The sequence below is a fragment of the Mustela lutreola genome, chromosome 1 (assembly GCF_030435805.1).
Source record: "Mustela lutreola isolate mMusLut2 chromosome 1, mMusLut2.pri, whole genome shotgun sequence".
Classification (NCBI taxonomy): domain Eukaryota; kingdom Metazoa; phylum Chordata; class Mammalia; order Carnivora; family Mustelidae; genus Mustela; species Mustela lutreola.
The window spans coordinates 282,737,005-282,794,686 of NC_081290.1; the positions used below are offsets into that span (position 1 = coordinate 282,737,005).

The 57,682-nt window shown below is 53.6% G+C and overlaps 3 protein-coding genes, 1 long non-coding RNA gene and 1 other non-coding gene across 25 annotated transcripts; 1 reads left to right on the forward strand and 4 right to left on the reverse strand.

Moving 5' to 3' along the window:
- Window positions 1-1,131: 1,131 nt before the first annotated feature.
- On the reverse strand, window positions 1,132-15,881 carry RASGRP2 (RAS guanyl releasing protein 2). 10 transcript variants are annotated; one of them, XM_059146468.1, is made up of 17 exons: window positions 15,795-15,881; window positions 13,266-13,406; window positions 12,506-12,608; window positions 11,906-11,968; window positions 11,448-11,582; window positions 10,500-10,650; window positions 10,134-10,307; window positions 9,837-9,953; window positions 8,448-8,729; window positions 7,470-7,547; window positions 7,119-7,241; window positions 6,690-6,805; window positions 3,427-3,568; window positions 3,150-3,186; window positions 2,576-2,752; window positions 1,517-1,581; window positions 1,132-1,354 (listed from the first exon to the last, which is right to left on the reverse strand). In XM_059146468.1, the coding sequence occupies exons 2-16, from the start codon at window positions 13,336-13,338 to the stop codon at window positions 1,523-1,525; spliced, it is 1,830 nt and encodes a 609-aa protein (XP_059002451.1). In that variant the 5' UTR covers window positions 13,339-13,406; window positions 15,795-15,881; the 3' UTR covers window positions 1,132-1,354; window positions 1,517-1,522. The 10 variants fall into 10 exon arrangements, 8 of the variants coding, with proteins under 8 accessions (XP_059002451.1, XP_059002466.1, XP_059002415.1 ...); XM_059146483.1 differs by lacking the exon at window positions 15,795-15,881 and adding an exon at window positions 15,692-15,715; XM_059146432.1 differs by lacking the exon at window positions 15,795-15,881 and adding an exon at window positions 15,259-15,389.
- Window positions 15,882-16,914: 1,033 nt separating this feature from the next.
- PYGM (glycogen phosphorylase, muscle associated) lies at window positions 16,915-28,441 on the reverse strand. Its single transcript, XM_059146307.1, has 20 exons — window positions 28,101-28,441; window positions 26,969-27,070; window positions 26,795-26,873; window positions 26,600-26,703; window positions 26,072-26,203; window positions 24,693-24,804; window positions 24,516-24,598; window positions 23,785-23,928; window positions 23,366-23,458; window positions 22,991-23,137; window positions 22,638-22,801; window positions 22,190-22,304; window positions 21,318-21,419; window positions 20,837-20,984; window positions 20,480-20,538; window positions 20,210-20,351; window positions 19,642-19,849; window positions 17,728-17,862; window positions 17,451-17,517; window positions 16,915-17,338 (listed from the first exon to the last, which is right to left on the reverse strand). Exons 1-20 carry the CDS (start codon window positions 28,341-28,343, stop codon window positions 17,189-17,191), a joined length of 2,529 nt encoding a protein of 842 aa, XP_059002290.1. The 5' UTR covers window positions 28,344-28,441; the 3' UTR covers window positions 16,915-17,188.
- A 2,238-nt stretch (window positions 28,442-30,679) lies between these two features.
- TRNAR-CCU (transfer RNA arginine (anticodon CCU)) lies at window positions 30,680-30,752 on the reverse strand. The gene has a single exon. It is a non-coding gene; the product is annotated as a tRNA-Arg (tRNA).
- A 1,942-nt stretch (window positions 30,753-32,694) lies between these two features.
- On the reverse strand, window positions 32,695-46,794 carry SF1 (splicing factor 1). Of its 12 annotated transcripts, none has more exons than XM_059146354.1 (14): window positions 46,395-46,794; window positions 44,590-44,718; window positions 41,844-41,919; window positions 38,668-38,820; window positions 38,371-38,460; window positions 37,852-38,035; window positions 37,650-37,765; window positions 37,432-37,539; window positions 36,311-36,491; window positions 35,772-36,045; window positions 35,372-35,431; window positions 35,064-35,243; window positions 34,064-34,268; window positions 32,695-33,628 (listed from the first exon to the last, which is right to left on the reverse strand). In XM_059146354.1, the coding sequence occupies exons 1-14, from the start codon at window positions 46,423-46,425 to the stop codon at window positions 33,499-33,501; spliced, it is 1,917 nt and encodes a 638-aa protein (XP_059002337.1). In that variant the 5' UTR covers window positions 46,426-46,794; the 3' UTR covers window positions 32,695-33,498. The 12 variants fall into 12 exon arrangements, with proteins under 12 accessions (XP_059002337.1, XP_059002320.1, XP_059002378.1 ...); XM_059146337.1 differs by having other exon boundaries at window positions 46,029-46,794; XM_059146367.1 differs by lacking the exon at window positions 32,695-33,628 and adding an exon at window positions 46,029-46,185 and having other exon boundaries at window positions 33,889-34,268.
- Window positions 46,795-46,921: 127 nt separating this feature from the next.
- On the forward strand, window positions 46,922-52,983 carry LOC131814981 (uncharacterized). The gene is made up of 2 exons (XR_009347522.1): window positions 46,922-47,198; window positions 52,244-52,983. It is a non-coding gene; the product is annotated as an uncharacterized LOC131814981 (long non-coding RNA).
- The last annotated feature ends 4,699 nt before the right edge of the window (window positions 52,984-57,682 follow it).

Sequence of the window (57,682 nt, forward strand, 5' to 3'; positions counted from 1 at the left end):
CCCCAAATCGTGAAACGGATATTACAGCCTTCAGAGGGGGAAGGGCCAGGAGGGGGCTGAGGCCGCTAGAGTGAGGGACCCGATGGGGGACACAGGGACATTACTGGGGGGCCTGATGGAGGGCGGTGCTGTGACTGAGAAGTAACTGGGCGGGGTGGGGGGGTGACCTCAATGAGGAGTTGGTCGAAGAGCGGGGTCTCAAGGGGAGAGGTGGGCATGAGGTCAGGGAACCCGGAGGGAGGGGCTGAGGCCGTTGCTTCACAGGTGGAAATTGGGACGCCCAAGCCTCCACCCCCCAGGACAACCCACAGCTGCTGTAGGATACACCCTAGGTTCAGGGGTGAGGAGGTATCTCCCCCACTCTCTGGGGGGAAAGGGGACTGCTGGAGCCTGGCCCAGCTTCAGAACCTTTAGAAGACCCCCCAGCCCCCCTCTTCACCCAGACCAGCCTTAGAAGCAGCCTTAGCCTTCCTCAGGTAGCGGTGACCCCAAAACCTCCGTGCTGTAAACTCAGGAGGGAAGGGCTGGGCTGGGAGAGGCCACAGGAGGCTGACAGCAGGATCAATATGCATTTCCTCTGGAAGTAACTGTCCTTCCGGCTGGCAGCAGCACAAGGCCAGGAGGCTACAAGCTCAGAGTGCACACCCACCCTGAGGCATGCAAGCCCAGTGAGAGCTACTGGGGCCTGAGCTGCCCAGGGTCCCACCCTCTCTCCCCCATGATTCTCTGCAGTGAGGTCCCCATCACTGGAAGGATTCAAGCTAGAGCTAAGAGGTCACCTGTCAAGCAAGAGAATTTTGGCTATGGGCTGAAGGCTATGGTTATCCATGACCACTGGACCCAGTAATTCTGGAGCAAGGAAGCATAAGCTTCAAGTTTCAGATGCCCAAGTTTCTGGATTTCTCGGGATTCTAGACCCTCCCCCAAATTGCTATGTTCCAAGGTTTTTTGGCGCTACAGTTCCAGCCCCCAATTCTAGTCCCCCTCCGATTCCCAGCACATGAGATTCTAGACCTCCCAAGAGTCTCTGACTACAAAGTTCTAGACTCCAAGACTCTAGTCCCTATGATTACAGTTCCCACCCACCCCCACTGCACCCCCCAGCCACGTGAAGATTCTAGGCTCTGATGGTCTAGGTTAATTACATGGGCCTTTTTTATTCCATCTGGAAAGTACAAATATTCACAAGAGTCTGTACAACCTTAGGGACGCCAGCCCTGGCCCAACCCTCCATTGCATGCCACCCTCACACCCCGCCCACCCAGCCCCAGCCTGCTGCCCCAGCACCCCAGGCTTTCTGCTCTGGTCCAAGTCTTTTCTCCAAGGCAGATATGAGTGTTTGATCCAGTCACAGCTGGGAAAGAAAAAAAAAAAAAAGCAAAAATGCAAAGGTTGTAAGGAAGACCTTCCCCCCCAAAGTAGGAGTCCACCTGAACTGGGCCATTTGCACAGAGCACCTGTTTCCCTGATTCCTCCTGACATTCCCTCCATGCCCCCAGCCCTCAATGGCACTCACCATCCATTACAAGTGGATATCAAATACGCCATCCTCCACTGTCTGCACATCCTCTTCTCGGATCTCTGCAGGGAAGTTGGGGGGGCAAGGAACAATTCCTGGGTCCCCAGTGCCTTGGGCAGCCCTTCCCTCACTCACAGGAGACAGCCCACCCCATCCTGGAAGCAGACCCATCCACCAAAAATCAATTCACTGAATGACCAATCGGCCCCATTTTTGAGGCTCTTTCTCTAAGTTTTCATTCTGCCGCAGCTTTTCCACAGCCGCAGATTTGTCAGTGCAGTTTGCTTAAAATGTCAATTTTGTGTGTGTTTCACATTTTAGACCCCAGCACTTCTGGAAGGCTCAATGCAAATGGTTTCATCTTTTCAATTTTTGAGGACTCATGCCTGGTGCCCGCCTCTATTTTTTCAGGACTTATGCCAATCCAAACGGTTGTGGTCACTGCCTTAGACCCCCGTTTAGCGTGGCTGTTCAGACTGTTCTCAGCAAAATAATCATTTGGGGGAATTGTCATTCAGCAAACTGGCCTAAAGCCACCAGAGACCCCAAGAGAGCTGCTGGAGATGTTCAGGGCAAGGGACTGGTCTCAGAATGGCCTCCGGAGCAGCCAAAAAGGGAAAATACAGTCAAATGGCTCACACAATTTCCTCTCCAATCCATTGTCAATCCCCCTAACAAAATTAGAGTGTGACTGGATTTTTTTTTTTTTTTTTTTTTTTAGGTAAGATTCATGCCCAGCATGGGGTTTGAACTCACTACCCTGAAATCAAGAGTCACATGCTCTACTGGCTGAGCCAGTCAGGTGCCCCCGCAACTGGAATCTTGAAACCTCTTTCCCTTTTACTCTTTATGTATTAGCCTCTCTGAGCTTCCCAAGATCAAGGGTTCCTGAGCCACCTTCTGGCCTCCTTACCTGTCCAACCCTGCCGGATCGCCCCACCAAAATAAGAGAACTACAGCTTCATTATGGTTTGATCCTGGGTAAGTGAGCACTTTGCCAGCATGGTGCTGCCTCCCTCCCTTCAGAGACCAGCACAGAATGAGATCCCCTCTTACCTGGAGGCCTGGAGCCTCGGCGCCCAGGGCGGGGCAGGGAGAAGCTGAAGGCCCGATGGTGGGTGTGGGTGGGGGAGGGAGAGGGCGCAGACCCCTCCAAACTCACACTCTGGGCCCGGCGTCGGCATTCAACTGACAGACGGTCTTTACACTGTTTGTGGCAGTTCACACCACAGGCTGGGGGAGGCAGATGGCGGGGAGAGGGGGTAGGCAGTTGGCGGGGTCCCCCTGACCAGGGCCATGGGTCAGAACACCCTCATCCCCATCTCCAGGCCTGTACTTCTCCCCAGTTTCTTTTGCTCCCGAGCAGCTGCCCCACCAAAATAAGAATCCCCTTCCAAAGTCTTCTCTTCATCCTACTTGCCAGTCCCTGCCCTCTCCAAAGTGCTCGGTTCCCTGGGCAGCTGTCGCACCAAAATAAAAGCCCACTGGATGGGTATCCCCCTTTCAATATAATCACTGTGCCTCTCGGGCTGCGAAGTTCTTCAATGCTCCTCAAATGCCCCACCCAAGTAAGAATCACCACCCAGGGAGTAACTCTTCCCCCCAAATTTAGCCCACCTGCCCCGCTCACCTCGGCATTTGAGGCCCTGTTTGTAGATGCCCAGGATCTGAAATAGAGAAGGGGGCCGTGCTGGCGAAGAGGTCTTTAGAGCTAAAGGCTCTCCGTCTTCCTTCTCAAGGGCAGGGTCTGAGGCTGGCCCTCTCTGGGGCCCCCTCAGGGCTGGGTAGGCGCAGAACAGCAGGAGGAGAAGCAGGCGGGATTAATATGGTAGAGAAGGCTCCAGCAGGGGCGGGGCCAGTTGGGGGGAGGGGTCGGGACTGGGGGCGTGGCTTGGGCGGGGGCTCACCAGGGCCTTGCAGTGGCGGCAGGCAACCGGGCGCAAGGAGTTGCTCTCCTGGAAGTTGTGCACGAAGCCCATGCGGCCGCCCAGCACGGAGCTGGAGCGCAGGAAGTAGGAGATCATCTCCTCCCTGCTGATGCAGCCATCCCTGTCGGGGGAGGGGGAGTGCCTCAGGTTGGGCCCTCCCCGGGACGACCCACCAAGCAGCCTACCAGGAAAAAGATCCTCACCCAACTCCTGATTTGGGACTCCTGGTGCAGCAGGGAGAAGCTAGCCTTGGAGCGAGGCAGGCGCGCAGGCCACTACCAACTACTTGTGTGGTCTTGGGCAAATCACTACCCCCAGGCCGCCTTCCCAGAAAAATGGGAATCGAATTTCTGCCCTGGCCACTTCACATAATAGGGGTGGACACTAACTGAAAGGGCTGTACACCTGCTCACAAGATCATTAGCCTTGGAACACCAGTGGGGAGCCCTGAGAATTAGATTTCTGAGGAGCTCCGGCTGGGAAAGATGGGGAAAAGCCACTTGCATCTCACTCTCATGTGACTGACTGCCAGAAGGAGAAGCCCACATAATCCAGGGCTGCCCACAGAACCCTTTTCTTACCCATCAATGTATTGTAGGGCAAGAGTGAGCATGTGATCTGGAGACAGACCTCAATTCAAATTCTGGTCTGCTACTCCTGGCTGTGTGACCTTTGGGCTAGTTAATCTCCCTGTGCCTCAGTTTCTGCTTCTGCAAATGGGGACTGTGATCATCCCTGCCCCTCAGAGGGTTTTGGTGAGGATTTGGTGAGTCAGGTACACAGTAAGCATTTACAACTGTGTCTTTGTAGTTAGTGGGTCCTGGGCCACCAGGAGCTACTCCCAGCAGGGTTGGTCCTTGTTGGAAACTCCTGTCCATTATATCTCGGGCTCTGTGACATGATCCGGTGACCAACCCTTCCGTTCAATGGGGCATGGGGTCCACTGTCCATCTAGAAAAGAATATCATCCTAGATCCCTATCTCACACCGTGCATGAGCACTAAAATCCTCACTGAACTGAGAACACTAATGTAAAAAAAAAAAAAAAAATTATCAAAGTCTCGGAAAAGGTGTAAGAGAATTACTTTGTAATTTCCAGGAGAGTAGGGCCCTTCTACACATAACACAAATCCGAGAAGCCATAAAGGAAAAGACTGACATATTGAGCACACAACATTTTTAAAAAACTTTATATGGCAAAAGACAACATAAATGACAGACTGGGAGAAATATTTGCGAACACATTCAACAGCAAAGGGTTAATATCCATTAACAGAGATTCTGAAAATTGATGAGAAAAAGACCAATGAATCCAGTGGAATAATGGAGAAAGACTATGAACAGGCAATCCACAGAAGAAATACAAGAGGCCAATAAACATATGAAAAGATATCCTACCCCCACTAGTATTGAAGAGATCCAGATTTAACCAAGACACCATTTGCCAATTAGACTGACAAAATTGTAAAGCTTATTATAGCGTCCACTGTTGGCAAGGAAGTTGGGAAATGGGCACTTGCTCACTGCTGATCGGGGTGCAAGCTGGCACAACCTTGCCTGAGGTCACTTTGGCAGTCTCTCTCCTAATTTAGAATGTGCATATCTTTTGATCCAATTATCCCACTTCTAGGAATTTCTCCTACTGAAATAGTGGCCTGAGTGCATGGGTACAAAGATGCTCACAGCAGCGCGGCGTATATTAATAGCGAAACACTGGGAACAGTCTCCATGTCTGTCGGCAGGAGAAGAGGGAGGCCAGTGACAGCCCGGCTACACTGTGGAGCTCTGCTGCAGCTTTTCTAAACAACGAGGTCGGGTTCTGCATGAAGCAGCATGGGAAGCTGTCCATGATAAAGGGTTAAGTGGAAAACAAAAACAAAAGCAAAAAGCCAAGATGTGCAATTCCATCAAGACAGAGATTAAAAAAAAAAGAAAAAAAAAAGAAACCAACAAGAACAACAACACAAAAACCTGACAATCCTACTGCTATGAATACATAGATTCTGGCATTAAAATACATCCACTTGCTTCAAGGGCAAAGGTGAATTTGCCAGAAACAAATGGAAGCCCCCCAAGGCGCAGAAACAAAGGGTGAACATCAAGCTAACGCAGGGAGTGGGGACCAGATGCTGAGGCTGCCCCAGGAGGGGCTTGCTGGTCTCCCCAGTGAGCTGGGTGCTGGTTTTGATACCCAGACGGGCTGGGCACAAGGCTTGGTGTGTGGAGAAGGTGGGGGGTTAAGGCTTGAGACCCCTGTGTGAAGCTATTTCCAAGGTCTCCAAGGGCTGCACCCTCACTGAACGTGTGACCTGGAAAAAAAAAAAAAAAAAATCCACCCACCCACCCAGATACCTAACCTAGAACTTGGTCTCAGTTCTGGGAGCAGAAACAAGGCAATGACAACCAGCGCCATGGGCAGAGGCAGATTTATACAGTAATCCTGTTTGTCTAAGGAACAGACCCAGACAGACAAAATCTGGATCAACTCATACAGGACATGGGAAAAAAAGACTGGAAGGATACACTGTAGTCAAACCAGGAACATTGCTAATGTGTTGCTAAGGATAATAGCACCTCTTCTGATGGGAAAGATGGGGAAGAGAAGGGAACTTCTGCTTCTTAATTCATAGGCTTTGTTCACTATAAATCTATTTCGCTACCTGGATTTCTTTTTTACCATTGAGTTTTATAGTATGGAAAATTAAAAAAAAAAAAAAAAAAACAGAGTTTTGAAACATGAATAACATTAAAATATAACTCAACCCAAGCTGGACTGTAAAGCGTTTTGTCTCTGCTCAGCAAAATGGGGATCTGAACGTGGTTGCGGGGGGCATGTTTAACCTACTTCACAAAACCAGCTGTTTGTCCAAATTGTCAGGATGTGAACTGTTGATAAGCAAGTGGGTGCTGCTAATTACAGGCCTTTCTTTTCTATTCATTAAAACAGGCTACCCAGGACTTGAACTTGCCCACACTTTTTGCCAGCTGCGAGCTCCACTGTCCCCAGGCCCCCCTCTTTGTAAGAGTCAGGTGGAGCCCCCCCATCTGCCTGAAGAAGTGAGGTGACGCTGTGCTGCCACAGCTGACAGCCTCTCCCACCCAAATAAGAGCCCCTCCCCACACTGGTAGCTTCCTCTGCAGAGATCATCTGGTTCAATGGCCTTCTCTTGCACAGCCGGAAGCTGAAACAGGAGGGGAAGTGAGCCTGCCTTCCCTCTCCCCCAGCCCCCAGCCCTCCTCACTGGTTCTGGTCGAGGTCCCCAAAGGCGCTGAGGTAAGGGAAGTTCCCACGGATGATCTGGAACTCTTCCTGTGAGATGTGGCCGTCCCCATCAACGTCAAAGTTCCGGAACACAGACTGGAACACACAGAAGGACATACAGGGGCAAGAGCATAAAACAAAATGCCCATCTTCCCAGCCCGTGTTACGAAGGGTGGCTCAGATGCGGGGGCCTCTCCATCTCTCCTTTTATCTCCCTCTCTTCCAGACCCCCACTCCAACTCCACCCACTGGCTATGCCCCTTGCCTTCTGGAGACAGAGCGCTGGCCCGTGAACATGGCACTGGTATGGCTCCAAGGGTAGTGGCCTGGCAAAATCACTCTTGATTGACCACTACAGACCTGCCCCCCAGCCCCTCAGGTGCCAGGGCGGGCTGCCACAGAGTCTCACCTCTACCATCTTCTCGATGTGTTCCACCATAAGAGCCTGATCCAACTTGGGCTTGGCAGCTGAGGTCCACTCATCCAGCACTGGGGGCCGGGGAGGTGGGGTGCAGCTTGTGGGGCTGGTTGGCTATGGGAATGGTCAGGACTGAGTGAGGGCCAGAGGGAAGGAGCCCAGGGCCCAGGGGAGCAGAGGAGGGGGGAGCCCCGGGGAGAAGGGAGCCCGCCCAGCAAGCTGAAGAAGTGAAGTTGTTTCTAAGAGCTCTGCTTGCCCTCACATCCTGGAATTCTCAGGAAGGGCAGAGGTAGGGGAGGAAGAGGTTGGGCAGAGTGGGGAAGCAGTGATTCCGCATCTCACCGAGGACTTGGAGCGCGGCTCCCGCTGGAGGGACAGCTGATAGAGTTCGTCCTCTGTCTGATACTGATCCAAAGATACCTGGGACACACACAGGTCTCATCATACCCATTGCCCCCTGATGCCCTAAGGAGTCCACTGTCCAAAGCCCAGGGTCATAGGTCCACCTAGAGGCCACAGCTCAGCCTGGAACCCCGTCTAGAAGCTAGACTCAGGACAAAGTTCAGCTTAGAATACACCCCAGCAGGGCGCCTGGGTGGCTGAGGCTTGATTTTGCCTCTGGTCATGATTCGCTGTCAGGAGATCGAGCCAGCAACCACACACCAGCCTCACACATGGACCACATCTTGGCCCAAACCTGGAGCAGAAGGCACTGCCAAGAATCTGGCCAAGAATCTAGGTCAGAACACAGCCAAGAGCTCTGAGATTAAGTCCCAACCTAGAACCCAGCGTCCACAGTCCAGCTCAGATATCAATCCTGATCCCAGTCCAGAGCCTAGAAACAGCTAAGAATTCACTCTAAACCCAAAACCCAAGCCCGAGCTCTGTGTCTAGAATCTAATCCAGATCTGGACTAGAACTTCACTCTTATCCTAGACCCCAAAACTAAGTCCAAGTCTGGACTTGAGCTCAAGGCTATGTTTAGAAACCACTCCCACACCCAGAACCCAGCGCTGGGCCCCACGCCTTGAATACAACCCAGTCCCAGGAACTCAACCCAGGACCCAGGCCCAGCTGCAAGGCCCAACACAAACAAGCCCACATGGCAGCCTCGAGACAGACCTCCATCCCTAGCCCCATTCAGAGCCCGGAACTCATCTCAGAGTCCACTCCAGACCCTGCAGCCCAAGCCGGATCTCCATCCCTCGATCAGGACCTCAAACTCAAGGCCACATTTGCAGCCTTGCACAAACCCAAGACCAGGTATGGTTGTCACCCCCGGTGCCCAGCCACCCAGCATCCCTGCTCCCCACCGCTCACCGTGAGTAGGCTCAGCAGATCGGGGTTGGCCTGCACTGGTGGCCGAAGGCTGGTCACCATGGCCAGCTCCTCCAGGATGCTGAAGAGCTGTTTCATCTTGGCCCCATTAAGTCGGGTCCGGGCAGGGTCCAACCAGTCAGGCAGTGCCAGCTGGAGGGCCACCAAGTCCTTGAGGTGTACGCCCAGGATGGGAAAGCGGAAGCCCACACAGGCGGCCAGCCGGCGCCGATAGTTGCCATAGTTGCCGGTGGCCGTCACTAGTTCTGTCAGACCTTCCCAGAGCTGAGAGGTTGGGGGGGGGGGAGGCAGAAGGCAGAGGGTCATGGTCACACACACACACTCACACACACACACACGTCACTGGCTCAACTACCCTCCCACCCGCCCAGGAAATGTGGGAGAGGATGAGGAGTCAGAGTCAGGAATGGGCAAAAGATTAAAAATCCTCCCTCACTGTCCCCCAGAACTGTCTCCCTTAGCCCCAGGAGGGGGTCAGAGTTCGTAGGTCATGAGCTCAAGGGAACACCCACAGGCAAACACCACACCTCTGCACCAGGTCTGAGCATGGACTACCACCAACACTTCATAAGAGAAAAAACCGAGGCTCAGGGAGGCAAAGAGCACAGGAGAAAGATCCAGAAGAATGTTTCTGGCTGCGCCGTTTGTGACAGCCCACACTGGAAAGACCCCCAGATGTTCAGCGGGAGAACAGATCCACACACTGTGGTTAGGACTTACAATAAAATATCATACGGCAACAGAACCGCATGAACAACAGCTCCAAGTAACAGAATGTGAGGATGAAAGAAGCAAGACATAAAATAACATACAACAGGATTCCATTCATAGAAAATCCAAAAACAGGCGACAAAAAACCCACATTGTTTGGAGATTCATACGTAAGTGGTAGAGCTATAAAGAAAACTAAGACCATCATCATTACGAAAGTCATGACATGGGTTACCTCTGATGGGGAGGGAGTTATGCTCTAGGGTGCTGGGAGCTTCGGGGGCTGGCAATGTTCTATTTCTTGACCTGTGTGGTAGTTACACAGGCATTTTCTTTATAACTTTTCCTTAATCTCTACATTTGCTTTCTATATGTCTCTATATGTACATCACCCGATATGTGAGAAGATAAATATAAGGAGAGGAGAAATGTGCCAACTCTGGGGTCAGGCAGACCTTGTGAGCCCCGCCTGCCACTCTCACTGTGTAACCTAGGAAGAGCACTGAACCCCTCCGAGCCTCAGTTTCTGTATCTGTCAAATGGGGACAGGAGTGCCCAGCTCCCAGCACTACTCAGGAAGGCCAGACGTGGGAAGGCTGACCCCAGGCTTGACGAGGCTCTTCCCCTGACACCACCCCCCAACCCCGGGGTCCCAGGCACCTTGATGGTCTCAGGGCTAACATGACTGTGGGTCTCCTTGAGGCGGGAGATGGAGCTGTGACTCAGGCCTCCGACCACCGCCATCAGCGTGTTGAAATTCTGCAACTGCAGCAGCTTCTGGGGGGGGGGGGTGCAAACGAGGAGGAGCGAGGCAGTGAGTCACTGGACAAGGCCCTAGATTTGTCCAGGCTTCTCTGGAGAGGAGGCAGTGAGTGAGCAGAAAGGAGGGAGTCACCCTCCTTGGGAGGGCGGGGCTTGGGAGAGGGGCGGGGCTTGGGAGAGGGGCGGGGCAGGCACCTCTGCCACGTGGACAAAGTGCGTGATGACCAGGGCACGCTGAGGGGCCGTGGGCTTGCTGAGGATCATGAGCTGCACCCACTGGGAGACACTGTTGAAAAGGGAGATGAACCGCTCCAGGACCGGGTTGTCCACCGTGCAGCCATGAGTCACAAAACTGTGATAGTCCTGGAACTGGGGGTAGGAGTGGCCTCAGCCCCTTCAGGCCTCTCCCCTCACAGATGGCCCCTCCTCACCCTCCGGCTGCCCTTGGTTGGTGACCCTGAAACCCCCATCCGGCCCTGTGACCCTGCCTAATCCCAGGGACCCTGTCCCTCCTGGGACACTCTTCCCAGCCCACCCTACCCCAAGGCCCGCGGGCCGCACCAGGATCTTGCAGAAGGAGCGATACTCCAAGTAGGTGAGATGCTCGGCCAGCTCCATAGGCTCCAGGTGGTCGAACAATAGGGACATCTTTCGCTTTTTCTGTCCTACAGGGTTCCGCTGGGTCACCTGCCTCTTCCACTTGTAGGTGGGGCTGGGAGGTGGAGTAGGAGCCGTGAGTCCTTTGCTGGAGACGCCCTATCCGCTGCGGCCCCGCACTCATGCAGACGCACCACTCGGGCTCACGGGGGGACCTACCCCATCTGAAGCACTATGCCAGATGGACACCGAGTTCCCCGTCCCCACAACTCCTACAGTCTCCCCCCTCGTCATGCACTCAGGCACTGTACTAGGCACTGGGGGGGTACAGAGAGGAGCAACACACAGTTCCTGCCCTTGAGGAGCTCACAGTCTACTGCGGGAGACAGACACAGAAACAACCACAGAACAGAGTAGCACATATGCAAGTCTTTGCATGGGGCAGGGGGGGGGGCATGGGGAGGGGAGGGCGTCTCCGCACAGCGCCTGGTGGCAGGGGACACAGGAGGGAATGACAGATTCTTCCCCGGAAGCCTTCTGAGCCCTCCAAGCCCACTGATGCTCCATGCCTGAGTGGAGTCTTCACAACCCAGAGAGGCAGGCAAGGGGACCCAGATGAGCAGAGCGCCATGGTGGGAAGGGAGGGAAGGCTGGGGAACGGCGTGCAGCTGCGGTATGAAGGGCGTGGGATGAGAGCGGGCTGTGGAAGATGATGCAGGAACGCCAAGCTGGCCGGAGACTACCAAAGGCCTTAATCCCCGGCAGAGACATTGTGAAGGTGACAGGGAGCCACAGGTTTTCAAGCAAGAGAGTGACATGACCCTCACTCATTCAATTCAACAAACATTTATTAAGGACAGATGGTGTGGTTCGCTGAGCGCCCTCCCCAGCCCTCTAGCTCGCCCCACGCACACGCTCTCGATGTCAATGAGGCTGCTGTGCCGCCGGTTCCCTTCTTGGTCAAGCAGAGCCTTCAGCTCCTTGATCTGCTCAGCGAGCTCAGGGTTCAAATCAAACTCTGCTGGGAATGCTGAGATCCAGTACCTGCTAGAAGCTTCGAGTCACCCAAAGCAGGCCTCCCCCTCCGTCCCCAGAGACTGGAACTCCCCAGAGAGAGGGAAAGAGCCCCAAGACTGTGGTCCCCCTACCTCCGGGTTTATTCCTTCCCCATCCCTTCTGGGCAGATCCCAACACCGGACTCAGAGGAGCAAGGGGCGAGCCGGCGGGAGCAAGCCCACCATGGACAGAGCCGGAGCTCGAACCCACACGACTGACTTTCCAGAACGAGCCCTTTCCACTCCGATAGGCCAATCTGAAGCCTGAGAGAAAGGAGCAAAAGGAGGGGACAGAGCCCCAAAAGGAAGACTCACCTGACCAGGTGGCATGTTTTCACCTGCAGCGAATTGGAGTTGTCCTTCCGGGACTGCTGGTAGGTGAAGGGGGGTTAAGGAAATCGAGAATGGAGACGAATTCTAGAAAGGGAGGCTGCAGAAGGGTTCCGGAGGGAGGCTGAAGGCCGGGCCTGGTCCTAGGAGAAATGCTGGGGGCGGGATCTGGGGCGGGGCCGGTCGGAAAGGGACTGAAGGGTGGGGTGAGGGGTGAGGTTTGGGTGGGTGTACAGATGGGGAGGGGGCTAGGTTCTGGGGGTGGCTGACAGCATGGCCTGGGCTCCAGAAGAGAGGCCAGAGGAGGGACCTGGGCTGGGAGCAGGGACAGGTCTTAGACTGTAGGGAGCAGGAGAGCAAAGCCCAGGTTGGGGAGGGGGCGGGAGGGGGCGGGGCCTGAGTCTAGAAGAGGAAAGGGGCGGAGCCTAGGCCGTGGAGCGAGGCTGGGCCAAGCCTGAATTTTAGGACACAGGAGGGGCTCACGCTGTAGGAGTAAAGCCCAGTCTCGGCCTGGGCTGGGCCGGGCAGCCAGGCTCCCTCATGGACCGGGACCGCGGGGCCCATGGCGCGGCCTGCGAAGGATATATGTGAAGCAGTTTTGCCGCCAGCTGAGAGGACGGGATGTACCAAGGATGCATCATGAGGAACATACGCACCAGCTGAGGGTCCCGCACCTTCCCGGAGTCATCTAACTCCGAGGGGTCAGAGAGGAGAGGGTTGACCCTTCGTCCCGCAGCTGTGGTCCCTCAAGCCTACCTCACCGCCCGCCGGATATCTCCCCCTCCCCGCCCATCACCTGCTTTCCCGGGACTCTGAAACCAGTAGGCAGATATGGGAGAGAAGGGAGAGTGGGAGAGGGATAAGGCAGGATCCCAAGACCTGGAGGAGGGGACTGTCCGATCCGGCCCACCATCCCGAGGGGAACCAGCTGGGGCGGAAGAAGCCTGGGTTCCCCAGAGTCAGGAATCGAGAGGTCATTTCCTGTGTGCTTGGGGGAAGGGGCACCCCTTCACCAGATAAGCCGCCCCCCATCAGCCGGAAACAGCTCCCAGGCCGGAGATAGAGAGTTCCTCCGGAATCTCCGGGGAGACAGATAATCGCCTCATGTGCCAGAGTCTGGGGACCCCGTCCCACTCCCTTCAACGCCGGCGTGCTAGGGAAGGGGAACAACCTTTCTGAAGCCTGTGGATCCCTCCACCCTGTGATGGAGAGCAGGTTTTCGTTAAAAAGGTTGCAGCCTGCGAAACCGGGTGGGTCTAGGCTGGCGGTCTGTCCTGGGAGGCAGGGACCCCGCTTCAGGCTCGGGGCTGGGCTCGGGCTGGGTGTGCCCTCGCGTGCCACTCACCAAAGGCTTCGATGCAGCCGCGGAGCAGCTCCTCCACTGTGCAGCCCTTGTCCAGGTCTAGGGTGCCCGCCATGACTGCCGGAGCGGGTAGGCTGGGCCCAGCTGCACTCCGGAGCCTCCCACAGGGCTCGGACAGGACCCCTGTCCCAGGAGAGGCAGTGAGGGAGTCTGCGGAGGGGCCGGCGGGGGGGCGGGGGTTCGAGTCGCGGGGCGGGCAGGGGCGGGGCGGGGCGGGGCGGGCACGCCCCCTGCTGGGTAGGGGCGGAGTAGTCCACTGTGGCCACTCCCGGGGTTAAACGGTCTGGCCCGGGATGGTGCAACCCACCAGTTGGGAAACCGAGCGGCCGAGAGGCTTCCGGCTCACCCTCGGAGTCACGGGAAGGCCGAAGGGGCTCCCCGGGAAGGGGGACGAGACAGGACTCCGGGGACTGGTTTCTGCCCCAGCCCCTCCTAGGCCTTCTTCCCCTCGCGTCCTCTCCACCAGAGGCACCTGCAGCACCCCGCGGCTCGGCTCCGCGCCCCTCCCGCTTCCCTCCCGCCACAGCCTCCCTTCCCCCGCAGGGTTATTTTGGGAACCCAGAGCCTGAGGGGACCTCGGAGGAATTTCTCCCTGGGATGGGAGGGAGGGAGGAACCCAGGCGTCCTGCCCGCCCGCATCGCCCCCTCCCGGGCTCCCGGGGAGGGGAGGCGGGGCTGAGGCAGCCCCCAGGGGCCTGCCCTTGGGGAGGCGTGCTGTAGTGGAGAAGAACATTCCTGGGGCGGGGTGGGGGGTGGAGGTGGGGGTAGCCCGCTGCGGCCGGGAGGCGTCAGCGGGAAGCCTGAGCCTGGGAACCTCGCGCTCCCAAGCCACCTCCTCAGTGAAGGCCCCAGGGGTCCAGGCTCAGCCCTTTAGCAGACCATCTTCATCCCCAGCCCGAGTTCCAGGCCCCCATACTGCACAGTCCAACTGTGAGCGCACACAGAGGCCGACCACATTCAAGCACACAGAGCAGGGTGCCCAGAAGGGGGCGCTAGCGCCGTGAGGGGTGGAGAATGCCTGGCGGTATCCATCAGCAGGGTCAGACGCACCCAAGCAGGGACATACACTCGTTCTATACCCGAGGCCAGGGGCCCACATTGGGGTGTAAGACCCCCTCCCCCGCCACAAACACACCCGAGCCTCTGGCACTGGTCTCCCATCCTCTGTCTCATACACACAATGGCACGCACAACCAGCACACACCTGCAGGAAGGCACCCTCCGGCGCGCACACCCAGCCTTCCAGCCCAGAATGCGGCCAGCCCTTTGATGGGGCCTGTTCCCGGACTTGCAGCTCACTAAAGCCAGGTCAGCCTGGAGTTCCGCGGCCACAGAGGCGCTGGAATCGCACACGTGTGCACACACACAAGACAGGACACCTACACGCATGCACACTCCCACATACGCACACACCCCCGTGGGTGAGCACACACGCCCATTCCGCCGCCGCCCCCCCCCTTTCATCCGCAGTCCAGGAAAAGCTCTGCGGCCACAACGCCCTGACAACCCTCATCCCCGGGCTCAGGCAGGGCCTGGCCCCACAAAAAGGTACCCCACTCCTACACAAACTGCCCTGGGCTGGAGGGGGGCTCCTCTCCCGAGTTCTCCGGCGGACTTTTCCTAGGAGCCACCCTTTGCCAACCCCGTCTAGCCCTGCCGCTGTCTCGCTGTGTGACCTTGAGAGTCACTTGGCCTCTCGGAGCCTCAATTTTCTCATCTGTCAAATGGGGGGGTTCCGCGGGAGAAGGGCCAGCTAAGACGTGGCTGGGAAGAGCCGGTTGCGCCGCGGATGCCGCCCTCTCCCGCGGGTTGTCCAGGGCGCTTCAGCTCTCTCCCTCCCACCCCGGACCCGGCCACAAACTCCGCACCCACCAATCCATATCCGCTGCCCCAGCCCGCCTGTATCGCCCGCGGGGGGACCCCTAGGGGCCGGGCCCTCTTCTGCCCAGCGCCCCGCCCGCTCTCGCTCACTCACTCTTGGGACCCGCGGCACGGAGCCCGCTCTCGGCCGGGCCGGCGCCACCTCCGTGCGCTCCCGCCCGCCGGCCTCGCTGCGGCTGCGGCTCCCGCCCGCCCTCCGCGCCGCTGCCCCGCTTCCCGCCGCCCCGCCCCCGCGCCGCGGCCGCCCCCTCCCCTCCCCGCCCCTCCCGCCCCTGCGCGGGGCTCCGCACAGCCCGCTGCGCCACCCCCATCGGGGGCTCCCTGTCGCCCCGCACGCGGCGGTCCCTGCGGCAGCTTAACCCCTCCCCTGCCGCGCCGCCCGGAAGGCCAGGGCCGCGGGCTGGGGCTGAGCCACCCGCCGCGCCAAGGGTGGGCGAGCGGAGGTCGGGCCTCGCGGTTCCTGGAGGGGGGAGCCAAACCGAGAGCCCTCTCCCCCCACCCAGATGCCCCTATGCCCCCCGCCCTGCCTGGTGTTGGGCAGAGGAAGCCGGGAGGGGCAGGAAGCGGACTGCGGTGGGGAAGGGGCGCCTCGCCCCGCCCCCGGCCCGGGTTCCTGTTTTCGAGACAAACCGTTCCCACGGGGCTAACCGGACCCGGGGCTGGGCGTCTTCCTGCGGGCAGAGGGGGGCAGAAACCTGGTAGAGATCGGGGGCGTGGGGAGAGCGGGTCCTTGTGATAGCCTGGAGGAGGGGCCAGGAACGTTTTGGGGACAGGGGCCTGTGGGAGGGGGAATGAAAATACTGCTACCTGAAAACGTGGCCTCGATGACTCGGGGAATGGGGACGGGGGGTTCCAATTCACACAGTGGGGACGGGCCCTGGAAGCCTGGCTCCCCACGGGGCCAGATGGGAAGGGGCAGCTGCAAGCCACGGGTGGGTTCTGCGCAGCTTGGAGACTGGAGACCTGTATGCGGGTCGCCCCTCCCCCCTGCAGAGAGGAACTTGGGAGGGGCAGCCACAGGCAGTTGGGGTCCCCACAAGCCGAGCCTAGGGGAGCCAGTAACCATTTCCGGCGGTTTGGGCTCAAACACACTCACTGCGAAACCGCGGGCCCCAAACCTGCCTTTCGAGGCTTGCCCTTTCCTGCCTCAGGGCTAGGGAGGCAGTACCTCCCCCACACCTCAATCTTGGTAATACGAGGCCCAGAAACAGGCCCTTTCCGGTCCTCAGTTTCTCCAAAGTGTGTGGGGGGGCGCAACACTGGCCTAGCCTAGACGGTCTGTGAGTGTCCTCCGCCCTAACTCCCCCGACCTTAGACCAAGTGTAGCTACCTGCTTAGAGACCCTTGAACACCGCAATGGGGCGGGGCTAAGGGCGGAGTCAAAAAGGCGCCAACCACCCACAGGCTCCTCCCCCTCCTAAGTCCTGCCCGGGACAGCGTGGATCCTCGGTAGTCCCGGAGGCCTCTGCCGGAGTCCCAGCTCCCGGCCCCGGGGGGCCCCACCCAGGAGAGGCCCCGCCCTCGGCCAGCCTGGCAGGCCGCTGACCTAGTATGGACACAGCTCTGGGAAGAGAGGCGTGGAAGGTGACTCCCGAAAGGAGGCTGGAGAGTTTCGGGCCCCGCCCCCATGGGCTGCCCCCTCCTTCGCAAGGGACGCACCTGCTGGTGGAGGGGTCGGTAAGGCGTGGCGACTGCGCAGCTGCTGTGATGCCTGCCCGGAGCTAAAAATATTTCCCAACAGACAGGGGAGTAAGGAGGCTCCCAAGGAGAATCAATTTATTGGGGAGTGGTTGCAGTCGGTCAGACCCATAAATAGGAGGGGGCAGGGAGCCAGAGGCCAGGATGGGAGCAGTGCCCTTAGTCACGCCGGACACTAGGATCTTGATGCCGGCGAGGGGGGGTGAATAGGGGGGTTCCAGGAAAAGGCTGGGAGATCTAACTCCAGTACCACCCTCCAGATGAAGAACTGGGGTTGGTGCAAGGGATTGCAAACAAACTCAGGGGCCAGTCTGGGGTCTGGAGGCTCAGATGCTCTCGTCCGGGGCTGGCAGGCGCTTGCGTGAAGGCTCCACGCCCCAGATCTCCCGGGCGTACTGAGCAATGGTTCTGTCGCTGGAGAACTTGCCAGATGTGGCTATGTTCCGGATCACCATCCTCGTCCACTCTCTTGGGTTCTACAGGCCAAAAGAGAGCTCTGGTTCATCCTGCCAGTGGGTGCCCCAACGTCCACCATCGCCCAGCCGGGGCCACCAAAGCCTAGCCGACCCCTGGCCCAGGACGCCTCACCTTGTACAAGGCACTGACTTTCTCCTGGCATTTAATGTAGTCTTCATAATCTGCAAAGACTTTAAACCTAGAAAGGAATAGAGAGGCAGGAAGTTCCAGGAAGTCAAGGCCAAACCCATCCTGTCCCAGTGATCTTCTGGGGGCCAGGAGAATGGAGCTACTTCCAAAAGAGCCTAGCCCCCACTGCCCAGGACCCCTGCACAGCCTCTCCACATGGCGCACAAGCCGGGTTCAGCCTGGCAGCTCCTGCTGCACGTTCCCTGGACTGTCCGCTCACCGGTCATGGTGCATGAGCATGTTGACGATGTCCTTGAACAGGTCCGGCTGTTTGGGGGAGAAGAAGCCACTGCTCAGCTGCTCGATGATCTGCCGAAGCTCAGGAATGCGGTCATAGTACTCCTGGGCGTTGTATCTGGGTGGGGGTGGGGGGGAGAGCAGTCTGCACCCTGGAAAGGAGTTCCTGGCTCCTCCTCCAGGCCCAGCGGCTGCTGCTCTCCCTGGGGCTGCCACAGGCCTCTGGGGTCCTTCCCTGGAGGCCTCCCCCCTTCTCTGCTCAGCTTTTCATCCTGCAGAGCAGCAGAGCCAAGGCCCTAAACCAAGTACTCTTCCTCCCACACACACTACCTCTACTAACCTGTGTGTTTCATTCCTGAATGGCTGGTCTCCCTCTCCCAAGTCCACCTGCCTTCAGGCCCCAGGCACGTCCTCGGGAACCTCCTTAAACCCACTGTCCAGCTGAGCTCATCATCACCGGCCCCGCACCCGCTTGACTCCTGTGGGCCACTTTCTGAGGCAGCACGAGACCCCTCAGCCACCTGGGCTCAAAACCCTCCCCAAGGCCAGCCTCGTCTCTTTCCTTCCCTCCGCACGTCTGTCCAGCCACCCAGGCCAGGGAGTGGGTGCAGTGGGTCAGAAGCCATAAATACAAGGGGGCGGGGAGCCAGAGGACATCCCTAAGCCCCATCCCAGCACTGATACCGCCCTTCTCTTCTCAGGGGTTCCGGTGTCAGCCCCTCCATGCCCCCACCTGCACTTTGCCCGCCCCCCACATCCCTGCCACCCAGTGTCCACCTCACGGCCAAAACTGTCCATCGGGACTCTGCTTCTGAGCCTGTTGGGTCTTGCTCAAAACATGTCCTGTCTCCCTCCTGTCTCCCTCCTGTCCAAAGGACAGAGTCTGAACTTCCTAGTCAAGCCCAACAGGGGAATTTCCTTTCCATAGTTCACACCAGCCCTCAGAAGCAGTTGGTGGGAGTGTATACCGGTAGAAACTTTCTGGAAAGCCACTTCGCAACATGCACCAGGAGCCTTAAGAACTCGTACTTAAAAAAAAAAAAAACTCATACTCTCCTCTGATCATTATCTTAAGGAAATAAAGATGTGGACATTGGTATAAAAGGATGATCAACGCAGTGATATTTACAAGGATGAACAGCAGAAATCAACCTTAATATCCAACACTATAGAACCAGTTCAGTAAGTGATGGTACCTCCGTTACAATGGAGCCCTATGCGGACATTCAAAATATTTCACAAACTATTTAATGACATCAGGAGTCAAAATTATGTGATGACATCAAAATCGTACAGGCGTGGGTCCCAACGTTTTCAGATACCCCCACACATGTAAGTACGTAGAAAAAGAGCTGTGGCTTTAAAAATGGGTGACAAAATGATGAATGACAGTTATTTTATTCTTTGTAGTTTGTAGGTTTCCAATTCAGGAGCATGTCTTGCTTTTATGATATGGAAAAATATATTTTTGAAATAAATTTTAAGAAATGTAAAGCCAGGAAAATATCTGCTTCAAAGAATGGCATTTCTGACCACAAGCACTGCTCTATGTACTCTGCTCGTATTTCCCTTTTTGCCACCACTGCCAGGGAGCTCAGAATTGAAATTTACTTCCAGAAATTCTGGAAATAATATCATATCCTAGGATTGATATAATTTTCTTTGCCTTTGCCTTCAGTTCTGTGTGGCTCCTTTCTTTTCCTACATGATTAACCTCACGTAAGTTACCTCAAAAGTTCTCCAGAATCCTGAGGGCCAAAACCGAGACCTTGCGCAGACTGGGCCAGCCTTTCCAGGCATGCCCTCTGGCCCCCAAGCCCTACCCTCCAGTAGCCACACCTCGGTGCCTCCTGCCCACATACCATGAACTTTGGAGCCCTTCCCCCGCACACCATACCCTCTCTGGTCAAGCTTTTCCACGTCCTCCACCCGCATGCCGAAGATGAAGAAGTTCTCTTCTCCCGCTTCTTCTGCCATCTCCACATTGGCCCCATCCATGGTGCCGATAGTCAGAGCCCCATTGAGCATGAACTTCATGTTGCCCGTGCCTGAGGCCTCAGTGCCTGCCGTGGAGATCTGCTCGGACAGGTCAGCAGCTGGGATCACTGTGGGGCAACAGCAGGGGACGAGTTCAGCTCCAGGAATAGTCCCACCTCAGCCGGGGACTGTGGAGTTACCCAGATTCCGAGCACCTCCCCCACCCCAACCCTTCAGAAGTCACTGTCCAAGTCTCCCTCTTACCACCCGCCCCCTGTCACCGCTTGGAGATCCCCGCGCCCACCCTACTATGTGTGTGTGACTTGAAGGGCAAATCTGCCTGAAATTCCACCATGAGAGGGGGCCATCCTTGTGATTTGAGCCTTGTCCTCTCCAGATTCTTCCAAATGCCAGTAGGCTAGGAACAGGTGACCAATGTCTCTTCCTGGCACTGTACTCATCAGAGCCTCCTTCTGGTGGCACCCCACCTTTCTCTGCCAGCGAGACTCGGTAGTTCTCCAGGAAGATCACACGGAGGCGGTCTCCTACCACTGGGTCGTGGTTAACCACATCCCCAATGGCTGTGATGAGTTTGATGATCATCTTGGCCATGTGGTATCCAGGGGCAGCCTGTGGGGGCACAGTCAGGGCTCAGCCCCACAGCCCGGCCCCCTACCCCCTAGCCTGCAACCCAGCCAGGCCAACCTCAGCCTGGGTGTCAAAGGACCAGAGCTGCAGTCTGCGTCCTGGCTTCTCACCTTGCCTCCAATCATCACAGTTCGGGGCACGACAAACCTATTGGGATCCTGCTTGATGCCTGTGGAGAAAACAGAGGTCAGTGGGCCAGGTCGTCCTTCTGGGTGACACCTCCGGACAGCACCCATCCAGCCTGGGCCCTGGCTAGGACACAGTAGACCTGATTTGGGCAACCATTTGCTATGTGACCTCAGAGCCACCATTTTCCCCTCTCTGAACCTCAGTTTGCCCATCTATGAAATAGGGATAATCCCATGTCCCAAGAGGTGTCCCAAGGCCGAAAGAGAGACATGGATCAGGAAGGATGGGGTACACACAGAGGGGAGCCCCAAGAGACAGAAGGACACCCTGCCACTCACGGTTGTACAGGGTGATGATGTGGAGACAGTTGAGAAGCTGGCGTTTATATTCATGGATTCGCTTCACCTGGATGTCGAAGAGCGAGTTGGGGTTGATATGGACTTTGTATTCCTTCTCTAGGTACGCAGCAAACTTTAGCTTGTTTTCCTGAAGATAGGGAGGGGGACGAGCTCACCAACAGGCCTCAGCCTCAGGAAACCCCACAGTGTCGTTTCCTTTCCAGAAAGGTAGAGGATGGGAGGCTCACTAGCCACCCCTCTCCATGGCTGCCCCACAGCAGACATCACTAATCAATGTCAGCACTCTTCCAGGGCGATCAGATGATGCCTTCCTGCCATGGACTCCAGGCAACTTCTACCAGGAGCCTGAGATTGCAGGAGAGATGGGCTCCACTGGCCATTCCCGGAACCAGGCACGCAGCACCTCTGGCACGCTCCCTCCCACCCCAGCGTGAGCGTCCCAGGCGACCACCCTGCCTACCTGCTTCACTTTGGCTACATCCCGGATAAAGGCTTCATCATCCACAAAAGAGAGCAGTTTGCGCAGCTGGTCCAGGTCTGAGATATAGTCCTCCCCAATGCGCTGTGGGAGAGGGCAGTCAGGCCTCTGTCCCTGCCGCATCCACCTTCATCGAGGGGTCCCTTTCCAGGTCAATGGAGCCCTGTCCCCTGCAGATAGCCCCTCTTTCTAGAGCCTCCCAGCAGGGTCTTGGTGTGTGCACAGCCCTCTTCCCTCCGGACCTTGACCTCTGATGACTGACCCCACTTGACCCCAGGAGGTCTTCCTCCTGGCCTTGTCCTTAGATGGGCAATGACCTTAAGGCTCTGCTCACTGTCTCTGCCGCCTGCCGGTCTCACTTCAGATGGGACCTGCTGACGACCTTCTCCATTAGACTAGGAACTCCCACCTTGTCGACCACAGTCAGGCCTCCACTAGCCCACAGAGCAACTTCACACAAACAAAAAAATGGTCCCCCATCCCTCACCCCACCTGGGTGGCTCAGTGGGTTAAGCCTCTGCCTGCAGCTCAGGTTATGATCTCAGGGGACTGGGATTGAACCCCACATCGGGCTCTCTGCTTCCCCCTCTCTCTCTGCCTGCCTCTCTGCCTACTTCTGCCTACTTGTGATTTTTCTCTCTCTCTGTCAAATAAATAAATAATCTTTAAAAAAAGAAAAGAAAGAAAGAAAATGGTCCCCCTCCTCCAGGCACATGGCAGGTTTGGGGAACGCAGAGCAGGATAGATTTCAGCCCTTCCGGGGGTGGGGGAACCCCTACAGTGACTGGTCCATACACAACTGATCCCTGCAGTGACCGGTGTTGACCCCTCCTGGCCATACAGTGACCTCTCACCTCAGCAATGACCTCTGCCAGCCCAGGGTTACACAGAACTAGCCAGCGACGAGGGGTGATGCCGTTGGTCTTATTCTGGAACTTATGAGGCTCCAGCTCGTAGAAGTCCTTGAAGCTGCAGGATGGGGTTGGAGGGTCAGTACTGGTCCCTGTGGGAGGAAGGCCTCCTCCCTGAGGCCCTACTCTGGTTTCTTGCTGAGAGAGGCCATCTGGGGACAGAACTGTTCTGGACATCGGGGTCATGACCCTTCTAAAAAACCGTGCTACCTGTGCAAAGGGCCGGCCGGGGTCAGGTAGCAAGGGAGCCAAGCCTGTAAACCAAGGAGGTGGACCGGGGGCGGGACCAGTTGGGGGTGGGGCCAGTGGGAGGCGGGAATCTCACAGAGGGGCCAGAGGGAGGGGCGGGGACAGAGGGGCGGGGCCCGGGGGAGGAAGGGAGGTGTCTCACATGGTCTTCTTGAGGATCTCCGAGTGGATGCGAGCCACACCATTGACCGCGTGAGAACCGGCGATGCATAGGTGGGCCATGTTGATGCGCTTCACTGCGCCCTCCTCCACTAGCGACATGCGCCGCAGCCGGTCTACATCGCCTGGGAACGCAGCTGCCACCCGCTGTTCGGGAGAGCCCAGAGCTCAGGTACAGACATGGAACCCAGGTCCCCAGCCCAGTACCCCCAGAGCTCCGCCCACAGCCCTCCGCGCTAATGTCAGGATGCCTGAGGCAGCAGCCCTGCACAGCCCACCTCCCCAATGCCTCCCCTTCGATCCGCCCCCACCCGACTCCAAGCCTCCTCCCCTCACATTCAGGAAGCGCTGGTTGATCTCATAGATGATCTGGAGGTGGCGGGGCAGCAGCGTCTCAATGAGATGCACGGGCCAGCGCTCCAGGGCCTCCGGCAGCACAGTATGGTTGGTGTAGGCGCAGGTCCTGACCGTCACGTCCCAGGCCTGATGGGCAGGATTGGGGGAGTCAGGAACCCCAGGGCCTAACCACCATGGCTCTCCCCATACAGCATGCAGCCCGGAGCCTGGGTTCTAGGACACTCTCCCTCGAGGCCTCACACTGCTCTCTGTTTCGGGGGTCTGCACTCGCATTTTTCCACCTCCCAGACCAGGAAGGGAACCCTGGGACAGAGAGAGGGTCAGTCGCAGGGGAGGAGGGGTCCGAAAGCCTACCTTGTCCCAGTCCAGCCGCTCCAGGTCCACCAGGATCCTCATCAGCTCAGGGATGGCCAAGGAGGGGTGGGTGTCATTCAGCTGGATGGCCACCTGTGGCGAGGGGGCCTGGGGGTCAGTCTGGGAACCAAACCTTGGCTATGATCCCTGTGCTTTGTCCCCTCAGCGCACCCCTCTAAGGGCCCCCATGGCCCCAGGGCTGAGCTGGGGGTAGAAGCCCTCAGAGGGGCAGCTGTGGGCAGGAGGAGAGGGACAGTCCTCAGGTTATGTGCCCATGGATTGAGGATCCTGGGCAGGGCACCCTCAGCCTCTACTGCCTCACCTACAAAGTGAGTGGGGCAGGCCGAGACTGGAGGGGAGAGGTGGCGTCGCACACTTCATGGGAGGTGTAGAGAGGGACCCTCCCCGGCCCCTGGCACCTTGTCTGGAAAGGCATCGAAGCTCGTGCGCACAGGGTCGCGGCACCCGAACTTGGAGGACTTGAAGCGGCGGATGATGTCCTGGAGGGTGGCGGCCACGACAAAGTACTCCTGCTTCAGACGCAGCTCCTTCCCCTCAAAGAACTGGGGAGAGTTCAAGGCAAGGCTAAGCAAGTTGAGGTGATGGTTGGGGGGCCATGCTGCTAATGCTGCGGTGGGCGTGGCCAGGAGGCTCCTGCCCTCCCCGAGACCCATGAGCCGTGAACAGCCGCACCTCCGGCGCCCAGGGGTCTTTCACCCACCAAGAAGTGGTGAGGAGGACGGTGTTAGGAGGAGGGGCCACACAAGGACCGAGCGCACTGTCAGCGCCTTCGCTGGTCAAGAGCGGCCCCTCCAAAGTGCCCTGCCTAACTCGCTGTCCCCAGGACTTAGGTGTCCTCTTAAAGAACTCGGCGAGGTAGGGGAGGGGAACAGGACACACAGGTCCCAGGGTGCAGGGCACATGGCTTGCTCAGTCAGAAAAGCACATGACTCTCCATCTCTGGGTCGCGAGTTCAAGCCCCACATTGGGTGTAAACAAACTTAAAATATAAACTTAAAATAAAATAAACAAACTTAAAAACCAAAAAATATGTCCTGGGTGTGACTAGGGCTCCCAGAGACGGTCCCTCCCGGTCTTCGCCCTCTCCCAGGCCCTCAGGCTTCCTGTCGCAGCCCAGGAGGTGACATACGTTGTCATTCGGGTACAGGACACGCGAGATGTTCTCAGCAAGGTTTCGGTCCAGCACTGCTTGGATGTAGCCACCGACGTTGACTAAGGGGTAACAGTGGGGACAGCGTCAGGCTGGGGCTGAGTGGGGGCCGGGGTTGGTGGGGGGGGGGCTGCTGGCAGCTGGGGCTGGACTCACAGTCCTTGAGGTTGAAGTCATTGGGGGCCTTGGCCGACCACAGGCGCATGGTGTTGACGATGTTGTTGCGATAGCCGGGCACCGGAGTGTCGTAGGGCATGGCCAGCACCACCTGCAGGGGTGTTGGGCTTGGTTTCAGGAGCTGGGCCTCGGCCACGCGACTCGTGGGGCTCTGAGAGCTGGAGTTCCAGTCTTTGTCCCTGTGCTCTGCCAACTCCTAACCCCGGGTTCTCGTGCCAGCTCGGGGTGACCGTGAACAAGCCTCTGAACCTCTCTGGATGTCATCCGTAGAGGACGCCCCCCAGGACCTCCCCATACCCGCCCATCCCATCTTGCCTGACTGCTTGTGAGGGTTACAGGGGGCAGTGAGGAGCCCAGATTCCAGAGGTGGGCTCTGTTGGGGGCCACCCCGAAGGGATTGGGGATGAGTTGGCCCGTCTGGCCTGAGCGCAACCTAGAGGATGCCCCCGGGCTCATGAGAAGGCTGGAGGAGCCTGGGACCCGGCTGAAGGGGACACAGATGTCAAGTCCATCCCAAGGGCTTATGCCTGGTTGACCACAGGGCTAATCGGCAGTGACTAAGGCCGGCCCCACCTCCCGTGATGAGCCAACGTCAGTAATTGCTGCCAATGGCTCCTGCTACCACAGGGCGGGGGGCACATCACATCCCCCAGGGGTGGCACCCCTTCTCCCCAGCACTAAGTCACTGAGCCCCTGATTGGAGCGGAAGCTGCAGCTCAGAGAGGGAAGGGACTGACCCAAGAGCACAGAGCTAGGCAGGCTGCCGGAGCCCCCGCTGAACCGTATCAGTGGAACTGGTGCCCGAGTCTGAAGCCCAGAGGTTTCTGTGCAGCCATCAGGACCTGCAGCCACCGCGAGAGAACTGACAGGCCTGGGATTCAGACACCTGGTTTGGCTCTGGTCTCCCTCTAACCTGGGTGACCTTGAACAAGTCAATTCCTCTCTCAGGGTTTTCATTTTCACCCTGTTCCCTTCTCTGGGCTGTTGCTTTGCTCCCCATCAAGCTACCAGGTTTAAGGTGCTGAGGAGTCAAGACACTGTGATTACCCTTGGATGAGTCTTGTGGGGTAGAAAGGAGCTGGGTCAGGGGAAGGGTCCTGGTGGAGCAGAGTGGTCTCTGTCCTCCTCCTGGGCTCTGTGCTTGGCCTGGCCCCTCTGTGATCCTGTCTCACGCCTCTCCTGGCTCCAGCTATGTGACCTCGAGTAAGTCACTTAACCTCTCTGAGCCTCAGTGTCCTCCACACTAAATAGCACTGGGCCCAGGAGCCTCCAGGCTCCTGCCCTGTATCTCCTCGACTTCTTCCAGAGCCGCCTCCTCCCCACTTTCTTCTCACTGGGGGCTCCCCCCACTCCCTCACCTGTGTGTCCACCCACTTGGCCCCCTGGCTGGTGTGCTCCACTCGGCCATAGAAGTGCACCGGCAGCGTGAATTCAGGTCGGGCCTTCTCCCAGGGGTTTCCATAGCGAAGCCAGTCATCAGCCTCCTCCATCTGAGCCCAAGGCAGGTTGGGGAGAAAGGGAGGCAGCGTCAGACCCAGGCTCAGACCCAGACTCACATCACAGGGGATAGTGGATAGGGCAGGAGCCAGGCCCTGGTGTGCCCTCTCTAAAGTGTAAATTAAGGGCCCTGGAGTGGGTCCCTGGACTGGTGGGGTAACCGATGGGACGCAGCATGTGTATGGGAGTCTGACATGTCCACAGGCATGGACCACCCGTTCCAAGAGTGACCAGCAGGTTTTGGGGCAAGGGGGTGCCAGGGAGAAGGTATAGGATGCTTTCTGTCAAAGCCGAGTTTGGTTCTGGATCTCTCTGGAGGTGGATGACCCAGTGGGAGTCCTCTCCATCATGTCTGGGTCCCCACAAGGCCAGGGCCCAAGGCTGCTCACCTGCCAGCCCCCGCAGATCTTCTGGTTAAAAATCCCAAACTCATAGCGGATCCCATAGCCGTAGGCAGCCAGGCCCAGCGTTGCCATGGAGTCCAGAAAGCAGGCTAGGGGTTTGTAGGGAGGTGGGTGTCAGGGACCTGGCAGAAAGCAGCTCTTCTGTCCACCCCTCCCCGGCCACCCTGCCCACTTGCTTACCGGCCAGCCGGCCCAGGCCCCCGTTGCCCAGCCCCGCGTCCTCCTCAATCTCCTCCAGCTCCTCCATGTCCAGGCCCAGCTGGAGGGGGGAGGGTGTGGCAGTGGTCAAGGCCAAGGGCCAGCAGGTGAATCCCCCAATTCCTCAGCTTGCCCCACTCCCAGCCCCCTCCACACCTGATAGGTGGCCTCATCACAGGCGTTCTCCAAGGCCAGGTTCACCATGGTGTTTTGTAGTGTCCGTCCCATGTAGAACTCTAGAGACAGGTAGTAGATCCTCTGCCCGGAGAGACAGGTGCGGGGAAGGATCAGGGCAGCCCAGCGGCATTTGCCCAGGCCTCTCACCCCTGAAGTCCCCTCCTCAGGCCCAGCATGTGCCAGCCCTGTCTCCACTTATTTTCTTTTCATTACAGGCTTCCAAACCCATCAGGAAAGTTCCGGTCTAGCATTTCCTCTGACTTGGGACACTTCGCTTTTCTTCTCTGAGCTTCAGTCTCCTGCCCCGGAAAATGGGGCTGCCCTAGCTACCTCGGTGACTGAGGTGCGTAGAAGAGGTGAGAACCCCCACTGGCGCACACAAGCCTCCCCTTGACCCCCAGGGGAGTCAGGATGCAGAGAAGCCCCTCCAAGTCCTCCGCCAGAGGGGAAGGCCAAGATGCAGAGAAACCAGTCATTTGCTCAAGGTCACTGTGACTCACTCATGGCTAGAGTGGGCCACCTCCTGTCCTTGAGGTTCCCCCGTTCCCCTTGATCCTCGAGCCTCGGCCCCAAGAAGAGGACAGAGGATGCTGAGGGTGCCTGGCCTCTTGGTTTCCTAGGTCCCCTCCCTGGCCCACTCGCCTGGCCCTCCTCCTCCCCTGCCCAGGAGTGTCGGGTTGCTGACATTTACCATGACCCCAGCAGACACTTGATCTCACTACCCCAGCTGTCCGCAGTGGCGCACCAGCCCCACCGGTGGCACAGGGACACCACTCTCAAATTTAACGACCTGGCCTTCCACTCCAGGTCCAACCCAGGCCGCAGGGATCTTCCCGACCACCAGAAGCCCCTCCGCTCTCTGATCTGATCTGGCTCAGCCTGATCTGAGCTCCCCAAACTTGTCTCCGCCACCCCCCACCCAGGTTTCTTGGCCCGGGGTTGTCCCAGCCCCAGCTCCCCTTGGCACTCCTGCGCCTCCAACGTCAGCAACCTGGAAGGCCCCTTTATTTCACCGCAAAAACCCCTGACCCCACAGAGAGCCGCTGCTTTGCCAAGATCCCTGGGCTCCTCCCACAGCCCATTCCCCACCCCCAGGCGCCCCAAGCAGCACCTTGGGGTCCTTCTCGTAGTAGTGCTGCTGCGTGCGGATCCAGCGGCCCACGAGGTGGTCGCGCACGGTGTGGGCCAGCGCGAAGTAGTAGTCTCTGGGGGTGGCCACATTACGGTCCTTCACGAGTGTGAAATGCAGGTGCCGGTTGAAGTTCTTCTTGAGCTCGGTGACATTCTCCACGCCGGCCAGGCCGCGCACACTGATTTGCTTCCTCCTGTCCTGGTCCGACAGGGGCCGGGACATGGCTGCGGGAGGGCGGGCCGGACTGACGGTGGGGGGGGCGGGGGGGTGGACAAGCGGCCTCTGCCGTGCCTCCAGCCAGGGGGTGTGGAGATCCCCCGGCTGCCTGGGGTTTTATAAGCCTGGCTCCCCGGAGGCCCGCCCCGCCTCCCCCTGCGATGGGAGGGTCTTGGCCTGGCTGCTCGGGGAGCTATTTTGGGGGCGAGGGAGGGAGAAGGGAAAGGGGCCAGGAGAGCGGGCAGCCTGGCTCATTCACAGCCCTGTGCTGACCCACTTCCTGCAGGCCTCGCACGCTGGGGTCCGCTGCCCCCGCCTCTGCCTCTTGTGGGGTCAGAGACTGGGTACAGCTGCCTGTCACCCCTGAGAGGCCTGAGGCTTCTCTGGAGCTCGGGGACTGTGCCTTTAACCAGGAGGCTAAAGGGTCCTTTCCTTGGGTTGTGGAGGAAGAGTGAAGCCAGGTTTCGGCCTCTTCGGGGCTCCAGGAGAAGCCAAGGAGGGCTGTGGGGGGGACAGGCAGCAGGAGGCGAAGCCATCCTCAGAGCAGCCTGGCTGCTGTTTTAGACATTTGTCCAAAGCCGGCCAGTTCCAATCCAGAAGACCTCTGGCCAAGCTTCCATGGTGGCCCTCCCCAGGGAAGGGGGGAGGCCTGCGGAGAGGTCCTATGCGGTGGCACTGGGGACCACGACACCCCCATGTAGGCTTAAGGGCCAGGGGCTGAGGGTCAGCTGAACAGAAGAGGAGTAGCCAGCAAATGACACTGGGTGCCTGAGAGAAGGGGGACCAGGACACTGGGTTCCGGGGGGTGGTATGGAAGAGGTCGCCTGGGACAAGGCTCCTGCTCCCCTCACCCCCACCGAAGTCGAGCCTCCCAGAGTTGCCCCTGTTGCTGTCCTTCAAGGAGCTCTGTAGTGACCTTCTGAGAAGGCTGACAGTCAGATTACAGGCCAGTTTTGGCTAGGGGCTGCCAGCCTAGAGCAGGGGCCTCTGGGAACTGTAGTCCTGGGCCTGCGGTGGCAGAATACACAAGCATCCTCCACCAACTCCTGAAAACGGCCAGTGGTATGAGGTCTCCCTGTGATGCAGCTGCCGGGTCACTGGAGACCTCCCTCCCACTCGGGGCCACATATGGGTCAGGATTCACAGCTGTGACCTCACCTGTAAAATGGGAGCCTCTGCACCTGGGACTTGACCACCACCACCCACTCATCTTCATGGCAGGGCAGGTATGGGACTGTCCCCAGTCCACTGCTTATGCCCCAGCCCCAGCACTGATTTGCTGTGTGACCTCAAGCAGGTTGCTTTACTTTTCTGGGCTGCGAATGCCTTCATCCAATTTATACTCTCAAATGAGAATATAAATTCCTGCCTCCTCCAGCGGCTGCCTCCTACTCTTGTGGAGGCGACTGGTTCCTGCTTTGTTCTTTGAGCAAAAGGGGCCCAGGGCTTTGTGCTATTTCAGAGGATGCCTGGGCCTCGCTGGGCAGTGGGCTGGTGGAGAGGAACTGGGTGTTCTGGTCTGAGGACCAAGGAAGCAGGTCAGAGGCCTAGACAGCTGTAGGGTGCTACCGAGAGCCTGGTTTCGGGGGAAGGCCGAGCTGTCTTGGGAGGACATTCTGAGCCACAGCAGACCCAGCCCTGGAGGGACAGTCTTAGTGGGGGGGCACTGCCCTCCCCTGCCCCCAGATGACATTACGGTGTTCATCTCCCATAGCTGCCATGCTTCAAAGTGAGAAAAAAGAGAAGGAAAACACCCAAGTGTGCCTACACAGATGTAGTGGGAATATAGAATACTTGAAATTTCTCAGTATTTTCCAGTTTCTCCTTTTGGTCTTTTGTACGTTCTATTTCAGTAGTGTCTGGTGGCTCCCTTGTCTCTCCCGAGCTCCCGTCCTCAGGGCTCCCCGCCAGGGCTGTGCCTCTGCAGGGTCACCCACCCTCGGAGAAGCTGGTCTCTGGACTTGGCTAGCATCTGGGGCTGCTGGGCCTGGACCTGCTCTCAAGAGGCTGCTCTGAGCCAGGCTGAGTCTCCTTAGTGCAGTGCTCCCTGGGGCCTGCTACCTGTGCTCTCGCTCCACACCCTCACTGTGGCAGTGCCCTGGACCCACAGCCCTTCTCTGCACAGACCCCTAGCTGCCGACCAGTTTACTTTCCTGCCAGTAAAGACCTGCTCCAAAACCATTCCCAAATTCTCATCCTACTCCCCAAATGAATCCAATTTTCTTCCAGCTGGCTGGCTGTGATGCCCCTTCCTCAGCACTGTGCTCGCCCTTCCTTGGTGCTCAAGGGACCTGCTCAGCTTCTACTAGGAAACAGAAATTCCTTTTTTAAAGTAGGCTCCATGCCCAACTTGAGGCTTGAACTCACCACCCTGAGATCAGGAGTCTCACGCTCTACCAACTGAGCCAGTCAGGCACTCAGAAATTACTTTTGATTTCTCCAACTACCTCCCTTGTGGGTCCCTTCCATCTTGGTTGTCCGTGCCCCCCACTCAAGCAGTTTCCAGGCTTTTTCCAGAGGTGACAACACCCTGGGGCCCTTCCTTTTATTTTGCAAGCCCCAGCCTAGCAATGAGACCTTGAAGGCTCAAACTGAGCCACCTCTTGTGTCCCCACGTCCTCTCCAATCCCCTCACTCCCCAGTACCGCATGGGCAGATCAATCTTGAACCCTGGAAGCCCTTGACCAGCTTGAACAACAAGGTTATTTATGTCTGACTAGGTTTCTGACCAGAAATCCTGCCTCCTTCTCTGGACCAATCTTGGGTTTCTCCGGAGCCCTAATGCTGACCTTTCCCAACTGGTATTCCTGTCACCAAGCAAGCTTGGGGGCAAGGAGCCAGCGCTGCTGCGGGGCACAGAACAGTCATGGTTGAGCAAAGGTTTCTTCCTCCACCCCAAGCGTCTCAAGGTGGGTGTTTCTCCTCTCCCCCGCACTCGGCCACAAAGGCAGGTGCTCCAGGCACTTCTGAGGACCAAGCCTTCCTGCTGTCTCTCTTCCATCCCAGGGCCTGGAGCTGCTAGGAGAAAGGCCTGAGACAGGGCACCTTAGTTAGCCACTTTGTTACTCTCCAAAACCTTAACAAAAGCTGGCGGCAGGGAGCTGGGAGGGAGCTAGCACAGGAATGGAGCTGGCCCCAGGGGAGAGAGACAGGAGGTAGCTGGGCTGTGGTTAAGTCATCTATTGATTTTATTTCTAAAACCCACAGAGCGCCACTTTGCCTCTTCCAGAGCTTCAAAGAGCTAATTAACCGCCCAATGAGCCCACCAGGGAAACGGAGCTTGTGGGGGAAGCAATGAGGTGAAGCCAAGGTCAAAGAGGGTTGCTAGGCCCCAGGCCCTGCCCCCATCCCATCAGTTAAGGACAAAGAGAAAAAGATCATTCTCTTCTTTCAGTCAACTGAAGTTTTGGGCTTGGTTAGGGAAACCCACTGAGCAGGACAGACATCTGGGACCTGGCCCACACAACCGGCTTTTGCTCCAGACACAGAGCAGTGGTCAGACCCCACCTGAAGATGGAAAGCAGCCCAGGCCAGAGTTGGCCCCACTGGCCAGGTGCTGGCGGCGGCAGGAGCTTGCTGTCCCTTAACCTCCCCAAAGGAAGGAAAACTTCCCCAGGGGAAGGGCAGGTTCAGCGTGGCTCTCCCCTGGGAAGGAGCAGCACAGCAACCGCTGGGTCAGTACCTCATGCCTCCTGGAACCCTAAACGTGGATTTTTTGGGTGCCAGAACCAGCACTGCCCCAGACGTGAAAGAACCCAACAGCCTGAGACCCTCCACAAAGCAGCACTTAACAAAGCACAAGTCCGGGCACTTTCTTCTCCGCCCCCACCCATCCCCAAAGCCTGCAGGGCTGGTAGGCTGCAAGTCACCCGCAGGAAAAGAAGTGGCGGTTTTAATTTTAGCTCTCTGTGCCTGGCAGGCAGGATCAGTTGGCCTGACCTTTAGTGCTGATGCCGCCCTAGGCCCAGGGCCTTAGTCACGTGGCAGCTTCCAGACAGAGATCGCAACCAGAGCTCAGCAGATGTGGGGGGGTCTAAGCCCCAGGAAAAGGCCTTCAGAACAACAGGGGCCAGGGGATAGAGTAGTGATGGGGGTGGGTGGTTGTGAAGAACCCGGTTGTCAGCTATGAACTAGTAAACAAGGTGGAGATGGGGGGGACCACCCACACACTCGGCTGCCACCGAGCAAAGCCACACACAGGGACACAGGCGGGAGGCTCCTTAATGAACGTCCCAGGGGTTCCCCAGAGAGAACGGGATGGCTGGGGCCAGGTGCTGAATGCAGGCAGGTGAGGGAACTCTGGAGCTGCTGCTGTGGTACAAGTCTGATGAGAAAAGAAAATAAAGAAACAGACCCAGAAAACCACACTGCTCTTTTATTCAATGGAACATCCCCCTTTAACGCAGTGTTGAATCATACACCGAAAAAAAAAAGCCCAGAGAAATTTCTGCAGATAAACCAGTGAGGAGAACGCGCGTTATACATTCTTGTCAACATAATCACTCCACGAAGAGGGAAGGGAAGAAAAAAGCAGAACGAAAAACAAGGGGCTCGAACCCCTAGACACTGCAAAACATTCAGACGTTTGGGATTAAAATAAAATTTGAAAGGAAACCTTCCAGGAAGGAGAAGAACAAATGGAATCTGAGGCAGCTCAGGTGCTCAAGGAGCACAGAAAGGACTCTCCAGGATGGCAGACAAGCCTGAAGTGGCTTAGGTGGCCCCACCTATCACTGGCAGGGGTGCCAGGATGGGTTTCGGCCCCGGACCTGGAAATTAACCCACTACCCTATAAAGGTGGCAAAGACAAAATGTTACACTACAAAAAAACAAAAAACAAAACTCAACAACTCTGGGGTGGTCATGGCAACCTTGAAAATCTTAGAGCCAAAGGCCCCTCTCCCCCCACAAACAGACTGACACTAATGGCCAAAGCTTGCGCCTGAAACCATGTGCTCCCTCCTCTCCTTGGGAAGAGAAGAACAAGGAATGGAGAAAAAGGAAAGGAATCTAATTGCAGCAGAAGATCGGGGAAGAGCATCTCCTTGGACGGAGTCTGAAGAAAGGAAGAGATAAGGAAACAACAAAGGAAAAAGAAAAAAATTAATAAAAATTTCACGATATGGAGCCAGCGTGTTCCGAATCCATCCACAAAAATAACTCAGGCTGCTTTGCCGAACCATCCTGTCCACCAGGGGCGCTGCTGAGGCTGTCTGCCTGGAAGGGTCACCAATGGGCGCGGAAAGTCCTCACTCTCATGGCTCGGGCCATCGCCGCTGCGGGGAGGGATCCTGGCGGCCCGGTTTGGGGAGAGGCAAAGGGAGTTGGGTGAGGAGAGAAAGAAGACAAAGAAGACACTCGATGCTACGGGGCGCCAGGAGAGCCCAAGCTGGCGCCCCTACTACCACCTGCCCGTTCCCAAGCGAGTCCTCAGTCGCTTGGCCCAGCCCGGTGCGTGCACACACACACATGCGTGCACACAAATCACATGCGTGCATCCCAATGTCTGGCTCCATATGGTGAGGTTCGGCGTGTGTTTAAACGAGACCAATTCTCTCTATATATAATATATATTTTCTTAAAAAAACCGAGTCTAGTTCTGTGGTGGAGGCGGTGGGGGAGCTGGAGGCATCCCGAAGGGCGGCATGCCCGCCACCCCCATGCCCATCATGGTGACAAAGTTAGAAGGGTCCATGGGAGGCGGAGGAGGAGGGGGCGGGGCATACATCATGCCGGCGGAACCAGGCGGCGGAGGCGGCGGAGGGGGAGGGGCCCCGGGCGGCAGAGGCGGCTGGACCCCGGGGGGCAGGGGCACCATAGTGGGGTTGCCTTGCATCTGAGGGGCTCCTGGAGAAGCTGCGGCAGCCGCCTGCTGCTGTTGCCATGGCGGGATGGACCCTGTGCCAGCGCTCGTGGTGGTAGTCGTCGTATCTGGGGTGGTAAAGAAGCCCAAGGTCACACGCGCGGGGGCACACCGCGGCTCTCTGCGGCGGCTGCCTTGGGATGGGGGGGCGAGGGGCGCCTGCTCCTTGCTTGGCATGCGGTACGGTGGTGGGGGGCGGGCGGGCGGGGCTGTCCTGGTGATGGGGAGTGGAGGGGTGGGCAGGACTACCCTGGGGTCAGCCTCGAGGTCTCTGGGCTTAGCAGAGTAAGCCCTTTGTCACCAGTGCCCCTGGAAGGGCTGAGGGGAAGGTACCAGACACAAGAACCGGCTCTGACATCCCTCCGCCCATCCGCCGCCACCACCGAACGGCACATTCAACCTCAAGGCCACAGCTACTCCCCTGCCAGCCCACTCCCATCCCTGCAGTCTCTCAGGCCCCAGTCACATCCCTCTCCGCAGCATGCAAGCGCCCTCCCCACCCAGGCCTTCCACACAGGCTCGGGGCGGCCCGAAGCCCGTGGCCAGCAGCCGGCAGCTCCCACAGCCCAGCCAAGCTGCCCAGCCGGCGCGAGCCTGCACTTCTGGCACCCCACCTACAATGGCAGGTTCCCTCCAGGTCCCCCAAAACCACTCCCCAGACACAACCACGCCAAACATCAGCTCTCCTCCCCCAGAACCCTAGGGGCCACGAGGCCCTTTCCGTTTACACCCCCGGGGCAGAGAGCAGTGCTCCTCCCGGGGTGTCTGCCTGCCTCCCGGCGCCGTGAGGTGCTCGCTCCTGCTCCTCTCGGCCCCACCTCCCCATCCCGCCCACCCCCACAGGCCCAAAATAGTGCACTCACTTTGCTGCCATGGCAAGGGGGTACTGGAAGCCATACTGCTGCTGGGCGGAGGGGGTGGCGGAGGCTGCTGCTGCTGCTGCTGCCATGGGGGAAGAGGACCAGAGGGAGGGGGCGGGGGCTGCCCACTGGGAGGCGGCGGCGGCGGCGGCATCATGCCCATAGGCGGCGGCGGCATCATACCTGCAGGTGCGCAGAGACAAGGTTGAGGCCTGGGCAGCGAGAGGCGGGGGAGAGGGACCCGGGCCGGAGACCCCACTCCCAGGTGCAGAATGAGCAGCCCAGAACGAGCAGGTGACGGGCCACATTACCTTTTCCTTGATGCAGGCGATAGACCCCAGAGCCCACAGGCGTACTTCCCAGGTACTGATCTTGATGGAAGGAAAGAGCAGGGACTTAGCAGGACATTTGAACTGGCCGGGAAAGATGCCCCCACTGACAGCTGATTTGGATCACACAGCTTGAAACCATACAATACCCTAGTATGAACGGTTCTGGAACCCTGCCTTTAAGAGGGAGGCCTGTGTCTAACCCCACACAGAAACCATTTCCTAAATCACGATGAAGTCTTGCTCCTTCTGGAGCCCCAGCCTTGGCAAGAGATCTGGTGCGATATCCAGCCACTGTGGAAGCTGCTTCCGGTTCACAGCAACCAGGTATCACCCTTGCTTATCCCAAAGCCCCAAGGTTTCTGGTCTGACACTTACTTACCCATTGGAGGAGGGCCATGATGCCCAGGTGGGTGGGGGCCCTGGTTCATCGGTGGTGGAGGCGGCTGCATCCAAGGGGGTGGGGGTCCGTTAGGGTTGTGCTGCATGGGATGTCCACCGTGCCCACCTGTCAGGCTGGGTAACGGGTGTGGGAAGCTGTGGGGGCCACCTCCAGGCCCACCAGGACCACCTCCGTGCATGCCATGGTAGGGCCGACTTTCTGAAGGACCGGAATTCATCCAGGGTGGGCGGCTCTGGGTGGTGGACATGAGAGACTATGTGAGAGCATTTCCCGCCGATGTCCCGGCCTGCTCCCCCTGGTGGCAACACTGCCCTTCCGGCTGTGCCAAGAGGACCAGGAAACATGCAAGGACAGGATCTTCCTAAAGTGAAAGATCCCTGAACATCCTGACAACCGGAAGAACAATGTTGCCAGCCATGTCTGTCAGTGTGCTCTACCCAAAGCACCTGGCCATAACCCCCAATCTCTGCGGAAGAGAATGGGGGGGCCAGACCCTAAGAACCAGCCCCCAAACTCACCGGAGGCGGTGGGTTGTTGGCAGGAGCAGCAGGCCGAGGTGCACTGGCCAGGGGCGTGGTGGCGGGCCCAGAGGAGGAACCCACGGATGCTGGCACGGGCGCTTCGCCCAGTTCGGCCATGAGGGACAAATATTCTTTATCCATCCGTGCTTTATCCTGAGCTGACTGGGGGTCACCAGGCCTGAAGTGGGATAAGGGACGTGAGAGAGAGAGGAGGGGGAAAAAAATTCATTATTAAGAAGGAAAGTTCTAGGGGCGCCTGGGTGTCTCGGTGGGTTAAAGCCTCTGCCTTCGGCTCAGGTCATGATCCCAGAGTCCTGGGATCGAGCCCCACATCCGGCTCTCTGCTCGGCGGAGAGCCTGCTTCCTCCTCTCTCTCTGCCTGCCTCTCTGCCTACTTGTGATCTCTGTCTGTCAAATAAATAAATAAATAAACAAAAAGAATCTTAAAAAAAAAATAAAAATAAAAAAATAAAAGAAGGAAAGTTCTATCCTGAAGAACTGACAAGGAGTTTGGCGAAATTCAATCATCCTTTTTAACTGTTCCTCAGTATAGTAAGTCCTCAGTTCCATGCCCAGCTCTGCATCTGGGAGACCACGTGGCTTTCTGCCGCAACAGAGAAGACCGAGAGCACCCAGCCAGCCACGAGCCAGGAAAGCACAGGCTCTTCCAAAGAGGAAACTTTCATCAAACCCTACATTCCCAGTTTGAGGGCAGAAAAGTCTATGCAAGACTAGAGCACCTGCCAGGTTTTCCAAGAGAGAAAAAAGCAAAAATATGTTGCTATCAAGGGCTGGTTCAAAAATAGTCAAAAATTCAGATGACTTCTGAAACCAATCCTAAGCAGCAAAAGATAGTTAATATGAGCCCCAATGGACACATTTATACTCAAGATGGAAATTTCTAGTTTTCCTGAACTCAACATGATCCACAAAATATAGCACAAAATATGCACAAACTGCTTCTAGTCACCCTCGGCTTTAACATCACACTATTACAGACCACACTCACAGAAAGCAAGCTGCTCTTGGGGCCAAAAGTTAACAGCAACCAACCGACACGCTCAAGAAATATCTTGAGCACCATGGGCTACCAAGAAGCCACAAGCCCAGGTCCTCACCTTTGGAATTTGCAATCCGAAGCAATGTGTCCAGCCCCTCCACACTTGGTACACACTGTGGTGTTGGTAATGCTGCGTGTCTCTGAGCTCTGCCAGGGTCTTAAGATTCTGTCATGGAAGAGGGGGAGAAAAAAGTCACATCAAGGGCTATGGCCAAGCTTCCTCCTTCCACAACTTCTTCAGGTTTTCACTCTGTCTACTCCAAACCAATCACACACCTATTATCATCTTCCCGAAGGGTCCCATTCAAGCGAGCCAACTCCCGAAGCTGCATCTTCCGTAGATCATTCTGGTCCTCAGGGGTCTCAATACCCTGCTTCAGGATGTTTCTTATCTAGTGGAGATGCAATGGGCAGTTACATAAAACGCTGGGACCACCACTAGGTTCCTAGCAAGAAGCTCCCTCTCTGGCTACCTCACCTGCTCCACAGCTTTCTTCACATTCTCCATGGTGTTGGCAGTAACTAGGGCATGAAGTGGCTCGTCTTCTCCAGGCAGCATCTGGCCATCCTTTCGGCCAACTTTCCCTTCTTTGACAGACCCTTTCCCTCGGATCATAATCTTGGCATTACACTCCTTCTCTATGTTTTTCAAGGTGTTCCCTCTATCAGGGGCAGAAAAAAATGAGTTGACAGACTTGACAAGCAAGTTCACATGCCCGAGGGAACAGAGCAGGCTGATCACACTAGCAGGAAACTGTGAGTGCAGAGAGTTGGGGTTTCCCACCAAGAGCTCCGTGATCTCTAAGGGCAGCCAAACCAATCCTCAAGATTTGAGCTCTCTGCAGTTAAACGGGGTCAAAGAGAATTTCTCACAGGAAAGTGTGAACACCCACCCGAAACAGGAAGATAAGCCATCAATGGCACCCAGCTGGGCCTAGGACTGATACTGCTCATAGTTTCTTAGAAATCAATATCCCATAGGGTAGCAGTTACTCACCTGGGCCCAATCAGCAGCCCCACAAAGTTGATTTCTGGATATTCATCTTGTGGAATCATTACTTTATCGCTCACCCGTGTTGCTGGAGGTCTAAAAAAGACAAGACTCACAGACTCTGCATATATTTCAGAGAGGACACAACCCAGAGCTCTTCCAAAACCAACCTCCCTACCACGTATTAACCATACATGATTTGAGGTTAAGAGGTGCGACATTACTACCAAAACAATTCTATTTGTACAGAGGACATGTGACCTGTACCAATCCTTGGCCTGGACAACCCACCCCTCTGCTTACTTGTAATCTGCAGGTGGCTTGAAATCAGGGTTGAGGGCAACCATCTCCGTGATGAGGTTGTGTCGCTCCTCTTCAAGCTTTTTGCGGGTGCGGAACTCGCGGGTGTTAAGCCGCTTCCCCTCACTATTGTAGATGGGCTCAGGGGAAGGGGACCTGTGGGAAACAGATCACCGTTACTGCTCTGCCTTCACTTTTCTCATCCCACATGGGCTAAAATTAGTCTTCCCCAGCCCCTCTGCCTCTCAGACCCTAACACAACACTCTTCGGAGGAACCGACCATAACGTGTGCTACTCAAGATCGTGTGGAATGGGGAGATGAAAGCTGGCTTAGCATTAGGGGGACTGGGGTGTGTGTGAGAAAGGAAAAAAAAAGGTCTTGCTTCTAAGTGTTGAGAAGAAAAAAGTCTGCCCCGCTGGGGGAAAATATCTGGACTGTAGATGGCAAGGACAGTATCATCCTCTGGAGTCTTCTTGCCAAATATGGATTTTTCATTTAAAAAAAAAAAAAAACTATACAGTATTACAACTTTATGAACCACAGAAACCCCAAGTTTAGGTAAAACGTGAACTCTTGCAGAGCTCGTGCCCTATCAGGAAGAGTGTCTGCACCCCTGCCACATAGTAAGGATGAGCTCTTCAACCCAATGCCACTGGGACTCAAGGCTGCTGCAGCTACTTGGCCCCACAATGGAGAGAGATGGTTCAAGGCTTCGTCTCTGCTTTTCCTTCAATGGCCTGGCTGGCTGTGTCCAAGGCCCAGGAGTCAACCTGTTTTCTGGCTGTTCGAGGTTGGGGAGTCTGGGTAGAGAAAAACGTTAACGTGCTAAAGCAGCGTCTGCTAGAGGCTGCAAATACAGATTTGGTCAAGTACTTGTCTAAGGTCTGGACCTGCAAACGGCAAGGGGAAAACCTAGGATTCTCCACCAATGTTTACAAGTCCAGAAAGCAGATTTTCTCTCTCTCATTTTTTTAAGGAGTAAAATGCTGTTGCTACAAGTAAAAAATAGTAATGATAAAATGGTCAGTTTACCACAGCTGGATTTTGCGGTAATAAAAAAAGAGAAGTTACGCTCCTAGAATTCTGAGTTGAGATTACAAAAAGGACCATAGCTTGATATTCTGAATGAAAATTTAGTAGCAGCTGCAAGAAGGGAAGAGACCATGTGGATCAGGTTATTAAAAAAACATCCTGAAAGTAGTCAAGACTCCTACACCCTTGGTTTAGTTGAGAGAACCTTGCCTAGTTGGAGAGCAAGGACTGAACTCGGCTGCTCCCACTGTCTTCAGCCTAAAGGGAACCATGTCATACCACGTTACACACACGATGGAATAAAAGGTCAGGTTTGTTCATGGCTAATGACGGCTAAATGACACCTCCGTTTCTAGCATTTATATAAACTGTTAACACAATCCAATAATAGTGAACAAAAACAAACATACCCCAGCTCATTAGATCATTAGACTATCATCTTATACATTTAAGTCTACAAGGTATTTTCATAACATTTTTAACTGTGCAACTTAAGCAACATCAAAATAGCATAGTGGCTTAATATTGAGAATACACCTTCTTAGGAAATAACCTTAGTAAAGGTACGAAACCCATGCAGTTCCCTCCAACCTGGGCTCAAAAGCAAAACCAATCAGGCATTAGGCCCTCTTTCAAACTGAATACAGGGAGGAAAAAAACTGCTCTGATTTTATTTCTGACATGACTGACATTTCTAATTCCCACCCCGTAGCTGTCTAGAATTAAACATTTCTGGCTAATCAACAAAACAAGGTTTAACAGTACCAAATTGGTCATTTAAAAGCCTCACAAAACGCTTCCCAAATTGTTGATGTGAAAAGGCAAAAGCTAATATTCTAAAGGTTAGATTGGCCCAACTTCTTCACTTCAAATCGTATATATCAACTAAACTCTAATCCTGTTTCTCCAGGAAGCAAAGGTTTGTTAAAAATTCAACCTTTTGAGAATTGCCTGGTAACCTGTTAGACATTATTATTAAAGGGAAATGGGCAAAAAAAGCACTATACAGTTGTGGTCTACAACCTACAATGCAAATCTTTGGGGGGAGAAAAAAATATGTATTTATAAAACACAACACATCCCTCCAACCGAAATCTACAGGTAAAAAATTTACTAAATTTCATTAAGTAAAATTATAGAGCCCATATGGAGAGATTAAGTTAACTTGTTCCCTGCAAAGGGCAGCAGAAAGATGCATAAGTGTGTGGCTTCTAAAACCATTACATCATCTTCCTGATTTAACAAGCCATTAACTGGGTAATAAAAGCTAAAAACACTACTTTTTAAAGTGAAAATATTTTCAATTATGCTGCATGCATTAAGAACAATCTCACAGAGAGGGAGACATACTGCCCTCATTAAATGGACCAGATTTTAGCTGTTCAAAGTTCAACCAGCTAATTCCTGGTTAAAAAGTTCATTTTCCTCAGACTTTTTCCTTTTCAAAGGTGAGAGAACTTATAAACTGAAAGGATGTGACCATAGCTGTTTGAAGACCACACTCTTTAAAAAAAAAAAAAAGTGATTTGGGTTGGTTGCTAGCCTTCCCAAAACAGGCCAGAATATTCTGGCCCCTCCCAATACCCCCAGGCAATGGCCGAGGCAGGAAAATTCACTGGCAGTGAAGGAAGCTGGTTAGAAATCTCATCTATTTTAAAACCATCTCAAAACCAGGAGCAGGAGACTGCAGCAAAGAGCTAACCAGACCGAGCTTCTGGTCTGCTCAAAACTCAGTGATGCTCAAAAAGTATTCTTAATCCCTGCACCCATGTACCTGTGAGAAAAGCTCTACCCCCTCGGCTTTCAACCCAAGCAGTTACTGAAAAGGCTGGTTACCGGGCCACCTCACTGTCCCTATGGGCGGGTAAGTCAGGTGGAAATCTGCATATGCTTACCAACTGGAAACCAGGTGTGCATTTTCCCGTAACTTTTTATTCTGCTAGTAATTAAAAGTTCCACTCCAATTCTCTAACTGACCACTGACCATACAGATTGCTAATCAAACCCTAGGCCCCAGAATGGTCAGAGTATTACCAGTCGACTCACTAGGATTTCATTGAACTGACACAATATGTTGCCACCAGTAAAACGTATTGAGAAAAAGGTAAAAGCGTTACTGTCAGCTGGTTAAAACTGTTTCCCAACCTGTCCTCAGGGTTAGGGGGGATGCCCAGGTCTCCTGTGCGCAGTTTACGAGTCAGGTCTTCTATCTGCAGTTGCACTGGAAGAAACCAGGTTAGGAAAGAAAAAAAAAGGATGGAAAAAAGACAATGTTACCAAAAAACATCTCAAATCTCAATAACAAGCATGAAGAACTCGGAGACTTTGAAAGGGACGATTGATCAGTGAACACATTGAGGCAACCCCCAGCCACCTACCGGCAGGAGTCCACTTACATCTACAGGGATTTTTCACTTCAAAATGGTTATCACTTAAGGAAGCAAACAGTTTGCTGGAAGAGGGGTTAGCGGTATAGACTGTCCCCTAAGGCTAACATCAAAGCAGGTACCAGGAGTCTCACCTCTCCCGCCCCGCCAAGGCCTGCTAGACAATTGACACCCAGAACAGACCATGTTTGTCATTGCCAACACCCTGTTCCCAACCAAATTACTTTGAGGGCAAGACTCTTGAGAGTTTATTTTTCTTCATTAAATATTAAGCATAGCCCAAAATGAAACCCAATTAACATGGGACAAGGAAAAATACCAGCTGAGCAAAGATCATTTTCATTGATACCAGGTTCAAAATTCCTTAAACATTTAAGACATTTAATAATCAGTTTGACACCTCTTCAAAAGCCCGTTATACATACTCTTTCTGTACAACCAGATCCATATTATTAAGGATCTCCCGATACCTGTTGCTTTTATTCCAGTCTGAGGTGACAATCCATATACCTTAATTAAACCAGTAACCGTGAGACGTTAAGAAGTCTGTTCTCAGACTTGCTCCTCACGAGGGAGTAAAAGTAAGGGATGTAGAGAATAGAAAGTGTGGGTCAAGGACAGTGTGTGTGGCCCTCGGACCTTGACAAAAGGAGGCTGTATATGAAAGAGAGAGAGGGTTTCACCAAAGTTCAGTGACTCCAGGGAAATGCTACCCCGGTGACTTAAGATAATGGCAACTGTAGAGCCAGATCGCGGCCTTCAGCGTGCTGAAGAACCACCTGTTTTCTTACCTTTGCGGCATCTGAGAGTTGTGAGCAGGCACCTCTAGTGAGGGCAAGTCTTACTGGGTTGGGTTAAAGCTGAGCTGGCTCCAAAATAGGATTACTGCAAGTCTAACCCCAGACAGCCTTCTAATTTTAAATATATCTCACAGGGCTATACCACACACCATTCCACTCCACAAGAGAAGATACTGGGGATATTGTACAAAGCAGTGTGTACCACGAGAGACAAAGAATTAAACTACATGGCTCGCTAACCTCTTCTATGCCAGAAAATTTCTGACTTGACAGTAAGTACTAAGGTCAAGAACTCAAGGTGGAAGTCAGCTTCATGGTGGCAGGCATGAACTGTAGGGGTGTGGGGTCTGACCCGAGGAAATAGCTGGTACTTCAATCAAATGGATCGTTCGTTCTTGGATCTGAGATCTACACTGGCCTTTGGCTCTTTCCACTTTGGCTTATAGCTAGAGATACCCTCAGGGCTCAGTACATTAACTCCCTGCACAGGAAGAGGACTGGAGACCTAGAGAGTAAGTCTGTTTTGCCCCCTAAGTCTGCGTGTGTTCTTGGAAAGTCATTCCACTAAGGACATTTCCACAAGGTTGTAAAGACCCAGGCCGATCTAATGAGACAAGGGGGTGGATGGAAGTAAATTGGAACAGCGAGGAAAGAAGAAATATTAGTACTATGAAAACAACATAAACCATTCCAACACCTTAAAACCTCTCAGCAATATGATCCTCAAGAATAACACATGCCAGCCTTGAAGCTTTTTATCTGTGAAGGATACAGCCTCAGAGGCCTAGGCGGCCTTTGCCCTAATTTACTCCAAAGGGATTGTTTATTTAGTTAGGAGGAAATGTTTAGCAAGTTAACTTTTTGGAGACAGCTGCAGATACATGAATAAAGGTGAAACTTGCATTAAAAACCTTGTATTTTAAAAAAAAGGTAATTTTGAGGTTAACTTCATTTACACTGTGGACAATTATCGTTAATTCTTGAAATATCGCAACAGTTAAGATCCTTTATCCTACCACTCATTCCATATCCAAATAGTACCCCTTTCCCAGCGGAGTTCTTTGACAATAAATAGTAAAAGAGCCCTCGTTTTAAGACAGCTCTCCAAAGACCAAACCAGAAAAGATGCTGAAGGAAAGGTTAAATTCAACAAAATGGTAAGAAGGGGTGCACTGTTCAACACTTTCAGGACCACTCTTTGATTAAACTGAGTTTTTCTTTTCAGAAAGTACCTATAAAAAGTAAAAGACCACATTTTGAAGGGGAGGGAGGAATGTAAAATGGTGAAAGGCCATGCTGTGAAAAAGGTACTTAGTTTATAATACCTGCGGTGTTCTCCACTGGGGCCGTGTCCAGAGAGGCAGAAGACACTCACCTCACCAACTGGCAATGAGCAGCAGCTGAAAAGGGCGGGTGGGGTGGGGTGCTAGACTGGGGACTGCCCTCACTAAGCGGGTCCCCCTACCTTCCTGGCACTCATGGAGAACACTCTATTACGGAACAGACCAGAACAAGGAGCTTGAAATGCAGGACTTAAGAGAGTAAAAACTCATGGGTTATGTTACAGTCGTGAAATTACACCTGACCATACCTCACCTTAAAAGAACAAGACTTTATGGTCTCAAACTTAAGACACATTAAACGTTGCTCAGAATAAACCGTTAACCATCCGAAAACGTATTTGGATGCAGAACGTGTATTTACCTATATAAGCTCTTTCTTGTTCCCGAGTAAGTCCAGGGGGGATGACTGTCGGCATTCCTGGAATCACTGTCTTCTGTTCCATGGTATCTTGGTTCCAGCGGCTCCTCTTTCGCTTCTTACTTGGGAAGTCTAAAGGCAGATAAAGTCCATCAAATGCAAATATAAACCAGCAAATTAACTACCAACAGGCAGTTGAGGATACTTATGGGACTAGACACAACCTCCGCAGACTGGGAAAATGAGAACTTGACCTAAAATGTAAATGGCAAAAAATGAACACAAACCGGAGAAGTCAGAGACAAACGGCCACCACAAGGCTACCTGGTTCTGGAACCAAATAGGTAACATTTCACATTTATAACACATATCCAAGAAAACCGCAAAGTATGTGAACGAGCAAATACACCTTCATGCCTGAAGCGTCAGATAAGTGACATCAACCATGATTGTGTGAAAAGCCCCAGCGGAGGCAAGGTATACTGAATACTCAGACCTTGGTAAAGCAAGACCGGGGAAATTACTGTTTCTTCTCACCTCCGCACCCCACTAGTCACCTTTCCAAATGGACCAGAACACAACCAAACCTATGATTTACTAAGTGAACAAGCCCAGTTCTTCAACAAGATCACTTTTTTTCTTCAGAAATTTAGCCGAGATAAGGATTCAATTTTCCTGGCCAACTAGGCAATTAACATCTGAACTCCTAGGGAAGGTATCAAAGTCCAACAAACAGAAATGCATACAATAGCAGCCAAAGTCTCCTCCGAATCAGAGGCATAAACTCCCTACACATTCTGGTACCCATGTCAGTTATAACTGCCACCCCCACCCGGAAAGCCCCAACAAGAGAAGGCTTATCAGACTTCTCTAAGATAAATGGAGATAAGGAAAAAAATTCCTTTCTCCAGAAGTGCATCGGACCCAACCACGACCTGAGAATTTTCGACTTCTTTATTTCATCGTAGTGAAAACCTTGCCTTACTATAGAGGGAAAAAAGCTACAGTTGCTACTTTTCTGCTTTTTGGACTTATCTAGAAACAGGAAGGAAGTGCTCCACGTCATCAGTAGACCCTTTCACGCCCTCCAGACATGCACACCCACCACCCCGTCCACGGAGTCAACCCACTGGACACCCCTCTCCTATACCAAGGTCCAGCGAGCCACACAGACCCCCGCCAAATTAGAGTCGGGACACAAAGCGCGGCCGCCACAGTGCGCCTGCGCCTCCGCTCTCTGCCCACCCCACCCCCCATGCCAGCGCGCGTGCGCACTCGGGGCCCAAGAACCGGGCCGCGCGCCCCGTGGCGCCTCCGCCCGGGGCCTCCCCGTGCGCGCGCGCGCCCCTGCCGCGTGCAGCCGCCGTCGCCGCCGCCGCGCACCCCTCAGGCGGCCGGGCCCGTCCGCGCGACGCCTCTCGCGCTCTCTCGGCCCGACTCACCTCCTCCGCCGCCGGCCGGGCCCGGCTGCTGGTCCTGACGGGGCGGCTGGGGTGGCGGCGGCTGCGGCGGCGACACGCGCTGGTAGAGCGGCGGCGGAGGGGGAGGCTGCGACGGCGGGTACGAGGAGCCCGGGGAGGGCGGCGGCGGCGGCGGCTGCTGGGGAGGCGGGGGCGGCGGCGGTGGCGGCGGCGGCAGCGCCGCGAAGGGGAAGGCCGCGGTCAAGGCCCCCACCGAGCCCACGGGCGGGGGTGGAGGCGGCCCGGGCACCAGCAGCCCCGCCCCAGGCCCGGGAGCAGGCGGTGGCCCCGGCTCGAAGCCCCCTTTGGGCCCGGAAAGGGGGGGGAGGCCGGGGGGGCCCAGCTTACCCAGCGGCGTGGCGTTCGCTCCGGTCGCCATGGCGCCCCCGGGGACCGGCACTGGCGGCTCCTTTTAGGCGGCGGCGGCGGCTTCTTCTTCTTCGCGAACCTTCCGGGGGGAGGGGACCCGACTGCGCTGCCGCGGAGCGCGCCGAGCCCGTCCTCTCACGCGGCGGGCGGCGGCGGCGCGAGACGCACAAAGAGGGAGGAGAGAGGGCGCCGCGGGGGCGGGCCGGGGGCGACGGGTCCGAGGCCTGGATTGGGCCGAGCCAAGGCAAGAGGGTCGGAATCGGCGGCCTGCGATTGGTGGAGCCTTAGCCCTCCTCGATGCACGCTGGGATTGGCCGGACCGTTAGGCCAGGCGAAGAAATGGCGGCCGAGCCTGGCGAGCTGGGAGGTGGCGCTGCGCGCACTTCATTTGTTACTGCGCGAACTGAGCTCGGAGTCCAGAAAGGAGGGGGATAGGGTGGGGCAAACTGTGACGTGAGAGCAACGGGCTTTCTCATTGGCTGATGCTGTTTGAGTCCATCATTCTCGATTGCGTTGTAGTGTCATGGGATTGGCTGTCGCTTGTTCGATTTTTTTTTCTCTACTCCCCTCCCACGGGGAGCAGCTTCGCTGGGATTTAGCGAGAGGTCGCGGCGGTACCCAGGCCGAACGAGATTTGCCCCCGGGGAGGAGTGGAGCAGGGCGCGCATGCGTAGACGGGTCAAAGCTTCCTCTCCGCCCTTCGCTTCATGGTCGACCGCAGGGTATGGCGCGGAAGCCCTAAGTGACGTCAATTCTCGATTCCCATGGTAACCCGGAACCGAGGTACGGGGGAGGGGCCGGCGCGGGTCCGTAAAGCGGATTCGTTGACGCGCCGCAGGTAAAAAGGGACTTCCTGTTTTCTTTAAAAAAAAAAAAAAAGAAGAAGAAAAATTAAAAGGTGTAAAATAGTCTTTGTGAAGGATCAAAGCAATATCTGAGCCTGGAGAAGAACACGTAATCTTAGGCAGAAAACAATATAAAGTCAATTCCAACATTAATTTACAAATACATTACATTTCCATTAAAATCAACTGGATTGGGGGTTGATTACATCATCTTAAAATCATATAATTTCGGAATATAGTGGGGGCGCCTGGGTAACTCAGTGGGTTAAAGCCTCTGCCTTCGGCTCAGGTCATGATCTCAGGGTCCTGGGATCGAGCCCCGCATCGGGCTCTCTGCTCGGCAGGGAGCCTGCTTCCTCCTCTCTCTGCCTGCATCTCTGCCTACTTGTGATATGTCTGTCAAATGAATAAATAAAATCTTAAAAAAAAAAAAAAAAAGCAACATCCTGGGTAGCTCAGTTGGTTGGCTGTCTGCTTAAAAAAAAAAAATTTTTTTTTTTAAATAGTGGGGAAACTTGTGAAGGAGGTTGAAGAGGAACTTGCTTTTCAAACAATAGGAACATACAAGACATGATAATGACACAAAGTGATTTTGTTGTAGGAATAGAGACTGGAAATAGATTCCCCATATGTAAGTAGATTCAGTAAAGAAGAAATTGAGCTAACAAATGGTATAGGGTCCTGAATTAAACAATAAAACAGACCTAGAATGCTATGTAGGCTACTGTCAGGATCATCTAGAGGTAGAGACTTAGGAAAACAAGAAACTGAGAGTAATAAAAGATATACTTGATCATCAAAGAAATTAAAACTGTATGATAAGGGGGCCTGGGTGGCTCAGTTGGTTAAGCGACCGCTTTCAGTCAGTCCTGATCCTGGAGTCCCAGGATCTGAATCGAGGCCCGAATTGGGCTCCCTGCGCCGCAGGGAGTCACTTCTCCCTCTGACCTTCCCCCTTCTCATGCTCAGTCGCTCGATCTCAAATAAATAAATATATATTTTTTAAACTGTATGATAGGGGCCACTGGGTGGCTCAGTGGGTTGAGCCTCTGCCTTCATTTGGGGTCATTTCGGTTCGGGTTATGGTCTCGGGGTCCTGGGATCCAGCCCCACATCCAGCTCTTTGCTCAGCAGGGAGCCTGCTTTTCACGCTCTCTGTCTGCCTCTCTACTTGTGATCTCTCTGTCAAATAAATAAAATCTTTAAAAAATAAAAAGAAAAAAAATAAAAAACTGTATGATAAAAGTCAACAGACAGTAACACATTAGGAAACTATACTTGCCACACATGATAAAGAGCTAATATGCAGGGCGCCTGGGTGGCTCAGTGGGCTAAAGCCTGTCTTTGGCTCAGGTCCTGATCCTAGCGTCCTGGAATCATCCTGGAATCAAGCCCTGCATCCAGCTCTCTGCTCAGTGGGGAGCCTGCTTCCACCTCTCTCTCTGCCTGCCTCTCTGCCTGTCAAACAAATAAAAATCTTTAAAAAAACATACACACACAAAAACTAATATGCAAATAAGTCTTAAAAACTAGTTAGAAAAAAAGACAAAAACAATGGAAAATGAGCCAAGACTGAATAGGCTAGTCTAAGAAGAGCAAATCCAAATAGCAAAAAAACATGAAACCGCACCAGCCCCCGCCCTCTGCAGGGAAATGCAAATTAAGGTGATAATGAGGAATCTCTTTATATAACCACCAAAACAGCAAACAACAAATGTGCTAACACTACTGAGAATTTCTTTTTTGGAAAGCATTCTGTCATCTATTAAAACTATCCCTTTCAAGAAAAATTAAAAATAAGCGCTTTCAATATATTAGCCCCACTTCTGGGAATCTGCCCCAACACAAGGCATGCGATTATGTAATGTACTGCCTTCATGGTCCTCTACTGCCTTTACTGTAGCGCTCTCTGTAGTAGTGAAAATCTTGAAACAAAGTGAGTTTCCTTTAATAAGTAAAGGGTTAGGGGCACCTGGGTGGCTCAGTCGTTAAGCGTCTGCCTTCCGCTCAAGTCATGATCCCAGGGTCCTGCGATCCAGCCCCACATTGGGCTCCCTGCTCAGGGGGAAGCCTGCTTCTCCCTCTCCCACTCCCCCTGCTTGCGTTCCCTCTCTCACTGTGTCTCTATCAAACAAACAAACAAATAAATAAATCTTTAAAAAAAAAATAATAAGTGAAGGGTTCAGCAAACTGGAATCCCTAACCAGGATTATTAGGCAGACTTGAAAATCAGTTAATTCATACCAAGAGGGACTTCTGTGCTGTCATTAGATAAGAAAAGCAGAGAAATGTATATTCCATGATTTTGTTTCTGTAAAACCCTATGTATCTGCGAATGTGCATGTCTGCATTTGAGGACAGACAAAGCTATAGGAGGGTATACAGCCCATGTTATTAGTGAGGACCTTGGAGAGGAATCAGGTTACCTGGACATTGTTCAGTACGTTTTAAGAACTCAATGTATTTTTATTTTTATTTTTTTTTCAAAGATTTTATTTATTTATTTGACAGACAGAGACCACAAGTAAGCAGAGAGGCAGGCAGAGAGAGAGGAGGAAGCAGGCTCCCTGCTGAGCAGAGAGCCCGATGTGGGGCTCGATCCCAGGACACTGGGATCATGACCCGAGCCGAAGGCAGAGGCTTTAACCCACTGAGCCACCCAGGCGCCCCTGTATTTTTATTTTTATTATTTTTTTTATTTGACAGATCAAGGGAGGCAGAGAGAAAGAGAGGGGGGAAGGGACGCCTGGGTGGCTCAGTTGGTTGAGCGGCTGCCTTTGACTCAGGTCATGATCCCCATCAGCATCCTGGGATCGAGTCCCACATCAGGCTCCTTGTTCCGCAGGGAGCCTGCTTTTCCCTCTGTCATTCTATCTGCCTGTGCTCTCTCTCCCTCTCTCTCTCTCTGACAAATAATTAAATAAAATACTTTAAAAAAAAGAGAGAGAGAGAGAGGGAAGCAGGCTCCCCGCTGAGCAGAGAGCCCAGTGCTGGACTCCATCCCAGGAGTAAAATCAATATCCTAAATAAAATAAATATCCTAACTAATATTACACTGTATGTTAACTAACTAGAATTTAAATTAAAAATTAGGGGGAAAGGGGCGCCTGGGTGGCTCAGTGGGTTACAGCCTCTGCCTTCAGCTCAGGTCATGATCCCAGAGTCCTGGGATCGAGCCCCGCATCGGGCTCTTTGCTCAGCGGCGAGCCTGCTTCCCCTTCTCTCTCTGTCTGCCTGCCTATCTGCCTACTTGTGATTTCTATGTCAAATAAATAAATAAAATCTTTAAAAAAAAAAATTAGGGGGAAAAAAGCATTAAATAAAAATAATAAAGTGTGCTTCATCCTTTTAAAAAATTTATGACAATCCTATTTTTTTAACATATAACTATAAACATAAATGCATCGATAGGAAAACACCAAATTTCTTTTTTCTTTAAGATTTATTTATTTGGGGGCGCATGAGTGGCTCAGTGGGTTAAAGCCTCTGCCTTCGGCTCGGGTGGTGATCCCAGGGTCCTGGGATGGAGCCCCACATCGGGCTCTCTGCTCAGCGGGGAGCCTGCTTCCTCCTCTCTCTCTGCCTGCCTCTCTGCCTACTTGTGATCTCTGCCTGTCAAATAAATAAAATCTTTTTTTTTTTTAAAGATTTATTTGAGAAAGAGAGATGAGTAGGGGAAGGAGCAGAGGGAGAAAGAGAATCCTGAAGCAGATTCTCTGCAGAGTATGGAGCTGGACACAGGGCTCCATCCCAGGGTCCTGGGATCGTGACCTGGGCTGAAATCAAAGAGTCAGATGCTTAACCAACTGCACCACCCAGGTGCCCTGGAAAATCACCAAATTTCTAATGGCAGTGGGATCTCAGTTTTTTGCTTTTTTTCTCCTATTTCTATACGTTCTGTATTCTACTTGAAATTTTTTATGCTGAGCAAGTATTTGTATAATAAAAATGAAGCTAATATTATGGACAAGAAAGGAAAAATACAAGCTGTTCAAATCATCTGTTTGAAAATGAAGGAAAAGTTAATTTATTCAGTAAATACAATTTCTCTGGAGGAGGAGAGAAAGGAGTCATTCAATGTGTGAGCAACTGTTGGGTGCAAGACAGGTTGGTGGGTACCAGAGTAAATGACACACAGTTCCTGCCTTCCAGAAAATCAGTCTAGTAAAGGAGAAAGACAAGCACACAAATGAAAATGTACTGTTTTTTTTTTAAGATTTTATTATTTTTTAAAAATATTTATTTATTTATTTATTTATTTATTTATTTGATGGAGAGAGAGACACATGAGAGAGAAGGAACACAAGCAGGGGGAGTGGGAAAGGGAGAAGCAGGGAGCCCAGCAGGGACCCCAACATAGGGCTTGATCCCAGAACCCTGGGATCATGACCTGAGCCAAAGGCAGAGACCTAATGACTGAGCCACTCAGGTGCCCCAAGACTTTCTTTTTGTAAGTAATCTCTAAAACTGTCACAGGGCTTGAACCTTCAACCCCAAGGTCAAGAGTCACATGCTCTACTGGCTAGACCAGCATAATGATGCTACCATACAAAACTTGGTAAAAGTTACAGATCCTGACCTCTGATGGGGCAGTCTTTCTCACTGCTCTCTAGTCATTTCAATTGCATTTCCTCTTATTTTTTTTAAGATCTTATTTATTTGAGAGAGAGAAAGAGAGAGAGTACACGCACAAGCAGGGAATGGGGGAAGAGGGAGAGGGAGAAGCAGACACTCGTGCTGAGCAGAGAACCTCACATGGGGCTCAATCCCAGGACCTGACCTGAGCCAAAGGCAGATTCTTAACCACCTGAGCCACCCAGACACCCCCGTGATCGATTTTTATATGTGTTCCATGGACCAATGAAAAGCTAAGAGTCTGGATGTTGGCTACTCCAGGCTCTGCTCTGGGTTTCTTATGTAGAATAGTAGTTCATTTCATCGTCACAACCACCTTCAGAGATGGTTATTATCTCTAATTTATAGATGAGAACACGGAGGCACAGAGAGGTTAAGGCCACCAGCCCAAGGTCACACAGTCTACCAGTATCATCTACCAGTCCGAGACCCCTGTTTGGTCCGAAGAGGATTGGAATTCAGTCCATGCCACTTTCTGGCTGAGGGCCCTCAGGCTAACTCTTCCCAGTTCTGAGGCAAGTTGGAGCCTTACAGACCCAGGCCAGCCATCCACCAGCTAGCAACTTAGGAAGTAAGTGAATCTCTCCATGGTTCAGTTTCTTTTTCTGCAGAGCACGGACATGGACGCTGCCTCTACAGGATACGGTGCTGATTCAGTGAGATCAGAGCACTGTGGCTTTGTCTAGGATACTTCTTGAGCTACAGGGTCAAGAACTACACGCAGATTTCCGACACAGATGCCTCCTGATTTTCTACAAGGCTGCCGTACAATAAAAAATATATATATAACTTGTCTTTGTCCCAAGATCTGGGCACAGAGCTTCAAAAACCCTTAGGATTTCCTGAGTGATAAGACCATCCTTCCTTATTCATAACAAGCCCCTTTGGGTCATGACTGAGTTTAAGCTAACAGGTGACTCATTGCCATCTCTGAGAGCCCTGGGAGAGCTTCAGGATCGCAGGGTCCAGGGAGCCCCTGCATCAGGCTCCCTGCTCAGCAGGAGAGTCTGCTTCTCTCCTTCCCTCTGCCTCTTACCCCTGCTCATGCTCTCTGTTTTCTTTCATCTAAATAAATAAATCTTTTTTTTTTTTTTAATAAAATGAAACTCTGAACAATGATGTTTGGAGAGCTTTTGGACTGGTGAACAGACTGATATGGCAGGATGTGGTACATACCCTAATTCCGCAGGGACATCATAAGCTTCTGGATTCAGGACCCTTCCAGACCTCACTGCATTTCTTCCTCTCGCTAGTCATTTGTGTTCTCTATAATAAAACGGCGATCATAAACGCAGTGCTTCCCCGAGTTGTGTGTGTCATCCTGGCAACTTTCTGAGCCTGAAGGGCCGTCGTGGGAACCCTGAATTTGCAGCCAGGTTGGACAGAAGTGTGGGGGTAACCTGGAGACCCAGGACTTAAGGCTGAATTCCTTCACCTGTGGGGTCTTCACCAACTCAGGGCAGTTCATGTCAGAATTGAATCAAATTGTAGGACATCCGATTGGTGTCAGAGAATTGGTGTTGGAATGTAAAAGGTTCAAAGTCCCAGCCCTTCCTACTGATCTTTGGCATTTTCCATCTTTTAACTCCCTCTGATAGTTCAGAACCCCCAGCCATAGGCAAGACTGATTAGTAGTATCATGTGCTAGTTGACGCTACAGAAGGAGCTAGTCCGTGGCTGTTTGCCTCCGTGTCCACACTTGGGAGAGCCCCACTCGTGCTTCCATTACGTGAATTAGGAGTAGCATCTACCATGGAGCAAAGGATCCAGTGTGCACTAAGAACTTTTCATAATTTTCTTTTTCCTGGAAAAGTATGTTTATTTACCACTTCCTGTTAAAGGTAATTTGAACCATGGAGAGGGAAGTAGTGGAATTTGTGACTTAGGTACATAGATTAGAAATAACAGGATAATAGGTACGTGCAAATCACGTATCTGATGAAGGACTTTCCAGACTCTCGAAACTCAGCAAGATGACAACCTCACTTTTTTTTTTTCAAGATTTTTATTTATTTATTGGACAGACAGAGATCACAAGTAGGCAGAGAGCCAGGCAGAGAGAGAGGAGGAAGCAGGCTCCCCACTGAGCAGAGAGCCCGATGCAGGGCTTGATCCCAGGGCCCTGAGATCCTGACCTGAGCCAAAGGCAGAGGCTTTAAACCCCGTGAGCCGCCCAGGCGCCCCCAACATCACGTTTTTATACAGATTTTTAAATTTATATGCCAGAGAGAGCACGCACAAGAGCACATAAGCAGGGAGAGAGGCAGCCAAAGGGAGCCTGAGCAGGGAGCCTGATGCAGGGTTCAATCCCAGGACCCTGGATCATGACCTGAGCTGAAGGCAGATGCTTAACGACTGAGCCACCCAGGTGCCCCTTCTTTCTTCTTTTAAGTAATCGTAACACCCAACGTGGGGCTCAGACTCACAACCCTGAGATCAAGAGCCACACGCTCCACTGACCGAGCCAGACAGGTGCCCAGAACACTCTTTTCCAAAGAAGTTGTACAGATGGTAAAGACGCACAGGATCGTGTTCATCGGTCGTGAAGGACATGCAAATGCAAACCACTGTGAGGCTCCACTACACATTTGTCCGAGTAGCTAAAATGAACCAAGACCGACCGTACTGAGTGTTGCCGAGGAAGTGGCGAGGTTAGAACTCTCCTGCCTTGCTGGTGGGAATGCCAAATGAAAATGGTACAGGGGCGCCTGGGTGGCTCAGTGGGTTAAGCCTCTGCTTTCAGCTCAGATGGTGATCTCAGGGTTCTGGGATCAAGCCGGGCATCAGGCTCTCTGCTCAGCAGGGGGCCTGCTTCCCCCTTCCCCTCTGTCTGCCTCTGTCTACTTGTGATCTCTCTCCGTCAAATAAAATTTTTGGGGAAAAAAAAGAAAATGGTACAACCGCTCTGGAACAATTTCGCAGTTCCTTAAAAAATTCTACCATGTTTCACTGCATGATCCAGCCCTTGTATTCCAAAGTGTTTACCCAAGAGAAAGGAAAGGACACCCCCACACACAAGACACAGACACATACGTGAATGCTCGTAGCAGTTTTATTTGTAATGGTCCCAAACTGGAAATAGCCTGAATGTCCAACAGGTGACTAGCCAAACAGACTATGGGACATCTGTGAAATAATAGACTTGTACTTGGCAATGGTAAAGAGCGGTTATGAATGCGACGACATGGGCGAACAACACGGGTGAATCTCAGATAATTTGCTTAGTGAAAGAGGCAGAGAAAAAAGTGTATACTCTACGATCGTATTTATATACATTCTGAAAAATGCAAATTCATCTATAGTGATGGAAAGCAGTTCAGTGGATACGTTGAGCAGGAGGTCAGGGTTCCAAAGACGCGGGGGAAACAGGGTGGTGGTGGTTTCCCAGGTGTATACACGTGTCCTCAACAGATAGTACTTTTTCAATTCATGCGGTGTATCGGATACCAATTTTCCCTCAATAAAGCTGGCTTTTAAGATTTCATTTTTATTTTTTTGAAAGCTTTATTTCTGTGAAAGAGAGAGAGTGTGCACGTGCACAGAGGTGAGGAGCAGAGAGAGAGAAGCTCAAGCAGATTCCCAGCTGAGTGCGGAGCCTGACTGGACCCAGGATTCAATCTCACAAACCTGAGATCACAACCCGAGCCAAAACCAAAAGTCAAATGCTTAACCAACTGCCCCTTTAAGATCTTTTTTTTTTTTAATGTCATCTTTTTTTTTTTTTTTAAGATTTTTTAAAGATTTTTAAGATTTTAAGATTTTCTGGGCCGGGGGAGCACACAAGGAGGGGGAGCAGCAGGCAGAGGGAGAAGCAGGCTCCCCGCTGAGCAAAGAGCCTGATGCAGGGCTCGATCCTGTGACTTTGGGCCTATGACCTGAGCCGAAGGCAGCCGCTTCATTGATTGAGCCACTCAGGCGTCGCTTTTATATTTAAGTAATCTCTACACCCAACATGGGGCTCAAACTCACAACCCTGAAATCAAGAGTTGTATGCTCTTGTGATTGAGTCAGCCGGGTGCCCCTCAATAAGGCTGTTTTAAGAAACAACAGAGAAAACTGGAGACAGAGAGCGATCTCCCATAGTTCTACTCACAACACTGATTATTATAATCCAGGAAAGGATTATCTTGGCTTTTTGTCTTTGTTTTTTAACCCATCACAAGGTTTTGTATTTTGATTATTTTTTGACTATATATATATTTTTAAGATTTTATTTATTTATTTGACACAGAGAGAGAGATCACAAGTAGGTAGAGAAGCAGGCAGAGGGGAGGGGAAGCAGGCTCCCCACTGAGCAGAGAGGCTCGATCCCAGGACCCCGAGATCACAACCTGAGCCGAAAGCAGAGGCCCAACCCACTGAGCCACCCAGGCACCCCTTGAGTGATTATATTTAAACTTACATTTTATTATATAGTTTTTTGATACATACGAAAGGACGTTCAGCACCTTATCTGAGTTAGCAACCGACATACATCGAATGCCCACCAACCCATCTCCCAACCTGAGAACCAAGATTGGACCCAAACCCTTGCAAACCCCTGGGGTGCTTCCTCCATCGTGCTTCTACTCATCTGAGACCATCATCTTGAATTTTGTACTTTTTCTTTCCCTGATCGAATAGAGTTGTAGCCCACATACCAGACAAGAAATGGTTTCCTTTTGCTGGTTTTTTGAGCTTTTGAAAATGCGACCGTACTGTGTGGAGTTTCATGCAATTAGTTGTTTGAGTTTGCTATTCGATCTCGGAGGCTCCTCTGGGTTGTGGCATTCTGTGTATTTTATGGTATTTTCAATTCTCCTTGTGGCCCTGCAGGCTGACTTAGCATTTGCTCTATAGGGAAAACACAGCTCAGCGACTGACCCTTCACTAGGATGCCGCAGGAAGACGGCCAGGCCCTCCCCACTCCGAAGTGCAGAAGTGCGTATTTGGGTTGTGGCCTTGACCTCTGACCCTCACTTGGCTATGAGTCAGTTCCCGGGTGCGTCTTCCACTTGCCCACAGAATGGCTCCAAGAGGCTGAGCTGCCCCATCTCCGAGGCTTCGCCCGTTGTCTTGTTCTTACAAGAACAGACACCACCGCCCTGACCCAGCCATGCCACTTCCGGAAAGTCACCTTACAGGATGCTCAAAGGCGCAGGGTGGCACGGGCATGGCATTTATTGCACAAGGATATTTATTGCAGTGTCCCTCGTAATCTCAGAGCCGTAGCAACACAGTTACATCGGCAGGGATCTAATCGCAATTAGTGAACAGGAGTCACGGCAGAGCTATACGGCGGAGCGCCCCTGGCCGTGAAAATGACAAAGGTGGGCGGCACCGATGATGGAAAGCTCTCCAGGACAGACTTTAAAAGGGTAAGAGCAGAATAGCGTGTGGAATAATGTTACTGCACGTATAGAAGGGGGAGAAGAGTAAATCATATGGAACTGCTTAAATACTTCCACAAGCATTCCGAAGTAACTGAGACCTAGTTCATTGTGTCTATTTTTTTTTTTTAAATAGTGTGCCACAGACAAAGGCTACCTACTTAAAAAATACATAAATAAAATAACACTTTTAGTCTTTTTAGTGCAAATTCCTAGCCTCCTGGCCTTTCTTTGGCTTGTGGCCAGCCTGTGCTGCCAGTGACTACTTTATCAGAAGCCCTTGGTTCCGCCTCCTGCCTCCCCCAGCCCCAATGTCCCACTTTTTGGCATGTTACACGCTGGACTTCCCCAAACCCCCTTTGCAAACCCCGGTGGCGCCACAGGCTGGGGAAACCTGCCACAAGGTGGCGCTCTTTGC

Excerpts from the sequence above, each read along its gene's own strand:
- PYGM (XM_059146307.1), bottom strand. The coding sequence starts at position 28,343 with ATGTCCCGGCCCCTGTCGGACCAGGACAGGAGGAAGCAAATCAGTGTG. Across the intron at positions 24,599-24,692 it reads TGACTTCAACCTCAAGGACT|TCAACGTCGGTGGCTACATC; the intron begins GTGAGTCCAGCC and ends GTTACCCCTTAG. Across the intron at positions 23,929-24,515 it reads TCCTGTACCCGAATGACAAC|TTCTTTGAGGGGAAGGAGCT; the intron begins GTATGTCACCTC and ends AACTCTCCCCAG.
- RASGRP2 (XM_059146468.1), bottom strand. The coding sequence starts at position 13,338 with ATGGCGGGCACCCTAGACCTGGACAAGGGCTGCACAGTGGAGGAGCTG. Across the intron at positions 11,969-12,505 it reads GCGGCAAAACTGCTTCACAT|CTACCAGCAGTCCCGGAAGG; the intron begins ATATCCTTCGCA and ends ACCCCCCTTCAC. Across the intron at positions 11,583-11,905 it reads AAAACATGCCACCTGGTCAG|CAGGTACTGGATCTCAGCAT; the intron begins GTGAGTCTTCCT and ends CGAAGCTTCTAG.
- SF1 (XM_059146331.1), bottom strand. The coding sequence starts at position 46,425 with ATGGCGACCGGAGCGAACGCCACGCCGCTGGGTAAGCTGGGCCCCCCC. Across the intron at positions 36,046-36,310 it reads CCAACAACCCACCGCCTCCG|TCTCTCATGTCCACCACCCA; the intron begins GTGAGTTTGGGG and ends GCTCTCACATAG. Across the intron at positions 35,432-35,771 it reads TCATGGCCCTCCTCCAATGG|ATCAGTACCTGGGAAGTACG; the intron begins GTAAGTAAGTGT and ends CCTTCCATCAAG.